General features: G+C 41.7%; 1 protein-coding gene and 2 non-coding genes across 3 annotated transcripts; 2 read left to right on the top strand and 1 right to left on the bottom strand.

Annotated features, from left to right (window-relative positions):
* The first annotated feature begins 27,992 nt into the window (after nucleotides 1-27,992).
* On the top strand, nucleotides 27,993-28,099 carry LOC148791080 (small nucleolar RNA R71). The gene has a single exon (XR_016078054.1). It is a non-coding gene; the product is annotated as a small nucleolar RNA R71 (small nucleolar RNA).
* Nucleotides 28,100-57,293: 29,194 nt separating this feature from the next.
* On the bottom strand, nucleotides 57,294-57,365 carry TRNAP-CGG (transfer RNA proline (anticodon CGG)). Its single transcript has one exon. It is a non-coding gene; the product is annotated as a tRNA-Pro (tRNA).
* A 77-nt stretch (nucleotides 57,366-57,442) lies between these two features.
* LOC104602022 (uncharacterized) lies at nucleotides 57,443-68,124 on the top strand. The gene is made up of 3 exons (XM_010265562.3): nucleotides 57,443-58,004; nucleotides 67,408-67,620; nucleotides 67,738-68,124. Exons 1-3 carry the CDS (start codon nucleotides 57,474-57,476, stop codon nucleotides 67,795-67,797), a joined length of 804 nt encoding a protein of 267 aa, XP_010263864.1. The 5' UTR covers nucleotides 57,443-57,473; the 3' UTR covers nucleotides 67,798-68,124.
* The last annotated feature ends 2,491 nt before the right edge of the window (nucleotides 68,125-70,615 follow it).

Raw genomic sequence — 70,615 nt, 5'->3', positions numbered from 1 at the left:
AGCATGAGCATCACTGGAGTGAGTGTTGGTTTGGAGGGCCATGGCATGGATGGTAGAGTTCACCTGCCAACAAAAGACTAAGGTCAGAAAAGAGAAAAGGAGAGAAAGGAAAGCGAAGGAAGAGAAAGGCCACTTACCACCGTGTAGTGGGCGGAGGCTAGCTTGGTGAGCTGCTTGGGGTCCATCCCTCCCCAGCTAGCGACCTCCTCGTTGGAGACCACCCTTCGGCTCCTTCGTGAAGCCATGGTGAAGTCAATGACACTCTCCCAGTTCCTAGTAGGGAACCGCGGGAAAGTGAGAGGGTGGGATGGCCCAGACAGAGGGAATTGCCCTTGCGCCGGGAGCTCGCCTCTTCCAGGCCACTTTCCGTGGCCGCTCCCTCAAATGGGACCGGTGGAACCTCAGGCGGTGGGGAAGCGAAGGTCGGATCAGCAGCCTTGAACTCAACACTCCCAAAAGTGGAAGCTCGGTCAGGACATGACCTCTTCGCCTTGCGCTTATGGTTGCTGGATAGAAGGTGGCGTGCGTTTACACCAGACATGATGGCTGCCAAAAATCACAAGGTATTAGTCCAGTAAAAAAAAATTCACAAGGCACTATGCAACCTAAAAAGCAACCTACCCGGGCTCAGGCCGGCTTGCGCGAGCTTGTCCTCGACCAAGTAGTCCAACCAATGGAAGCCAACCATTGCCCAGGATTGTGGCATTTCTCAAACTTTGGGGTCCAAGTCAACCCCCGATTCCTGGATGGCGGCCCTCCAGTGAGTTGGGAAGGGCCACCCTTTGGGGCTGTGAACTACAAAATAGTGCCGCTTCCAGGCCGGTATCCTATTCAACAGCTCATATAAGAGCTTGAAGCCGCGGTGGGGAGAAAAATAGTAGGAATGCCTTTCTGGAGGTGCTCTGGGAGAAGCATTCTTAATGCAAAGAATGGTGGAGAGGAGGTCAAGGTTAAGGGAAAGACAATACTTATTAAATAAAGAGATAGTCCCAACTACATTTCGGATGGAGTTGGGGTGAAGTTGGTCAACAGTAACGTTGAAGTTATTCAAAACCTCCACTATCAGAGGATGCAAGGGAAGACGGAGGCCAGCGATGAGCTGCTCTTGGAAGATTACTATCTTTTTAGGACTGTTCTCCCAGGGATAGTTACAAGAAGGGAGACTATAGACAAGGTCTCTGGGGAGGTTAAATTGGAGAACCAAGGTCCTAAGTCTCTCCATCGACATGGAGGAAGGACCAAACCTATCTGGATCCTTGCCCCGAGAGGTAGAAGCAGTGTCGCCAGAAGCCTCCCGACCTTCCAGAGCCTGCCCCCCAAGCTCCCCCTGAGCTCGAGGGGCCGTCATCTTGGTCATCATCCCGGGGATTGACGTGGTACGGATACCCAGACATACTAACAAAATGATAAGACTCACCAGGGAAGAGATGAACCGAAAAGACGGTGTGAATAGAAGAAGAGCTCGGGCAGCTAGATGAAGACGTGACCTCAGAATCCAAAAGCAAGGCAAGTTAGCGTAAAAGAAATGAGGCCTGGGGCCCTCCTATTTATTGCCACTGTGCCCTCAAATCGGCGGCTCAGATTAAGACGGACTTGACGGTTTACAATCAAGCTGATCGCACGTCTTCTAGAACCAAAACGTGACTGGCTACACGTCTCCCATGATTAAGGTAATGATGGTTGATGATGCGCGATCTAGTCAAGTCCTAGTTGCCGGTTATCTCGCCTCCGACAGAGCTGAAGTTGCCTGAAACAAGGAAGGAACTGGAGACTTCCGGGGAGGAACCCAGATGGAACACTCTAAAGCTCAAGTTAGTGCTTTTGAGAAGGCAAGAGGAAACAATGGATTCTAAGACTAGAAAGCACAAAATATCACATACCTTCTTCCCTATGAGATGGGGGCCTTTATAGTCACCTTGTATACTTACTCCCAAACCCCTGTCAGTTCGGGTTGGCCTCAGTACCGCGCCGGTTGACGATGTACCCTAGGAACTTACCCGAGGTGACACCGAAGACACACTTGTTTGGGTTTAGTTTTATGCTAAATTGATGCAGAATTTGAAAGACGGAATGCAAGTCTTGTATTAATTCATGCGAAAACTGTCTTGACGACCATGTCGTCTACATAACATTCTATCTTCGTGCCAATTAAGGGATGAAACAGCTTATTCACGAGCCTTTGGAAGGTCGCCCCAGCATTTTTTAGTCCGAAGGGCATAACCTTGTAGTAGTACAAGCCGAACTCGACTATGAAGGTGGTTTTTTCCTCATCAGACGGGTCCATGCTGATTTGGTTGTAGCCCGAGTAGGCATCCAGGAAGCTTAACAACTCGTGTCCCGAGGTCACATCAACTAGGCGGTCGATCCTAGGGAGGGGGAAGCAATATTTCGGGCAAGCTCGGTTCAAGTCGGTGTAGTCGATGCACATGCGCCACTTGCCGTTTGCATTTTTTACCAAAACTGGGTTGGCTACCCCGCTTGGGTAATGAACTTCCCTTATGAAGTCTGCTGCGAGGAGCTTCTCGACCTCCTCATCGACCGCCCTCCAGCGTTCTGGGGCTAAGTTGCGTTTCTTTTGTCTGATGCGTCTGACTACAGGGTTAGCATTGAGCTTGTGAGTTATGAGCATAGGGTCTATGTCGGGCATTTCTGCCTCGGACCAAGCGAAAACATCTAAGTTACTGAGTAAGAAGCGTACCAATTCAGATCGTAGGGGTTCTTCAAGGGATGCTCCGACCTGAAGTAATCTGGCAGGGTCCTCTGCCGAGACAGATATGGGAACAATTTCCTCTGTTGGTGCAACTCGCTCCTCGTTCTGTTCCGTAGGTCGCTCCAGTTCGAGGTCGCTAGTTACTTTGGCCTTTCCCTTGAGGGCGGCAACGTAGCACTTGCGGGACTCGAGCTGGTTGCCCCGCACTACCTCGAGGCCGAAGTCCGTTGGGAACTTCATGGCCAAATAGTAAGTGAACACCACTGCTTTTAAAGCGTGGGTGATCGGCCGACCTACTTTGGCATTGTAAGGGGAGGGGGTCGTGACCACCAAGAAATCGGGACTGAGTCTTACCGTGCTAGGCCACGTGCCAACTTCCACAGGTACTGTGACCTTTCCCAGGGGTCTGACCTCTTGTCCGCTGAAGCCAACCAGTAGGGTGTTCGCGGGCTTCAAGTCACTCTCTCAGAACTAGAGCTTGTCGAAGGCCGCTTTAAAGAGGATGTCTGCCGAACTGCCGGAGTCAATGAGTACCCGCCAGACTTCGAAGTTGTTGATCTTCATCTTAAGGACAAGTGCGTCGTCGTGGGAGTAGTGGACCCCGTGCGCATCATCTTCGGTGAAGAATATGGGGTCTTCTGTCCTAGTCCGCTTTGGGGGATTTCGTTCTTCTCTGGCGGCCTCCCGGGTTGATGCCCGAGCTGTTGCCGAGGTGCATCCTGCTACGATTGATCCTCCAACGATCACGTGGATTGTTCCCCGAACTGGTCTTTCCTCTGGGGGCTACTTTTGTGGTTCGGCTGGTCGGCTGCTGGACTCGAGAGCATCTCTGTTGTGCTCTCCCTGCCGACCTGTCTTATTACTATTATTATTATTATTATGCTCTACAAAATTTCGTAGGTACCCACGGCGGATAAGCTCCTCTATCTCATCACGGAGATTATTACAATGCTCGGTGCTATGACCGTGGTCCCTATGGAAGCTACAGTACAAGTTTTTATTCCTCTCATTCGGGTTTCCCTTCAGACGAGGTGGCCACTTCACATATGGGGCGTCTTTGATCGTCATTAAGATCTCCGCCCGCTTCGCGTTTAAGGGCGTGTAGTCCGCCCGACCTGCTAAGGGAGCGCAGAATGGCTGGCTTGGCTTTGGCCCTCAAGCTGGGTCCTTCTTTCTCCTGTCATCTGAGTTGGAGGGCTTGCCTTCCCTCTTCCTCTTTTCGATCCCGCCTTTAGTCCTTTGGTTGATCTCCTCCTCTGTTCTTATGAATTTGTCCGCGAGCTTGAGGAACTCGGCTACGGTCGCAGGCTGGTTGACTACCATGTGCCACCTGAACTCGTTGTGTGTCATGCCCCTCTTGGCTGCCGTGAACTGTATCGCGGGATCTAGGCACGGTATCTGCAAGCATGCATCATTGAACCGCTTGATATAGCCCCGGATGGACTCTCCTTCCTTCTGGACTATTCCGTAAAGGCTCTCCTCAGTGCGGGGGCACCGTTTGCTGGTAACAAAGTGTACGGTGAAGACCTGCACGAACTGGGTCCAGCTTCTTATCGACCCGGGGGCTAGGTTCCTATACCAGGTGTGGGCTACTCCCCTGAAGGTTGTAGTGAACGCCACACAATACAAGACTCGTTGGCCCTTGCCAGGTGCATTTGGGACTGGAAAGCATCGACATGGTCATTGGGGTCAAAAGACCCCTCATACTTGTCTAGAGGAGGAAGTTTGAAATCCTTGGGCATGGGGACTACGAGGAGTTCTGATGACAGGGGGGAAGGGACTGAAAGAATAGGAGAAACTTTTACCTCGTCCGAGCTTGCTTCTTCTTTACCTCGGAGCTTGGGCAGGATGCGGGTGGTAGTTCGACGACTTCGCCGGCGTCTTCACTACTGCTTAGAGGGCCTGGTGTTGGCGCTACTTGCCTCGGTGTTACCGAGGTTGATCGGCACGGACTGCTGGTAGTCCGCTTCCAGGATGCCGAACTGGTTCTCTGTGAGCGGGAGCTCGAACTTAGAGTGTCGAATTGCTGACTTGACTGGCAAGGAGGTTACCGATCCTTCGGTGAGCTGTGAGGCGGGGGTAATTAGTCTTTCCCTCCTGCCCGGGGATGAGGCATGGATCTTGGAGGGGTCCTGGAGTTGGGAGGCTCCTCCTCGGTGAGGGCGCCCGCCTTGAGGAGAGGGCTTGGCCTGCTTCGGAGCAGGGTGTCGAGGTGGGAGTTGTGGTTGGTTCAGAGGCAGTTGGGGGAACTGCTGTTGATAGTGATACTGAGAAATGTGGTGCAGTACTTGCTGCTGATGGAGCTGATGTTGCTGGAACTGCTGCATTTGGGTTTGCATCGCCCGCATGCACTGCATCAAGTCATCAAACTGGTTTTGGCTAGTCGCTAGAGGGACAGCAACTGGTTCGGCAAAGGTTGCCTCGACAGGGAGGGGAAGGGGAACGTTCATAGGTGCCACCATGCTTGGTGCGTTGAGGCTAGGGATTCCGTCCATTGATAGGGGAACGGTGAACTGTCCTATGCACACAGTGGCGGGCTGGAGGTGTTCCCCTACAGCACTCAAGTCGGCGTTGTGCCTACTGCTGCCGGGAGAAGCCATGGAAGCTATGGTTTCTTTGAAAGAGAGAGAGAGAGTTAAAGGTTGGGGGAGGCTTTTTGAAAGAGCTGAAGTTGCCTGAAACAAGGAAGGAATTGGAGACTTCCGGGGAGGAACCCGGATGGAACACTCCGAAGTTCAAGTTAGTGCTCTTGAGAAGGCAAGAGGAAACAATGGATTCCAAGACTAGAAAGCACAAAATATCACATACCTTCTTCCCTATGAGATGGGGGCCTTTATAGTCACCTTGTATACTTACTCCCGAACCCCTGTCAGTTCGGGTATCATTACCTCTGCCAGATCGGGTCACTTCCTCTGACAGATCGGGGGTCATTTCGGGTGTCATAACCTCCACTGCCAGTTGCCAATTGCCAGTTCGGGTGTCATAACCCCCACTGTTCCTTGTCAGGGCCATCCCTGCCACGTCTGAGATGGCGGTGGCAGGTGGCTGTTGGGGGACGGCTGTCATGTGTTGGACCCCTAATCAGTCAGGTGCGCCGCCTCCGCGTATGGACTTCCTGGGCGTCAGGTACAGTTCAATCAGGCGGCTTGGAGCCGAAGTGGTGTGCGAGGTGAAGTCTTGAGCTCGGATAGAAGTGTGGCTCGAACTGCCTCTAGGTGGGCAGTTCGGGTCTTTGCCTTTTGTGCTTTTTGTAAGGCTCAGGACCTCGAAGGGAGAGCTCGGGTTCCTCCTTGGGGAGCTCGGGCATCTTCAACTCGGAGCTCGGGTTGTAGGTTCCCCCTTTGTGGGAGCTCGGGACTTCTTTTCTCAGAGCTCAGGTTGTGGGCCCGCTGTCGTGTCAAGCTGGCATTTTTGCCAGGTCACTCTCGGTTGCTTCCACATGTCGTATGGCCAAGGGGTCGGGTCAAATCTTCCTCCATCAACGGCTACACGACTTCCAAAGTTAAGAGCCGCTTCGACACTTTTTTTGGCATTCAAAGAGTCCAGAAACCCCTGACTTTCGCGCGCACATTTAATGCGAGTAGTCAATCAAGTTTGAACTTTGGGTCAAATCCACCCATCATACTTCATGAACTCCTCACGCTAAGGTAGCACCTTTAGCCCGAGGAGTGGGGGGCAATTGATGGAGGGTGATTTGACCCGACTCCTTGAGACGGTGACACCTGGACATGACTCAACACAAGTAATAGCTCAGCACAACGGCCTGACTGCGACTAAGTAACAAGCCCACAGGACAGCTCGCTATGTTACTGCTCGCCACAGGATGAGCTCACTATAGCGCGAGCTCGAGGACCCCCGAAGTATTAAAAGGGAATACCCCAAGATAGAGGTCCAGTGGCGGTTTCGCTGGATTTGACAAGAACGCTCATATTTAAGAGCCCCATGGTCGAAGGGGAAAAGGTATCTTGAACATATCTTCACTTTATCTCGAGCTAATCTCGAACATTCAGTGATCCAGCACGACCTACACTCTTAGCCTATCTAAGAAGAACCGGTAGGAAGAACCGGATTGCGCCACATCAATAGGGAAAGAAGAAACGGTAGGAAGAACCAGGGCCTATCTAATGCGATGGTCAACAGTAGAGGGCATGAATGTGGGCAAGGGGATACGTTGTTGAAGTTGCATCAGTGGTAACGTCGGAGGAAATAGGGGATGGCGAAAAGAGAAAGAAAGAAAGAGAGGAAATTGATATGAAAAAGGAGAGAGTGAGAGGAGGGAGATCTGTAGCTGTTGCTTTGCTTCTATTTAATCTCACTATCGAGAAGAAGAAGAAGAAGAAGAAGAAGAAGAAGAAGAAGAAGAAGAAGAGGAGTTTGTTTTTCACTAGAATAACATTGTCAAATGTCCATTGCCCTACACATCACTGATGATCTGATCTGGCTAGGGTTTAGATGAGTGGGGGGAAGGGAATTTTCGTTCATTTGAATATGGATTTCTTATTTTTTTGTCTTTTAGTGCTTGGTCCAACCAATGAAATGGCTGTTAACAGAGTATAACTCCATTATTTCCCGTTAACTTGCCTGATAAGCCATTATTGGTGACGTGCTGAATTCGTATTGGTGGATTAATGCTTCCTGTGAACTCAAGAAATTCTATTTGGACATTTTAATGATGGGTTGAGGGGCTTTGCCTAAAAAATAGCCTGCAAATTTTGCTATATATGGACCAAATAAGGTACTGGGATGACTTGGCCTGCAATACAAGGTTTTTGTAACCGACCCGAAGAACGAACCGGTGAGGGGTTTGGTTCTCGGGTCCAATGGTCTGACCATTTGAACCGAAAGATTGGCCTATTCTGACAAAAAAATAAAAAAGGTCAAAACTGTTGAATGGTTCAAATGCTTGGGTCAGTGGTTTGCTGACCAAATCAATGTTTTTTGCAAATATCCGGTTTTGGGGAAAAAGGGAATCGGTCACCTGATTGGTTTTCGGTTTTGAGGAAAAATGGAACCAGTCACCTAACCGATTCCCAGTTTTTCCGGTCCGACTTTCTAGTATGGTCTGGTTTTGAAAACCATGCCGCAACATGTGGGTTTAGTTCAATTATCCAAGTAGGCGAAGGAATTAAGGGTTTGTTTGCTTTGTAGTTGGAATCAAAATCAAATCCCTTTTTATTGAACTAGAATGATCTATTTCCCTAGTTTGTTTGGTTGAATCAAAATTGGAATTGGAATAAGATAAAATGGGATTTCATTGTTTCATTCCCAAGGGAGGAGACTCTCAACTAGGAGAATGCCATTCTAGCAAGATTCTATCTAACCAAACAGTTGGAATTGAAAATGAGTTATTTTGATTTTGATTTCAGACTCCTATTCCCGTGAATCACATGAGTTATTTTGTGCTAAGAACAGTTGGCCCCTTGGCAATTTTTTCAGAATTAAAGGGATTGAGATCACTATCTATTGCATTTAAGAAATTATCTATCTTTATTTTGAAACCATTTTAAAATTAAACTAGTTCGGTTGAAATACGATCAAGATTTTGTCGCCATATTATATATATTACAGCTAGGGGTGGATTCGAGCCGAGCCGAGCCGAATAGTATGAGGCACAAGTTCGGCTCGCCAAGGTAGTACAAGGCTCAAACTTGAGCTCGGTTCGAACTAGAACCTTGAGCTCAAGCTCGGCTGGAGCTAGAACCTTGAGCTCGAGCTCCACTCGAATCAAAAGCTCATAAGTTCGAGCTCGATTTGAGAAAAAAATGTTTTATAAAAATAAAAAATTATATATAAAAAATATTTTTTACTTGATGTTTAAAAATTTAGAATTATGATATTTTTATTTTATATATATATATATATATATATTCGAGCTCGCTCTCACGAACCGAGCTCTATTAGGCTCGAGCTCGGCTCGTTTATTAATCAAGCCTATAAATTGGGTTCAAGCTCGGCTCAGCTCGATTTCAACTAAGTATCGAGCCAAGCTCGAGTAGTTCATAAAGAGCTCGGCTCGTGGCCACCTCTAATTATATCCAAATTCTAAGGGCTCTGAAAGTTAATAATGCAAGAAGAGAAGAGGTGAAAATCACATTATCACATTGATATTGATGTAATTATGACTTTCTTAGGTGGTGTCGGACTGTGACACTCCAAGGTGAAAATCAATTTCAAATTTAGAAAACCTTTAGGCTTTGCTTGGTTTAAAGAAAAAGTAGGGAAAAGAAGAGAAAGGTAGGGAAACCTTTACAAACCTTGTATGGATTTCCCAACCTTTCCTTTCATTTCCCTACTTTTTCCTTCAAATCAAACATGGCCTTAAGGTTGCTTTTGAATTATATAGATTAAATATTCATATTGAAACTCAAATTCATATCAATTGATATATATATATATATATATGTGTGTGTGTGTGTGTGTGTATGTATAAAAACTCCTATTAAAAGCTTGTTATTTGGGTGGCATTTATCTACTTTTTAATTGTTATTTATTTGTTAAGTCATACTACAAGCAAAATCATTGTAGTTTAAACATATCTCATTTTTTTGGTAAAAATGTAATTTGAGTTACTTTGATTTATTTTCTTTTTAATATATTGTATTTTTATTTTAATTGCTATTACATATCATTATTATTACAAGCCTTGTTAGATTGGTCTTTTACCCAATTCATATGCATAAAACACACAAAGATGGAAATTTGAGATGCCACAAAAATACAAGAATTGGAATCCATATATGGATATCATGATGTGGTTCATATAAATTGGATACACCCAAAAGTGTAAAATTAGAATTCCAATGTAAACTTGATAGCTATAAAAATATAACCCTAGCAAGTGCACTATTTATCAAGTAGTATAAAAATATCGTTCCCACAGGGATTTAACAAAATAAGTATTAGAACCATCGTCTTCCCTAATTATCTGGACAATCGAATTTCAGATTTGAGCAAGATCTACTGAAAATAAAAATTAGAGAAATAAAAGCAAAGGTGATCACTAATCGAATTTGCAATGGATGGAATCGCTAGGGCTTTTGGTCCACCTAATCAATGCAATGAATATTGATGGGTTCGACTAACCAAGATTATTTGTCATTCTCATAAGCTGAGGTCTTTCCAATTTTTATTTAATATTCTCTCTTGAGATATCCTAAACCTACACCCATCAGGTAGCCCTTCGACCTCTCGAGTAGAACTCTCAAGATGGGAATGGATTAAGTCCAAGAAGACCATGAAATTCAGATGAATCATGTATATATATCTCTATATACCATTCAATTCACACTATGAATTATTCAGTTGATTATGTGAATTCCTCTCTCGATTCATTCACATAACTCAAATCAATCAAGAGGTGGCCAAGCTCTTGAATGCATTAAGCACAATAATTCATAGACTATATGAAAATCACAATCTTGGATAAATCATAAAGATAAAAATATATTCATTGACATGGTTAGGCTTTCCATAGCCCTAGCAAGAAAATACATTAGTTCAGGATGGAAGAATTAAAGCAAACAAAGGGAAAGAAAGAACTCTTGGATTCGCCCATGATGCTGAGATCTCCTCCTCTTGCCGCCACCTTCTTCTTGAATTCTTGCTCCTTTCTTGACTGATTGCTCATTTCTTCTTGATTCAATCCCCAAGATTGAGTGATTGTGTGATGCCTAAAGCTGGTCGGCCCCCTCCTTTATATAGCTTAAAGGGGAGGGGGTGGTCTCCTACTTCCTCTTGAAGTTGATCTTTACAAGAATAGAAAGTCCTATCCTAATTCTAATCTTATCTTTTTATCTAAAGAACTCAATCCTCTTATCTCTTTAAGATTATATCAAGAATTTAGATCTGGAAGGACTCTTCTCAGTTTCTTGTTCTTGGATTCGTATTAGACCTCCTCTGCAAATTGGGCTTCAGCCAGGCTTTTCTGCAAGTTGGGCTTCAACTGCGGATTGGGCCTTCCTATGAATTCGCCACGACTTTGGGACCAGATTTGACTTCGATGCAGGCCAAATCTACAAAAGCCCAAAATATGAAAGTTGTGACTTTTTCTCGTATCTTTCCAGTGGATCTTGAATCAGCTCATTCGGAGTTCGGATACGTGAGTTAGGCCCAAATTACTGAACGATGTCGAAATTGTGAAAAATCATCCGATTTGTCTTTATTTGCTCCTGCTGCCTTCTTTCATGCCCTGAATAGAAATATGAGTCCAATTAGATGCTAATTTGGTATAAAAGACATAATAATTGGGGATAAAAATATGATAAATTCTAATCTCATCAGATATCATGATGTGGTTCATATAAATTGGATACACCCAAAAGTGTAAAATTAGAATTCCAACGTAAAGTTTCAATTCCTAGGGGCTATGGTCCTAATTTCCTCGAACCAATGACAAACAAAAATTTTTAAAACCGGACCTGATGAGATGGTCGAACTAGGTGAATGGTTCTGTTTTACCTCAGAATTATTATTTCCCTAAAAACCGTTGATTTGGTCAGCATACCGTTGATCCAGGCATTTGAACCGTTCAACGGTTTGGCCTTTTTTATTTTTTTAGTTTTTTTTGTCAGAACGGGCCGTCCATTCAGTTCTAATAGACAGATTGTTTGACCCAGGAACCAGACCTCTAACCGGTTCGTTGTCCTGTTCAGTTTTAAATGTTAGACAGTGTATGCCCTTAGCTCCAATCAGATTGATGTATAGATACATTTATTGTAAACGAATAAACGTACATTATTGTTTTATGTTAACATTGGTATGTTTCTATGAATTTACCCCTTAAGCAGGACACTTATGAGACTTGTGTTAGTTTAGATTGTTCTCAGCCATTGGATAGACTTGGGGATTTTATCCTACCAAGGCTAACACTGATATGTTGCCAAAGAAGTTGGGGTAGCTTGTCTCAGTTGATAGGGTTAGACCCGGAGCACATGTAATGTGCGTTTGATTGAAACATTGAACCCGGACCATTTTCTAGTAATGCCCTAGACCTTGGAGACAGATGGGCAGAACTGGAAAGTTACACATAACCCCTAGACTTGATTATGGTACTACATTTAGTGTCGAATTGGGTTGTCTTTGATATGCCAATCAGTGAGATCTTTTGTGGGTCAAAACTTGGGTATGTTGGGGCAAACTGAGAATTCACTTGAGTACGTGATCATAGTGATAGGATTGGCCCCTTTGTTGGACAAAGTTAATCATCGGGACTACACTCTCTCTGATGGAAACTTAAACTACCAATAGTGGATTTCAACCGTGTTTGAGATTTGGTTTTGGAAAATATATTTATATGATATACATATATATATATATATACATATATATATATATATATGTGTGTGTGTGTGTGTGTGTGTGTGTATATATATATAATGTTTGAAGAAAAATGTTTGCAAAATGTTCTAATTCTCGGGATCTATCTGAGTAGTGAATGTAACATTGCACCTTGCAATTAGGGGTGGCCACGAGTCGAGCTTCTCACGAGCTATTCGAACTTGGCTCGTGGCTTGACTCAGTTTAAACCGTGCTTCGGGCCGAACTCAAGCCTAATATATAGGCTCGTTTGCTAATTGAGTTGAGCTCAAGCCCAGTGAAGCTCGGCTCGTGAGTCTCGCGAGCCTATTATAAAAAATGAATATCTTTTATTATATACATATATATATATACATACATACATACATATACATTTAAATATATAATAAATCATTATTATTTTATATAATTATTTTTTTTATGTATAATAGTAAAAAACTTTTAAATTCTTATTTTTTGTATGTAAAATAAAAATTATTTATATGTATATTTTTTATTTTTTATGTATAATAATTCTTAACTTTTGTATGTAAAATAAAAAATATTTTTATATGTATATTTCTTATTTTTTAAAATAAAATTGGCTTGTAGTCGAGAGCCAATTTTTCTAGCTCGAATTAAGATCAAGACTAGTACATTTTTAGCGAACCGAGCTCGAATAGCCAAGTATTTGAATTGGTTCGACTCGAATCCACCCCTACTTGCAATTATGGGAAAGGTCATTCCCTGTCGGCTAGTGTTTGATCATTATGGCCAGAAATGTTAAGTGTAAGAGACCATTAAGGGCTGATTACATGGTGGGCTATATCTTACTTAAGTCCATTATCCTTGGGTCTTCATAGGATGGCTGGATTCAATGATCATTTAACTATAGATGTGGGGCCCATTTGAGCCCATATTGATGAGCTTAGGGGTTCATTACTTTTGGCAGTGAATTCAGCCAAGCCTTTTCACTGAGGTTGGGCCAAACCTATGTGGGCTTATGTGAGGTCATTGTGGGGTCCCATGCCATACCAACAAACCTAAATTAGCCAAGCAACATCCTTGGGTCGTGACCCATATAGCTAATGGGCCTAAAGCCCATAATTAATATGATTAATTAAGATGTCACATGACTACATAAATTGTCATGTGACATGGGCGAATCTGGATTTGGATATGGGTATGGAACACCCATTCTCTTAAGAGGATAAGACCTATCTCTTGATAGAGTCCAAATCCAAATAAAGATTTGGATAAAAACTCCTAATTCAGTTTTTGAGATTGATCTTGATTAGTTCTTTTTGTAATTTTTAAAAGAAAAATTTAGAGAAAATTCGTGCTTACCTCCCCAATTTGATCCTAGTTGTTGGATTGCACTTTTACTGAAAATTGCGTTGTTGAACTGACTTCAACTTCAAGCTGCGCCTTCTTCAATGGAAGCTGGTTTTAGGATTTGATTTGTGCGTGAAATACCACCTTGGGAAATACATTAGTGGAATCCATATTAGGTATATATCTCCCTCTTATTTGGTTACAAATCTGATCCAGTTTCAATGTAAGATCGATCATAGAAAAATGCAAATTTTCAAAAATCATGAAATTTGAAACCTAGAAAGTTAAGAAATATTTTTTTTTTGAAAATTCACTAGCCATCTTACATGGTTCAGCCATCCATATGATGGATCCTTGTTAGACAGTTTTGTATGCCCTTATCTTCAATCAGAATGATGTACTTTATGAGTTTATTGTAAATGAATAAAAGTGCCTATTTGATTCATGTTCCCTTGGTATGTTTCTGTGTAATACCCTTAAACTGGACACTTAATGAGACTCGTGTTAGTTTAGAATGTTCACCGCCAGTGGGTCGGTCTGGGGAGACCTATCCTGATAAGGCTGACACTGTGGTGCCACCAAGTCGGTTGGGGTGGCCTGTCTCAGCTGCCAAGGTGAGACCCTAGGCACACATAGTGTAGGATAAATTGAATCTTTGAACTGGACCAGATTTCCAGTATTGCCCTGGACCTTGGAGATTAATGGTCAAAACTGGAATGTTACACCCGACCCCTAGACTCGATTTTGATATTGCACTGGGTGTCGGATTGGGCTATCATTGATGTACCAATCAGTGAGATCCTTAGCGGGGGTCAAAACCTGGGTATGTTGAGACAGTCTGAGAATTCATCTGAGTGGGTGATCATAGTGACAGGATCAACCCCTTTGTCGGACAAAGGTAATAATCGGGGATGCACTCTTACTGATGGAAACCAAGACTGCCGGCAGCCGATTTCAATCGTTGTGATTTGTTTTGCAAAGTATATTTTATATAAGATATAAATGTATATATATTATGGTTTCTAAAAGGTTTGCAAAAAGGTTTTAATTCCCGGGATCCATATAAGTAGAGAGTGCAACACTGTTCCTTGCAGCCGAGGGAGAGGTCTTCTCTTGTCGGGCAGTGTATGATCATTATGGGCTGAGAGGTTAAGTGTAAGACCATTGAGGGCAATACCTGATGGGCTAATCTTGCATCTGCCCATAGTCCCTGGGTGTTACAAGGTGGCTTGGCCCAGGGACCACTTAGGGTAAGTGTTGGGCCCATAGAGCCCATTTGATGGGTTTCAGGGGGTGCACTGTCCATAACAGTGTATTCGGCCAGGCGTTGTAACAAAGGCTGGGCCGAACCCATGTGGCTGATGTGTAGATCAATGCTTGGGTCCCACGCCATACAAGGAAGCCCAACTGGGCAGCAGTTAGGAAGGTTAAGTGAGCACATAAGCTTAATGGGCTTGAAGCCCATTTCGAACTAGGCTATTTAATTTATTAATTATGGGGCGAAATCTGAGATGGATTAGCAGATAGGATAGGGTCTTGACCCTATCCACTCAGAGAGTTCTGATCTGAATGTGATTCAGATCTAGAAACCTCATAATGAGATTAGGAGAAAGCTAATCTAATCTGCAGATAAGATAAGGGTTTATCCTTATCACCTAAAGAGAGGGTTGATCCAAATATGATTAGGATAATCAACTCCTAATTGGATTAGGAGCTGATTTTTTAGGTTAACAAAAGAAGAAGGGGGCGGAAGCCTTTAGAAGACACATAATCAGATCCTCTTCAGAGCTGAAATCTCAAGAAGAAAGAGTTTTGCAATCCCTGCAATGATCTTTCTTGCCGCCACCTTCCTGCAGCCACCCTGTTTGCCAGTTCGATCTTCAGTTGTGGGAGAAGTCAAGATTCGATTTTGACATCAGTTCTTTGAGAAAGAATTGATAGGAAGCTGTGCTCACGTGCCATCTTGCTGATTCTTGCGAAGGATAGAGTTCTTAGAGAAGAACACTGCTGATTCTGCTCCATCCTGCATTGCGCCATATTTAGTGGGAGCAGTCTTTGGATCCTTCCTTGGGCGTGAACACCTCCATTGGGAGATATTACTTCTCTATATCAGGCATAACCCTGTCCTACTCCTTTTGGTTCAGATCTGGTTCAGTTCATGGTTCAAGATTGATCCTTGAAAATATGATTTTCTAAATAGGGAATACGATTCCCAATTGAAGGGAGAGAAAAATTTTTGAATTTCGCCCCCTTATTCCGCAAGATATGGGTGTCCATACGATGGATCTCTCATCCCTTCAGTGGTATCAGAGCCATGGTTCAAATCTTGAACCAATTGTTTCAGATGTGAACCTGCGCAAATGGGCAGAAGGCATTCTACCCGATTTGCGTAGATATGGGTTTTGGGAAATTTGTTCCCAAAATTAATGGGCGAATAATCTGAAATTAATTTTATATAAATCTGATTATTATTTAGAACTGTTCTTTATGATTTTCTTGATTTATGGGCTGTTTGTACAAGTGGAGATCGAAATCTTGATTTGCAAAGGGAACTTGCGATTTTGCAGTTTTTGAATGATTTTATTACATTTGGTCTGTAAAATAATTTTTTTTTTATTTTTAGACTGAATGCATAGGTATTCGATCTGATGTAATAATTAATAGAAATTAGGATTTCTATTTATTTTATTTTGGATCGAAGATGGTAGCGCAGATAAGGAGATTTCGCAGAGAAGGAGATTTCGTAGATGGGAGAATCGCTATCTGCGATTTGCAATTTATGAAACTGCAAACTATGATCTAACCTCTGTTTTGTAGGATGGATTGTGCGAACAGCCCTATTTGACTGATTCTTGATTTTCTTTTATGAGTATTTAATTTCAGATTATTTTCTTGAATTAAAATTTTAATTAAAGATCAAACCCCAGACCCATTCGAACCAAGATTGGTTCAAATTGTTTGGACCGAATCTAGGGCTGAACCATTCGGCCCATAAAGCTATATGGGCTGAACCATTCGGCCCATATACCTAGATAATATTAATGGTTAATATTATGGATTTAAAATGGGCTTCAAATGGGCCTTACAAATGATTAATTGATTGGATCAATTTATCCCTGCATAAGATGTATGGATGTTTGATGTGCTACATACATGGGCCATAAGTGCTTGGCCCATGCTCAATCGACAGTGGCTCTTGCGCACACCATGGCTGAATGCACATCATTGCCATGGTGTCCCTTTTGGTCATTGGACCTCTCTCAGTGGTGGGCCCCACACCACATCAAGAAGTCATGTGCGGAACCCTAGCCGATTTAGACCCATCGAAATCTGGCTTTATGAAAGTTAGTGGGAGCCACTTTGGTTTGACCTAAAATTAGAACTAGGGCGTAATTATTTGTTCCCTTCAGCTAATATAAGTGCATGTGATAGGGTGATTCATATGATGAACTCTCTAAATGCCTTCCATCATTAGCATGAGGATGGGTCATTCAGTAATGTGGAAACGCACCAGGAAATGGGCAATCCATTTGCTGTTGGGCTTGTCTAGTGTTTCATAAGATGATAGGGGCGTCATAGACCGATGTGGGAGGGGCTTCACCAGAAAATGGGAACTCTCTCACGGTACCTTGGCGTTCACGAATATGATGGGTAAGCACTCACTGGACAGAAAGGTTTACCTAAAAACGGCTCTGAACCTTGTCTGATAGAGGCCAAAGGGAAAACTCATGTGATGAGTGGATATGATCATTCACAAAAAGGTGGTGGGGTTATGCAGTTGAAATAGTTGGCTCCATGCATCCTATGTGATTTCCCACATTTCCAGAGACAACTCGTAGTCTCCGTCACTGAGAAAGGAGGGAAATCTCAGAGATGAATAAATGGAAATGGAATGTAGATTAAAATCCATATCTATGTAATGATCATGAATCAAATTAGGTTGTGGACTGATGTTTGCTCTTTTATCAGAAAATGGCAAACAGATCATTTGGAAAATTGCTTGATGACAACAAGTTGAAGGGCCCAAACTATGCCGACTGGTACAGGAACCTTATGCTGGTCCTAGCTTCTAAAAAGCTAGAGAAAGTGGCAAAGAATCCTGCCCCAGAGCGTCCGAGTGATAGGGCTTCTGAGGCCCGAAGGAGAGACTATCAGGAATGGGTGGAGAAAAACTCCCTTGCCCAGTGTTACATCCTTGCCTCCTTGGACAACCCAATATAGAGGCAGTTCGATCAGATCGAACTTGCCAAGGACATATTGGACAGTCTCAGGACGATGTATGAAGAGTAGAATCGTTCTACTCGACAAAAGGTCTTGAAACAGTTCATGACCACACAAATGTCTAAGGGCTAAAAAGTTCACGACCATTGTCTTCGGATGATGGGATCTATCAACGAACTGGAGGCTCTTGAATCCGAGCTGAACCTTGTGACCCAAATAGATGCTATCCTTAATTCTTTGCCTCCTTCCTTTAATCCGTTCATCATGAACTATAACATGAACAAGCTGAATGTCAGCTTGCAAGAGCTTAGCAATATGTTGCAAAGAGCTGAAGAACTGATTAGAAAGGATGAGCCTGTAGCTATGCTTGTTGAAGCTAGCAAGACAGGCAAGAGACAGAGGAAGGCAAAGAAGCCTCAGAAGAAAGCCTCTAAGGGCAAGAAGCAGAAGAAAGACAAAGTATCGGATGCCTGTCACTTCTGCAAGAAGACCGGCCACTGGAAAAGGAATTGTCCTGCCTACCTGGAATCCAAGAAAGGTAATTTCAAAACTTGTGTTATAGAAACCAATTTATTGGTAGTTTCTGCGTCCTGGTGTATTGACTCTAGGGCTTCAACTCATGCATGTAACTCACTGCAGGGGTTCAAGGTAAGCAGAAGGCTGAGTGAAGGAGAAGTCACACTCTACTTGGGGACTACTGCAACTATTGCAGCCGCGGCCATAGGAACCGTGGAGTTACTTTTTAGAGATGGAACTATTGTACTGAGAGATTGTCTTTATGTGCAAAATTTAAGGAGAAATTTGATTTCTGTCTCAAAATTGTGTGCAGATGGTTATTCTGTCTTCTTTAGTAATACGATTAGTATTAAAAGAAATAATAGATTCATTGCATACGGGGAACTGGAGAGCGGTCTCTATGTTCTACATCATTCTCTAGAAACTAACATAACCGAAACTACATCGGCTGAAATCCCCAAGAAGAGAGCTCGTGATATAGTTAATCCCACGTGTCTGTGGCATTGCCGACTTATCCACATCGGTGTGAAGAACCAGGAATAACCAAAACCTGGTCACCTACGAGCAGTTTCAGGCTATCCTTGATCGTTTGGACCGCCTCATTCAACGCATGGAAGAAGTCTTCCCCCGAGTAGGAGGTCCTTCTCGAGACGACCACCCCACTGGGGTGTCAAAGGACCAAAACTGATGCGAGCACATCGAGCCCCCAGCCCTCGGCCAGGGCGACTATCAGTTGACCGAGCAATCGGAGTCGGGCAATAACTGACCCCCCAATTCACCTCGAAGGAATACCCCACCTCCTAGCCGAAGGGAAGAAGTGCTCACTTGATTCGAAGACTATCACCAGCCTTCGGAACAGCATCTCCACTGTCGAAGGGAGGTTCCTAGGGATGATGGCGGAAACCTCGACTGCCCCGAAGTTCGCTCCTGGGGTGAGAGCCAACGTTGCACCACTCCACCTCCAGTCTTAGATCGTCGGGATGTTCTGAATGATCGTTGTGCCCATAGGGGAGTACACGACCCAGCCTCAGAGTACTCAAGAATCCGAGTTGATACCCACCGAGTCTGCGAAAATAGAAGCGGGTTCCACGCCCCTGCTGATCCGGGTCTAGCCGAATTGTGCGCCAAGCTCGGGGCCGTTAGAGACAAGCTCCGCCAAGTCAAGGGGAGCCGAGTTGACACCTCCGCTAGTCATGGCAATTCTGTCGGTCGCATGAACGCGTTCACCCCTGAAATCATTTCGGAGCCCCTCCCCCCACACTTCGTGGCTCCTACTTTGGAGAAGTGCGATGGCTCCTCGGACCCTGACAACCACCTGGAAAGTTTCAGAAACGCTCATGATACTCTACAGGTATTCTAACGCCTTGACGCGCCAAACTTTCCTAGCCACCTTCAAGGGGGCAGCACGCCGCTAGTTCTCCAGCCTCCCCCTAAAGTCAATCAGTTAGTGGGAGCAATTCGCCAACATGTTCCTTGCCCGCTTCATCAACAACTGATGGTGCCAGAAGAGTGTCGTCTCACTCATGTCCGTCAAGCAGAAACCGGGCGAAAGCTTGCGGTCCTATATCGACCGCTTTAGAAAAGAAGAGCTTGAGGTCAAGGACCTCGACCCCATGGTCTTGATGCACGCCGCCATCAATGGACTCTGAGCTAGCTCCACCATCAAGTGCTCAGTCGCCAAGACCCTGCCGAAGACGAAGCTAGAATTCCTCAAAAAGGCTCAAAAGTACATTGCAGCCGAAGAGGATTTGGCTGGGGACCACTAGGAGAAGGAGACTGAATGCAACAACGGGCCCTCAGGAAAGAAAAGAAAGAATGAAGACCATCATGGTGATAGCGGCAAAGATAACAGGAAGCAGTCGGCCCCGACCATGGTTTACAACCAATATACGCCACTCAACTCCTCCTAGACCCAAATCCTAATGCAAATAGATGAGGAGAAGTTCATGAAGTGGCCTGAAAAGATGAAGAGGAACCCCAGGAGGGGGAACCCCAAAAGGTACTACAAGTTTCACCACAGCATCGGCCACGACACTGAGGAATGCTATGAGTTGAAGAATGAAATAGAGTCCCTCTTCCATCGTGGGCATTTAAAGTGGTTCGTCGGGGGCGAAGCTGGCACTTCGTCCTCCCAGCAGTAGCAGGTCGCCGGAGTCATCGACGTCATCGTCAGGGGCTCAGCCTCGGCCCGCAAGGCCTATGCCAGGTAGTTGAATGTCCGAGGGCCATCCCCCAAGAGGCCAAAGAAGCACGAGGACCTTTCCTTTACGGACAAGGACCTTGATGGGATTACAGTATACCATGATGACGCGCTAGTGATTTCGGTCGTAGTAGCTAACATCCTAGTCAAGAGGATTCTTGTCGATAGTGGCTCCTCGGCAGACGTCCTCTTCTCTGAAGCCTTTGAAAAGATGAGGATAGCACCAGAGTGTCTTCAGCCCGCCAACGTCCCACTGGTCGGATTTTCCATCAATGTCGGTAGGCCAGAAGGAAAGATCACCCTGCCAATCACAGTATGAACCGAGCCTCGGATGGTGACAAGGATGACGGAGTTCCTTGTCGTGATGATCGGCTCTTCCTACAATGCAATATTGGGGAGACCAACCCTTCACGTGCTGTGAGCCGCCATGTCCTCCTACCACCTCGCCCTCAATTTCCCAACTAAGCATGGTGTCAAAGTTGTTCGGGGGGATCAGCATATCGCCCGTCTGTGCTATGTAAAGGCGTTGAAGGGCAAGAACAAAGAAGCATTGCCACTTGAGGGCCTTGACCTCAGGGAGGAGCCAGCGAGCCGAGGCCAACCGGCCAAGGACCTCATCTCGACTTCCCTAGACGAAGATGAGCCCGAGAAGACAGTTTGTGTTGGGTCCATCCTTCCTCAGAGAGCCTATCCGAACTGGTAAGTTTCCTTAAAACTAATGCTGTTGTCTTCGCTTGGCCCATCACTGAGATGCCCGGAATTGACCCTTCGGTCAGTACTCACATGCTGAGCGTGGACCCGAGCTCTAGGACGGTTCAGCAGAAGAAAAGGAAATTTGCGTCGGAGCGATGGAAGGCCATAGGAGAGGAGGTTGAGAAGCTATTCGATGCCGAATTCATCCAAGAGGTATGCTATCCTAATTGGCTGTTGAATGTGGTTTTGGTTAAGAAAGTTAATGGGAAACGACGAATCTATTTTGACTTTATAGACCTTAACCGGGCCTGCCCCTAGGACAGTTTTCCTTTGCCAAGAACAGACCACCTTATCGATGCCACTATAGGATATTAATTGCTTAGCTTCATGGATGCCTTCTACAGATACAATTAGATAAAGATGCACCCTGAAGACGAAGATAAGACCTCATTCATCACCGAACATGGTACATACTGCTACAAGGTGATGCCCTTCGGGCTTAAAAACACAGGAGCTACCTACCACTGTCTTGTTAATAAAGTGTTCAAGGATCAGATGGGGAGGAATGTTGAAGCCTATGTAGTTGATATGGTGGTGAAGAGCCTAAAAGCTGAAGCACACACCTTGGACCTGGCTGAGACCTTTGACATTGCAGAAGTTTAAAATGAAGTTAAATCCCAACAAGTGTGCCTTCGGCATCACCTCGGGCATGGCACTTCCTCAGTTGGTGAAGGAAACCCAGAAGCTCACTGATCGTGTGGCGGCACTCAAGCGCTTCATGTCAAAGCCCGCTAACCAATGTCTTCCCTTCTTCTGAGCCATCAAGAAACTGAAAAACTTCCAGTGGATGGAGGAATATCAGCGAGCTTTCAACAAACTCAAGGAGTACCTTGCCTCACCTTCCCTCCTAGCCCCGCCCGGTCCTGGGAGAGACTTTATACCTGTACCTGTCAACCGGGAATGAAGCAGTTAGCTCAGTCTTGATCAAAGAAGATGGTGCACAAAAACCGATATACTGCATTAGTAAGGTACTGTGCGACGCCAAAACTAGATACCCTGAGGTGTAAAAACTAGCCTTCGCTCTCATGGTTTCAGCTAGATAGCTTAGGCCACACTTCCAAGCTCACGCCATCACGGTGTTGACAAATCAGACCCTCAGAGCTATCCTCGCCAAGACCAAGACCTCAGGGCGTTTGATCAAATGGGCATTGAGCTTTTTGAATTCGACATACGGTACCAATCGAGGCCTGCCATCAAAGCACATGCCCTTGCAGATTTTGTGATGGAGAGCACCTTGAATCGAGCTCTCCCTCGGGCCCTAGAAGATGAACCGAGAGAAGGGTGCCCAACTGGAGATGTTCCCCTTGCTTGGAAGAATTTTGTGGATGGGTCGTCCAGTGCCAAAGGAAGCGGCGTTGGCCTTATCCTTCTCACCCCGAATAACTCATCCATCAAATACGTGTTGAGGTTCGACTTTCCAGCATCCAAAAACGAGGCCTAGTATGAGGTCCTCCTCGCCGGACTGCAATTGGCAAAGGACCTCGGCTCTTCACATGTCGAAGCCTTTAGTGACTCTCAGTTGGTGGTCAACCAGGTGAACGGCGAGTATGAAGCCAGAGAGCAAAGCATGTCCAAGTATCTCGCCAAAGTCCAAGAGCTAGCCCGCCATTTCCAACACTTTACCCTGCAGCAATTCCCGCGAGATGACAACGCGAGGGCCGATGCCCTATCCAAGCTGGCAAGCACCTCGGGCACAGTCCTCGGCCACACCGTTCGCATGGAGAAGCTACCTTGGCCGTCAATTGAAGAAGCTCAAGTACTACCAATAGAGAAAGAGTCATCATGGATGGACCCCACCATCAATTTCCTCTTGACGATAGGAACGAGTTTAGATGACTCTGATGTCAAGTAGCCCACTATACCTTGCTTGAAGGAAAATTATATTGAAGATCCTTCACCCCGAGGAGGGGGAGTTCGTGCTTAGAAAAATTCACGAAGGCATCTGTAGAAACCACCTTGGTGGTAGGGCCCTCACCTAGAAGACGTTGAGACAGGGATATTTCTGGCCAACACTTCACAAAGATGCAGTCGAACTTATGCAAAGATATGATCAATGCCAGAAGCACGCCAACATATGCCATCAACCTGCGATAATCCTCTCAGCCCTTAGCAGCCCCTAGCCCTTTGCTAAATGGGGAATGGACCTCCTTAGCCCTTTTCCACAAGCAACAGGGGTCAGGAAGTACCTCGTCGTCGCTGGACTACTTCACAAAGTGGGTCGAGGCCGAGCTATTAGCCACTATAACAACTCAGGCATTCTAGAGCTTCTAGAAAAACATCATTTGTCGCTTCAACCTCCCTCACATTCTAGTCACAGACAACGGGAAGCAGTTTGATGATGCCAAATTTCGGGAGTGGTGTGCCTCCCCCACATTTTGTAGAACTATTCAAGGTAATCCACTACCTCTTAACAATTTGAAGAATTTTTTGTCTAATTTCTCAATGTTGCTCTTCTTATTTTTACAGGGGCAAACTTGGGAGTATTTTTCAATTTCTAAACGGTTTCGACAATATTCAAATAGGACCCATTTTGACTCCCATCACTTGCCACCAATTTCTACAGAATTTAATATTCTTTTATTAGTTTTCTTAACTTTTTTTGTTTGGGAATCTCTTTTAATGGAAAATTTTAAAAATTTCAATGAAATTTTAATTCTACATACTTAAAGGCTTAGCTTCACAATTTTTTTTTCAATTTTTCTCTCTTTCCTCACCCCCAACTTAAATGCCATTGTCCCTAATGACATGAATAGAATGATGCAAAGAAGATTTGAGCCAAAGGGAACACCAAGTAGGGTTTTCCTGAGGTGTTCAAGGTATGCCACCTAGTCTTGAATCAAGAAAAGAAACAACAATTCTAACAAAAAAAAATCAACTAAAAACTACGTTGGGTTGCCTCCCAACCAGCGCTAAGTTTAACATCTTCAGCCAGACACATTTACGCACTGTACACATCTATACTCTCTGACTCACTTTCATTTTCCAACAAACAGGGCTCAGATTGGGCTAGCGACGGGGTAGGCAGGGCATCTAAAAGATCATCCACTATATCCACCTTGCACTCATTTTCCCCTAGGTTTGGATACTTAGAGGCACTAAAAATGTTTAACCGAACTTTCTGCTCCCCTAATGAAATGTCCATTTCTCCTGATTTACAGTTGAGATTTGTATCAGTCGTTGCAAGAAACATACATCTTAAGATTATCGGGATGTGGTTCAGTTCCTCTGTTAGGGTCATGTCTAGGATAAAATCCAATGGGAAGTGACAACCCTTTACCCTTACCATGACATCATTAATGACACTTCAAGGAGTGTTGATTGGCCAATCAGCGAGTTGTAGAATTATTGGGGTTGATTTTAACTTGCCAATCCTGAACCTATCATAAATGGATGGAAGCAAATTTATAGTAGCCCTAAGATCCACTAGTGCCCAATCAAAGGTGATTCCAGTGATGACACAACTTATGAGAAGAGTACTAAGGTCTTTCATGTTCCGAGGGAGTTGATTTAGGAGAGCTACACTAACCTTTGTTGAGAGCATCATTTTTTGTGGGGCCGATTGTGTTTCTATCATTTGATTACACTAACCTTAATATGGACTTCTCGGCTCTCCTTGTTGTAACTTTCTTTGTTCTTTAGCACCGGCCCGACTTGAGCGCAGTTGGAAAGGGAACTACGGGTTGGTTTACTATAGGCTCTTCTTCTAAAGTTTCATTTCCTTCTTCTTCTCCCCCCAACTTAGGGTCTTCCTGCTCCTTTTCTTCTTTAATTTTCTTTTTCTCACACAGGTCCTCTAAAATCTTCTCACCCCTTAAGGTTGTAATAGCCTTGGTATTTTCAAGCTGAGGGTCCTTAGGAGGTGGTTGAATTTGTTGTGGAGGAAAACCTGGTGGCTGATTTCTAGGACTCACAACCGGTTGACTTGGTAATTGCCCTACTCCTCTCCTCTTCTTGGCTTTGGCTAGCTGTCCTATTTGGCTTTCTAATCTATCGATGGATTGCTACTAATTTAGGATCAGCTGCTGAAGCTTCATCACACAGTATTTCGAAGGGTAGTTCCCATTCAGGAGCTGATACAGTCGGAGCTTGAACCAATTTCTCTTTAAGAATGTTGAATGCATGCAAACAATCATCATTGAAATCAAAAGGTACATCCTTAACTAGCAGATTTGTTAGGGGCTTGGCGATTTTTGAGAAATCTTTGATGAACCACCTATAAAAACCGGCATGCCTGAGGAAGCCCCTAACATCTTTTATTGATTGTGGTGGAGGTAATTTTTCAATTAGTTCTATTTTAGCTTTATCAACCTCGATGCCCCGGGAGGACACTTTATGCCCTAGAACGATTCCTTCTCTAACCATGAAATGACATTTTTCCCAATTTAAAACAAGGTTAGATTCCTCACACCTTTGGAGTACCTTTTCCAAATTAATCAAGCATTCATCGAATGATGATCCAAAAATAGAGAAATCGTCCATGAAGACTTCCATGAAGTCATCGATGAAGTCACCAAATAATGACATCATACACCGTTGGAAAGTGGCAGGGGCATTGCATAGTCCAAAAGGCATTCTCCTAAAGGCAAAGGTCCTATAAGGGCAAGTAAAAGTGGTTTTTTCCTGATCTACCAATGCAATGGGTACTTGAAGGTAACCGGAGTAGCCGTCCAGGAAGCAATAATATTCTTGCCCTGCAAGTCTCTCTATCATCTGATCAATAAATGGCAGTGGAAAGTGATCTTTCCTGGTGGCCTCATTTAATTTTCGATAGGCTATGCACACCCTCCAACTAGTTACTGTTCTTGTGGGAGTTGATTCATTATTTTCATTTATGATTTACAATCATCCCACCTTTCTTTGGAACGACTTGAACGGGACTTACCCATGATGAATCTGAAATTGGATAAATAATACCTGCTTCGAGCCATTTCAGAATTTTTGCCTTTACCACCTGTTGCATTTTTGGATTCAGCCTCCTTTATGGTTGTGCCTTGGGACTGCAGCCTTCCTCCATCAGAATTTTGTGTGTGCATACCAACGGGCTGATTCCTTTTATGTCTGCAATGCTTCATCCTATGGCCGATATGTGTTGCTTGAGTACCCTCACAAGCTTTTTCCTCTTGGAGACTTGTCAAATCAGAAGAGATGATTACAGGTAAGGTGGAACTGTCTCCCAAAAACATATATTTTAAATGAAAAGGTAAGGGTTTGAGTTTCAAAGCTGGAGGTGCTTTGATGGAGGGTAATAGTTGTTTAGAGGAGATCGGCCCATCTAATGATAGAAACTTCCCTTTTCTTGGCTTGCATTCTTCTTGGCCAGCCTATAAATAGTTTATTACCTCCTCTACTTCGTCCACCACTACTTGCATGTTATTACTAGAATTAATGAGATAGTTTGCAAAGGGGTCATCTATCTTTGATTTATTAATTTCTGCTGCCACCACATCAATGGAGTCGATTACATAAATTTCATGTTCTTTAGTATTAGGATACTTCAGGATTTGAAAAACATTAAATACCATTTCTTCTCCATTAATCCTAAGAGTAAGTTGACCCTTTTGTACATCAATTAAAGCATTACCGGTTGCAAGAAAGGGTCTCCCTAGAATTAATGGCATCGATCTATCCTCCTCCATATTCAACACAATGAAATCAGTAGGGATGATGAAATTCCCTACTTTAACTAGAACATCTTCCACTATTCCCCTAGGGTATTTGATGCTTCGATCAGCCAGTTGTAGGGTAATGGTGGTAGGTGTTAGTTCATGTAATCCAAGTCTCTTAAAAATAGAGTAAGGCATTAAATTTATACTAGCACCAAGATCACACAAGGCTTTATCGAATTCAGCATTTCCTATGGTGCAGGGTATAGAGAAACTCCCTGGATCCTTAAGTTTTGGTAGTAGCTTATTTTGAAGAATGGCTGAACATTCTTCGTTTAATTTTACCATCTCGCAATCCTCCCATTTTCTTTTGTTGGACATCACCTCCTTCAGGAATTTTGCATACTTGGGCATCTGCAATAACACATTAAGAAGAGGAAGGTTAATGTGAATCTTTTTAAATGCTTCCAAAAATTTTTCAAATTGTTTATCTAATTTGGCCTTCAAAATTCTTCTTGGGTAGGGAGTAGGGAGTTGGATTTCATGTAAATTTAGTTTAGGGGTACTTCCCTCATTCTCCTTTTGCAGATTGGCCGATTCAGCTTCCTTGTCGTCTTCTTGGATTTCACCGATTGTCTTCCCGCTTCTTAAGGCTATGGCATTCACATGTTCTCTGGGATTTTTTTCTGTGTTGCTCGGCAGCCTTCCTTCTTTCCTCTTTGATAACATGCTCACAACCTACCCCATTTGAGATTCTAAGTTCTTAATTGTTGTTTCATGGCTTTGGAATTTTGCTTCAGCAGTGTTGATGAACTTAGAAATCATCTCTTCCAGATTGCTCTTTTTCTTTTTTGGGGGCGGTTGTGGTTGGAATCCCGTGGGTGCCTTTTGATGATTGTTGCTCGAAGAGAAGTTGGGATGACTCCTCCACCCTGGGTTGTATGTATTTGAATATGGGTTGTAATTTGTCCTGCCAGCATGAGAGATAAAATTAGCATTCTCATGGGAAATAAAAGGACTATTTAATTGACAATCAGAATTGGCATGCCCTATTTGTCCACATAAATCACATGAGATGGTAGATGTTGTATTAATGGCTGCAATACTAAATTTATCCAATCTTTTATTTAAATTGGCTATTTGTGCAGATAGGGATGCAAAGGAATCAACGTGGTGTACTCCCCTCTGATTGGTTCGATCGTTGCTGCACTGGTAGTTGTTTGATGCCATCTCCTCCACTAAGTCATATGCTTCCTCTGGAGTTTTCCTCCTGATTGTACCACCTGCGGCTGCATCAATAATGGATCGATTAGAGGGGGTAATACCATTATAAAATGTTTGTATTTTTCGCCAAATTGGTATCCCATGGTGAGGACACTTCCTAAGCATCTCCTTGAATCTTTCCCATGCTTCATACAGGGACTCCCTCTCAAATTGAGCAAAAGTGGTAATATCATTAATTAATTTTGCTATTTTGGAGGGTGGGAAATATTTAGCCAAAAATTTCTGTGTTAAATCATTCCAAGTGGTGATGCTTCCTGCAGGGAGTGAGTTGAGCCAATCTTTAGCTCTATCACGCAATGAAAAAGGAAATAATCTTAACCTAATTGCATCATCACTAACTCCACTGTGTTTAAATGTATCACATATTTCAAGAAAGTTAACGATGTGTGCATTGGGGTCATCACTTGGTAACCCACTAAACTGAATACTAGTTTGGATCATTTGAATTATTGCAGGTTTTATTTCAAAATTATTGGCATGGATGGTAGGCTTGCAAATGCTGGATGTCGCCCCATCAATGTTTGGACAAGCATAATCCAAGAGGGTGCGATTTCCTTCTACCATCTCTCCTATCTCTATGGCTGGTTCGCAACTAACAACCTCTTCTCTTGCTTTTGCTTTGTTGGCCCTTTGCAACAAGCGAAGGGTCCTTTCAATCTCAAGATCGAATTCTGCTAAACCTTCCTGTCTAGTGCGTGTCATGCACTAGTAAATCTGAACCAACAGAATTCGAACAAATAAAAAGAAAATAATAACAGAAGTAAAAGGTCCAAATTAATCAAAGTTAACAAATTCTAATATTATTTTAAGATTAAATCCCCGGCAGCGGCACCAAAAACTTGATAGCTATAAATATATAACTCTAGCAAGTGCATTAGTTATCAAGTAATATAATAATATCGTTCCCACGGGGATTTAACAAAATAAGTATTAGAATCACAGTCTTCCCTAATTATTTGGACAGTCGAAATTTAGATTTAAAGAAACAAGAACTACTGAAAATAAAAACTGGAACAAAGAAAATAAAAACAAGGGTGATCACTAATCAAATATGCAAATGATGGAATCGCTAGGACTTTTGGTCCACCTAACCTATGCAATGAATATTGATGGGTCCAATTATCCAAGACTAATTGTTATTCCCATAAGCTGAGATTTTCACAAATTTATTTAATATTCTCTCTCAAGATATACTAAACCTACGCCCATCAGGTAACCCTTCGATCTCTCGAGTAGAGCTCTCAAGATGGAAGTGCATTAAGTCCAAGAAAACCATTAAATTCAGATGGATCATGTATATATATCTCTATATACCATTCAATTCACACTATGAATTATTCTGCCAATTATGTGAATTCCTCTCTTAATTCATTCACATAACCCAAATCAATTAAGAGGTGGCCAAGCTCTTAATTGCAATAAGCACAATAATTCATAGACTGTATGGAAATCACAATGTTGGATAAATCAAGAAGATAAAAATATATTCATTAACATGGTTAGGCTTTCCATAGCCCTAGCAAGAAAATAAATCAGTTCATGATGGAAGAATTAAAGCAAACAAAGGGGAAGAAAGAACTCTTGAATTCGCCCGTGGTGCTGAGATCTCCTCTTCTTGCCGCCACCTTCTTCTTGAAGTTTCTTGAATTCTTGAACCCTTCTTGAACCCTTCTTGACTGATTGCTCATTCTTTCTTGATTCAAATCAGAAATTGAGTGATTCAGTGATCAAGTGATACCTCAAGCTGGTCCGCCCCCTCATTCTTATAGATTAAAGGGGAGAGGGTGGTCTCCAACTTTCTCTTGAAGTTGATCTTTACAAGAAATAGAAAGTCCTATCCTAATTCTAATCCTATCTCTTTATCTCTTGAACTCAATCCCTTTTTCACTTTAAGATTACATCAAGAATTTAGATCTAGAAGGATTCTTCTTAGTTTCTTGTTCTTGGATTCGTAATAGACCTCCTCCGCGAATTGGGCTTCAGCCAGGCTTTTCTGCGAGTTGGGCTTCAGCTGCGGATTGGGCCTTCCTACGAAATTGTCCCAACTTTGGGCCTAGATTTGACTTCGATGCAAGCCGAATCTGTGAAAGTCCAAAACATGAAAGTTGTGGCTTTTTCTCTTATCTTTCCAGTAGATCTTGAATCAGCCCACTCGGAGTTCGGAAACGCGAGTTAGGCCCAGATCACTGAACGATGTCAAAACTATGAAAAATCATCTGATTTGTCTTTCTTTGCTCTTGATGCCTTCTTTCATACCCTGGACCAAAATACAAGAGATATGAGTCCAATTAGATGCTAATTTAGTATAAAAAACAGAATAATTGGGGATAAAAATATGATAAATTCTACTCTCATCACTGACTGATAGTGATACCGTACCACTCTAGTAACTCAGAAACTAAGGAAGGGAGGGGGAACCTAAGGCCAGATTCTAAAAAATGTTGGTACATGCAAATTTCCCCCTCGTATGGGGTCCACGGCCAATCACCTACATCGAGAACCCTAAGATCATTGGATTGGGGTATGCGTAATCTCCTCACCAAGGATTTGACCTAACCCACATCCAAGGAGTTTCCAAACTCCGAGTGTGGAACACCAGCGTCAGCCACCCTTTGGGCAGCACTCCCTTCCACCGGTCCAATAGCGATCTCTACAACATCTTCCTCCTCAGCCAGAGGAGGCCCTTCGGGCTCCCTTGGTGACGCCGACACGACACTTTCATGGGGAGAGTTATTACCTCGGCGGCTGCCCTCGGTGCCCCCTGAGGCTACCCTTTCTCTCGGTACAGCTACCACCCGCCGAAGAGGGGCTATGGCCAAAGAACCTAAGGAGGAGAGAGGGGAAGGGGTTTGAGGAGAGCTCCCTCCCGAGGTGTTTGGGAGTTCATGGCATTCAGGGCCAGAGTCTGAGAAAGACATAGTGAATTACCTAGACGGTGAAGAAGGTGAAGACGGGGTGTCCTGAAGGATTGAGAACCTAGGAATGTCCTGAAGGATTGAGAGCTTGGGAGCTGAGTTCACTCGACAACAAGGGCGCCTAAGTTCAAATGACGGGGAAATTCACCACTAGGACCCCTATTTAAAGGGAAAGGGATGGCCCAGACTTATTGGATCCAACGGCTGAGGCGCCTCCGCTTCTACCGTCCAACTGTAATGCGCCACCCGACACTCGTCCTCGGAAGATGAAACAACGCCCAAGCAATGGCTCAGATCAATACAAATACGACAGTCACAGGGACCCCCTGCTTCTGCGAACTAGCTATATCGCACCTCTCAGCATGTGCCATTGGAAGACGAAAGAATGCTGGGTGAACTGCGAGACTCACCCGTCGCAACATGCAGGGTGAACCGCAGGGCTTTCCAATCACGACCCACCGGGTGAACCGCTCAGCTCGGCAAATGCGTGCCTATTTAGATGACCGTCCTCCTCACGGTGGACCCCTGCTGCAACCTGACCGTACGTGATACGGACCATCCCCACTAACCCAAGGCATCCACACCGCACACATCTCCGAACCGATGAGGAGGGAAGACGCATACGAACTGAAAATGATACCACTATAGAATACCCCTTGGTTGACGAGCTACTCCCGACGAACGAAGTTGAGGCCTTACCCCAACTATCATCTCCATTACTAGCCAAAGTCAAGACCTCGCCTCGGCCTTGGGAGTGTAGGGCAAGTGATGTGGGCTAGCTTGGCCCAGCCCACTAATGCCTGATAGAACCATTCACGTCGGGGGGGAAGCCCTGCTGCCTTCGTATGGAACCAACCGCAGAGCAGTTAGGCATACTCGCAAGGACCTGTCGCCTGACTTCGTATGACCCTCATCTGGTGCATTTGTCTCCACCTGCCTCCAGTTCGCTCAAGTATAAATATGAGGTAACTCCTCCTTGACAGGGGATCCAGATCCTAGAATTCTGATATAGCTCTCTCATTTACTTCCAGCACCTTGAGTTACATCACTGCACCTACCTCACTTCATTAGCATTTACTCCTGGGGACCCAATGCATCCGAGGACTACCATCGAGACCTTGTCTGCACCTCCCCCCACCTTACACCTCGTACTAACTTGAGCATCGAAGCTTCCGCCTCGGGTCTCCACCCGAGGCCTCTGACATCTCTTGTTTTGTAGTACCTTGAATCTCCAAGAACCTCGTCACCGAGCCGACGACCCACAGTCCTTGGCTTCTACTGTATTAAGAAGGGAGCACCTCACCTCGGCCTACAGTCCTCAGCCTTGGCTTACCCTCTTCAGAGTCCTCAAAACCTTCAGCCTACTTTCGGAACTTGGGAGTGAATTTACCCCGTTGCCCTCGACTAATCCAAGCACCAACAGGAATCATTAGGAGCATTAAAATCGAGATGCTTTCTTTTCCTTTTGAAGTAGAAAACAGAGATGCTTTTTAACATTTTTCTCTCTAATCTTAACTTCTGCATTCATAAATTTCACCATTCAGAAATAAGAACTAATCTTAACTTCTGCATTCATATATCAAACATGATATATAGACCGGATTCCTTGATCATTGGTGTGTCTTCTTGGTTATATTTTGAGAAATTTGGGTTCAAATCCTGAAACGAGACAAGAGAAAGGAGCTCATATTTTCTGATACAAGGGCCTAACTCAACTCAAGGTGTGTTTAAGTCATTTATTTTGATAAATGCTTAGTTGAAGGCTGTGGGGTGCTCTGTTTTACCCTTAATCTGAAACTTATAGCTTCCTCGTATTCCATTCCTTTTTGTTTATATTGGTTGGTTCATTAATTCTCAATGGAAAAAAACGTACCATTCTATGTTGTGTGTGTGTGGTGGGGAGAGGGGGTGGGGAGGCAATGGTCTTAGGTGGGAATAAAAACAAGAGGGGTTATACAAGACGGGTAGCGCGTCCCCGAAAACCACTAGCACAAATAAAAGCGAATGACCAAGGTAAATCCTGAATGCTGAGATTGTAAAAGCCTGTCCGACTCGAAAGAGCTTCATAGGCTAACGATCAGCAGCTTGATTGGCCTCTCAGTACACATGATGATATGTAACGCCCTTCTCGAAATGGTTCTTCAAATCTCAGCAGTATATTGTTTAAGTCTCCATGGGTGTCCAATGCTTTCTACAAACAAGAGATGAAAAAGCTATGAATCGCCTTCAATGATGATGGAGCGGTCTCTTAAATTTAAGGCCAGTTTATGGGCTTCCCTCACATCCCAAGATTTCTTGAGTGCCCTAGAAAGAAAGCTTTAACATCGATAACTTTTCCAAGGTGGTCCTTGGCAATACTACCACTGAGCAATTCCCATTATTAATACAATAAGCATTAAAATTTATTTTGATGGTATCACTTTTAGGGCTTTTCCAGCCAATAGGTCTCTATGACTCTGTCTTTTCAGTTATAGAGTCATCTATCCAAATTTTAAAATTTTCCCAATAAGCATTCTCAGCTTGCTCAAGGCTTAAGGGGGAGGGATGTTAATATCCTAAAAAACTTTTTGATTTATGCTTTTCCACAGGAACCACAAAATATAAGAGGTCTTCTTCATTCTATTCTCACTCCCCGACCCATTAATTGTGGAAATTCTTTCCCACCAATCCATTAACGATTGATCCTACTCATCAAGGTCCTCAATATAGGCTTAACAATCATCCAAATTTGTTTTCCATAGATGCAATACTTGAAAATATGGATTGGATCCTCTTTCTTACCACAACGATTGCAAGTTCCATCAATATTTGCACCTCTAGTTCTTAGAAACATGTTTGATGGAAGCCTAAAGATAAATACTTTAATCTTTTGTGGACACTCAAGATTCCAAACTTTGGAATTCCACTTTAAATTTCCCATGGGTCTTTGTATCAAGTTTACCTTAGCAAGATACAACAATTTTGTAGTGAATTTCCCATTTGCATTAAGTGTCCAAATCAATTTATCTTTTTATTTTTTCTTTTTGTGTGTGTCAAAGGGAATGGAGATTGCCTTCATCTTATGCCACACATAACTTGGAACAGCTCAGATTTCCTACTAACTAATATCTACTCTCCTCTCTATTAAGCTGATGAAAACATGCCACCTTTCCCCACTCCCATGTGACAAGTGTTCTAACTTTTGTAACTAATAAGTAGGCGTTAGTTCTTAGTTATACTATTTAAAAATAACACATTTTTTTTATAAAGTTTTATCTTTGAAAAATAAACCACTGTTTCTTGGTTGTTGACAAAAGCCATTTCTTCTCCTTTATCTCCTCTTTGTGGTTCAAACCAATTCACCAATTGTTAGCCATTGTATCTCTTGAGCAGAAACGCTATACAACGGCACAAGCTTGAACAAATCTAACGACGCAGGCCTGAATGACAAATCAAACTAGTAACACTAATGGCTTCAATCCTATCAAATACCATTAGTGATTTAAAGGTTATCTACTATATATAAGTGTAGATGCAATGTGAAACTTTTTTGGACTAAAATGCAATGTCTATTAAAATGCCCTTATGTATTTAGTCCATCAGAAATTGTAAGAGTTGAAAATATAATTTCAATTATTACTTTCCACCTCATTTAATCCTCTCTCATTAAGCCTTATACTTAAGTTAATAAATCATATATTTAAGTTTTTTTTTCACTAATAAATGCTACTAACTAAATCTATGCCAATATTTTTAACAATATAAATCCATATATTTTAAAATTGACTCAAAAACAAAACCTTCTTTATCTAAGTGGTGGCTAATAGCAATTTAACCATCTGAATCAAATTGGTCAACCTATGAAGTCATAGTTTGATAATAAACTTTTTCAAATAGAAATAAATGTAGAAAATTAGAGAAATGTGGAAAAAACTAGATACATTTATGATATTTTTATTAATCAAATTAAAAAATAATTGTAATAAACAATAATTACTTTCATTGAAAATGAAAATAAAATATATAATTTAGAAATAGGCAAAATTGAAATATAAAAATTAATAATAGATATATAGTTCAACTTCTGGGTTAAATGTGTTAACCTTTAATATCATAAATAAATAATAAAAATTAATAAAATATAAAAATAAAAAATACATAAGTTTTTGAAAAAAAGCATTGAAGCACATGTATAATATCATATATTTATCATATTAAACAAAAAATAAGTGTGACATATTAGAATTATTTTTACATACAAAAATAGAAAAATCTGAATACATCTAAAATTTTATATTTACACTACTATTAAAATATGAATAAGATTGTGGAATACTCTTTTGACTAAATACTCATTTTTGAATTTAGTCATTATTTAATTGTAAGGTTGAAATTGTAAATTGAACTACTACTTTTCACCTCCTTCAATTCCCTCTATTTAAATCTTATATTTTTTGATAAATGAACAGAAAAAAAAAAAGATAAACCAAAAGGATGAAACATTACAATGAAGAACTATCAATGACACTTACATTTTTTGAAAAAGATACACCAAAAGGATGAAACATTTAAATCTTACATTTTTTGAAATTGTAAAATGAAGAACTATCAATGATACTTGAAAGTTCACAATTCGATCTAATTATCACATATTTGGATGAAGTGTTTTTATAATCAGATTTGGATTTTGCAATCTACATCCGATTAATAATAAAAATAAATAATATATATATATATATAATTTATATAAAATTTTGGATATATTATTACTATCCTGTAGACATGTGATTTTTAAGCCAAATAAATGGGCTTAATTTACATGTCAGCCTCTCAAGTTAATATGGGCCTCCATGGGCCCAAGGCCCAAGTCTACATAAATATGACTTTGTGGCCTAAGGATCCAAGTGTATTAAGTCCAATATTGTCCATCTCCTTTGTAATAGGGTGGTCCTAGTGGCAAGACTACTAACTCCTATATAATGGCGCATGCATAGGAGTTAATGCTAACCCAACACCCTACTCACATGGCATTGGTTAGCTAAGTGGGCTAAGGTGGCAGCCTTAACCCTTGGCTATAAATAGCCTTGCCTAGGAAGAAAGGGGTTTTTCTTTTCCTTTTTGAGAGAATCACACTACAAGAAGCTCTCAGATGTCAACACTGAAGATTGCAAGCAACCACAAGCTCCTACAAACTCCAGCAACTGCAAGATCAAGAGAGAAGAAAAAAGGGAAAAGCTTATTCCTTCTCTACAACAGTTGGATTCAAGCTCTCCAAAGAATACCAAGCCACCACAAAAGAGCCCTTCTTAGAGAAGCATCATTCACAGCCGATCAAGCACAAAGCCTGGAGTGAAGAAATCTACATCAAATCTCCTAAAGCATCAAAATCAAGGAAATCTACATCAACACTTCAAGAGGTACGACAAACATGCCAACGGCCCTTGTCTTCATTAAATTCGACCGTTAATCATAGGTTGCTCACATCATTGAGCAGAAATAGAAAAGAGTCCATTCCCTTGTTTGTTTTCTTTATTACAAAAATTTATTTTTTATAATTTGTCTCCATATTTTGTGCTAATTGAAATACACGAAATTTGTGTCGAAAAATTTCTGGCATGTCCGGTGGAACGCTCTCTTCCTCTTATCTTTTGAGTCAACAACTGCAACAGTCATCCAATGGCTACCAAGATGGATGTAACTCCCTTCCACAACTCTTCTGGCACTTTCAGTTCTTCTTACAACTGTCCTATCACACGTGCCATGGCGAAATCCAACAAACGCAGCTATAGTCTTCAGTGGAGCTTCCTACACAGAAATCACCAAGGCGACTACTCTACAAAAAGAAAGCCTCTTCAGCTCTCCACACATTGATGTGAAGGGAAAAAAACACTTTCTCCCAGATGACCAATCCAGCACTGCGTCAAGGACAGAATCTTACTCCTCTCAATTGCATAACTCATACTCTGCTTCTAGTGGTGCCATACCAGTGATGATGATAGAAGTCGCGATGATGGAAGAGTGGCTCCAGAAGATGGCTGAAGCCATTGACAACCTCAAGAGCTCCAACGCTAAGAAGGATCTCCGGATTGCCTTCCTGATGAACAAACTAGAGATACAAAACCGCCAAGAAGAACCTAGTCAAGGACCTTCTAACCCTCCAGGATTCACTCCTCCAATGATTCCCAACCTCAAAGAGCAACTACAGTAGCAAAAAGAGGAGCATGATCGTGTCACAGTGCAGAACATGATGTAAGACACCACCCAAGTCTCTGTCGCTTTTTTGACGGTGCAACAACTCCAGTACATGATCGCTAATACCATAAGGGCTCAATATGGAGGAGTTCCACAGACCTCTTTAGTGTATGCCAAACCATATATCCGCCGCATTGATGAGATGCGCTTGCTAGTCGGCTTCCAACCTCCTAAGTTCCAGCAGTTTCACGGAACGGGCAATCCAGAGCAGCACATAGCCCACTTCATCAAGACTTGCAACAATGTGGGAACCTACGGTGGTCAAATGGTGAAGTAGTTTGTTCGCTCCCTCAAGTCTACAACGTTTGATTGGTACACCGACACCCAGATTGGCTCCATTGATCATTAGGACTAGCTTGAGAGAGAATGCCTCACTTGCTTCTACTGTACACGTTGAACTGTTGGACTTCCAGAACTCTCCACTACAAGGCAAAGAAAGGATGAATCCGTCCTTGACTACATTGAGCGATGGAGAAACCTCGCCCTTCAGTGCAAGGAACAAATCATTCAATCCTTTGCCATAGACACGTGCGTCCAGGGGATGCATTGGTGACTACTCTACAGCCTCAAAGGAAACATGCCTACCACCTTCGAAGAGTTAGCTACTTGAGTTCATGACTTGGAGATCTAGATAGCCAAGCATGGGAAACCCCAACTAAGCGATCCTTGTGAAAAGAATGATGGTAAGAAGGAAGTCAAGAAGGACCTTAAGACCTCCTCCTCCAAAGGAAAGGAAGTCATGAACACTACCACTGCACCAGTTAAGATCTCCAGCAAGAAGAAGAAGACGGAGATCAAAGTGAAATCTTCTGCAAATCAAGGCCAAGAGAAGTCTAGGCCTACTTTAAAGGAACTAGAAGAGGAGTATCCATTCCTTGACTCCAACATTCCAGAAATGCTTAACTAGCTACTCCAATCAAAGTTGATTGAGCTTCCATCACCCAAGCGACCTGAAGAGCAAGGACATGTGATGGACCATAAGTATTGCCAGTACCATCGGATGATAAGTCATCCAACTGAAAAGTGTTTTGTCCTAAAGGACAAAATACTCCATCTTGCAGAACAAGGAAAGATCGAGTTAGATCTTGGTGACAACTTTGCTGCTACTAATGTCTCCATGGTGACTTTTGGGTCTTTTGACCCAGTACTACTACAACCCTCTATAGGTCCTTCTTCCTCTGCTCAAGCTACAATGGACATCCATACCTCAAGGAACTCTACACCCACAAAAGGGAAGTCAACACCACAACATAGCTTAGTGGATTGTCCTCAAATTATGGAGACTGGGGGCAAGGTAGCAAGACCCCCAACAATGTCTTTTCCTACTGTATCCCTCCCACAGGGGGCAGTTCTTGTCCAATTTATTATTGATCAAGAGGTGACCACTGTCTATGCCTATCCTGACATGCCAAGGTTCGGGAATCCCGACATCCCAACTCTCTATGAACTGATGACTGGTGACTTGGATTACTAGGAAGAGTTGTCTATTTCAGAAGATGAGATAGAAGATGGGTGGTCCACCTTCACTAGCAAGAAACCCAAGGAGAAGGTATGCCACTAGCCTGAAGGAATCATTTCGAATGGAGGAAAGACTATCTCCATCTACTCTAGTAACTCAAAAACATCTCCTCAAGACGAGATCGGATGGTGTCCTATCTCGGCATAAGAACAAGGCTCCTCATCCCGTCGTCCCTATGTCAACTAGACCAAAGCGGACTAGAAGATGGCGAGTACACAATGCCTCCAAGAAGAAGAAAGTGCCAAAGAAAGCACCTCAGGTACCCCCAGCTAGTGAGGAGGAAGTGCTTTAACAGCCTCATCCAACTCTAGTAACCCTTTGGGAATTCATGCCTAGAGAACTTTTCTTAGAGGTGTGTGTAGCAGCGTACATGGTGACAATTGACCTAGAGGAAACATCACCATCAGTAGAAGAAGCTTCGTTCGACGAGGACGAAGACATGACAAGGCTTCTTCAAGAACACCCCATGTGTGATAAAGAAGTAAGAAAGAAAATGAAGGAATTTCCATCCCACTTGAGCCTTACCCAAGCACTACGACTAACGTAGAAGGTTCGCTTTGTAATGGCGAAGACCCTGATTCTCCCCAACAAGTACCAAAGCATAGTACCAAAAGGGAACGATTGCGTGGATTGCATGACAACAATTACCTTCACAGATGAGGATTTACAACTCGGGTCACATCCACACAATAGACCCTTGTATGTTGCTGGATATGTTCATGAACAGAAGATGTCCCGCATTCTCATTGATTGTGGATCTGTTGTCAACATCAGGCCAGTCTCCACTATGAAACAACTTAAGATTGACAAGCATGAATTGCTAAAGAGCAAGTTGACAATCCAAGGCTTCAATCAAAATGGACAACGTGTTGTGGGCATGGTGCGTCTCGAGATAGAAATAGGGGACTTGACATCTTCCGCCCTTCTACATGTCATCAATGCCAAGACATCCTACCAACTACTTTTGGGATGTCTTTGGTTGCATGATATAGGGGTGGTTCCTTCAACATGGCACCAATGCTTCAAATACTACCATATTGGAACACAGAGGAAAGTAGTCGTTGAGCTAGAGCCTTTCAATAAAGTTGAAGCACATTTTGTTGATGCAAAGTTCTATGCTGACAAGGTCATCTCAGAAGATCTTCCGGTCTCTGTGCCAAAACCTTCAACAATAAAGGTCTGAAAGGAAAAGGAGGACCCAATGCATGAAGAAGAAAATGCATATTCAAGTAGTGACAAGAAGCCTCTGCAAAATCATCATGTGTTTGCTACTTTGCCAATAACTCCACCATTGACTTCCTCTTCTTGTAACCAATAAGCCCCTGTGCTTCGTTACACCTTGTAGTCGTTGAGAAGGGAAGGGCAACTCTCTTTTGAGGTTATGGCAGCATGACACACTACACTGATTTCAAGGAGTGAAATTGAAGTTCTTGAGAAGGATCTTATGCTTCCAATCTCCATAGCATCGAAGTCAGTGATTTTTGAACCTTCGTTAAAGGGATTTGTTAGAGCTTCATCAACCCGTAAGGTAAGGCAACATCAAGAAGGGTGGTTTGACCCCAATGCTAAGAAGCTCCTCAAGAAGGTAGGTTACAAAGAAGGTGAAAATCGTCAGTCAGGGAACCATGAGTCAGTCCTTACAAGTGGACAAGCCTATGGCCTAATAAAGACGCAAGGAGCTTTACAAAGTGGAGGCTCCCACATCCCTCAGCAAAATGTTGTCTTAGGATACCATCAAAATCCACCAACTTAAATTTCACGAAGGAAGGCATCATCCAACCACATCATTGTAGAAGTGGTGGACAAGAAGGAAAAGAAGTATACACAACGGAGTTCAGTCTTCGACCGACTAGGAGAATCGAGAGAAAGACAATCAGTTTTCCAAAGGCTCTAAGGACAAGATGTTGCTCCAACGTCATTTGCTTTACCACAAAGGACTTCGGTACTCTCCCGCATAGGGCCCAAAGGTTCCAATATGAAGAAAAATGGTCAACGACAAAGTCAAATCCTACAATGCGCCATTTATTCAAAGGAGAAGTCAAAGTCACAAAGTGTTGTTCCTTCTCGTATGAAGAGGGTGGCGAACTTGGAAGTTTCCTCTAATGAGATATTATCAGTTAGACAATAGACTATTGTCATCACATTTCCATCATCTTCTCAATCGAAGTTCAACCTTCAACTAGGACAAGACATGGAAGAACAAAGTGAAGGGCTAACTGGGGATGAAGACATTGTCTCGGTTAATCACATCACCATTGAGGAGGAGGATGAAGATTTGTCAAACACTTCCTCAAATGAAGAACTTGAGCCTGCTCCACCTACCTTTGAAAAAGGAGGCTAAGAAATAGTGGATGACTTGAAGGAGTTGAACCTTGGCACTGATGAGGAACCTAGACCTATCTACATTAGTGCACTCCTTAGCCCTGAAGAAGAAGCCAAATACTTCAAACTACTTCAGTAGCACAATGATGTCTTTGCCTGGACATACAAGGAAATGCCCGGGTTAGACCCAAAGATTGCTATCCCCCACCTCTCTATTAGGCACGGGGTATGACCAATCAAGCAAGCACAACATCGATTCCCGCCCGAGTTGATTTCACAAATTGAAACAAGAATCAACAGGCTCATTAAAGTTGGTTTCATTCGAGAGGTGAAGTATCCAACTTGGATTGCAAACATTGTCCCTGTGAGGAAGAAGAATGGTCAAATTTGGATTTGTGTTGCCTTCTAATACTTAAATCAAGCTTACCCAATAGACGATTTTCTTTTGCTTATCATTGAACTCATGGTAGATGCAACTACAGGCCATGAGGCATTGTCCTTCATGGATGGTTCATCTAGATACAATCAAATTCACATGGCGCCTAAGGATGAAGAACTATAATGGCTTTCTGAACACCAATGGGGATCTATTATTACAAAGTGATGCTTTTTGGGCTTAAGAATGTCGGTGCTATGTACCAGTGCGTGATGCAGCTGATCTTCGATGACATTCTTCACAAGAAGATCGAGTGCTACGGCGATGACTTGCTTGTCAAGTTTAAGAAGAGAGAAGACCATCTCAATGATTTGCATAGCATCTTCAATAGGCTAAGGAGATACCAACTAAAGATGAACCCTCTCAAGTGTGCATTTGGAGTCACCTTTGGAAAGTTCCTCAGGTTCATTGTTCGCCATCGAGAGATTGAAATTGATCAGTCAAAGATTGACGCCATCCAAAACATGCCAAAATCGTGGAACCTACAAGAGTTGAAGAGTCTCTAAGGATGGCTGGCTTACATTCAACGGTTCATCTCCAACTTGGCAGGACGTTGTCAACCATTCAACAAGATAATGAAAAAGGATGTCCCATTGGAGTGGGATGAGGCCTGCAAAAATGCCTTAGAGAGCATAAAGCAATACCTTCTCAAACCCCCAGTACTTGTCGCACCAATTCCTGAGAAGCGCTTATCCTATACATCGTTGCATAAGAGCAGTCATTGGGAGCCTTGTTGGCACAAGTCAATGAGAAAGGAAAAGAGAATGCACTCTACTACCTTAATCGGACACTAATAGGATCCGAGTTGAACTACTCACCCATAGAGAAGACTTGTCATGCTCTCATCTTTGCCATGAAGAAGTTATGGCATTACATGTTGGCACATATTGTCCACATCATCTCAAGGGCAGACCCCCTCAAGTACATCATAACACGACCTCACCCATAGAGAAGACTTATCTTGCTCTCATCTTTGCCACGAAGAAGTTACGGCATTACATGTTGGCACATATTGTCCACCTCATCTCAAGGGCAGATCCCCTCAAGTACATCATGACACGACCTGTACTTTCAGAGAGATAGGTTAAATGGGCTCTCTTTTTGTTTGAATTTGACTTCACCTATGTCTCAAAGAAGGCTGTGAAAGGGCAGGCACTAGCAGACTTCCCTTGTAGATCACCCTATTCCAGAAAGTTAGGAACTCTTTGAAGACCTTCCTAATGAAGAAGTGTTCTACATAGACATCTTACCAGCATGGATGATGTTGTAAACATGTGAATTTTTTTAAGCCAAACAAATGGGCTTAATTTACATGATAGCCTTTAAATAATATGGGCCTCCATGGGCCCAAGGCCCAAGTCTACATAAATATGTCTTGGTGGCCTAAGGATCCAAGTGTATTAAGTCTAATCTAGCCTATCTCCTATTGTAATAGGGTGGTCCCATTGGCAATACCACTAGCTCCTACATAATGGTGCATGTATAGGAGTTGATGCTAACCCAACACTCCAATCACATGGGATTGGTTAGCTAAGTGGGCTGAGGTGGTAGCCTTAACCCTTGGCTATAAATAGCCTTGCCTAGGAAGAAAGAGGGTCATTTTCTTCATTTTGGAGAATTACATTGCAAGAAGCTCTCACACACCAACACTTGAGGACTGCAAGCAACTACAAGCTCCTACAAATTTCAATAACTTCAAGATCAAAAGAGAAGAAATAAGGGAAAAGCTTCTTAGTTCTCTACAACACTTGGATTCAAACTCTCCAAAGAAGATCAAACCACCACAAAAAGGCCCTTCTTAGAGAAGCATCCTTCACAGTCGATCAAGCGCAAAGCCCAGAGTGAAGGAATCTACATTAAATCTCCCAAAGCATCAAAATCAAGGAAATCTACATCAATACTTCAAGAAGTACGAGAAATACACCAACGACCATTGTCTTCACCAAATTCGACCATTAATCAGAGGTTGCTCACGTCATCAAGCAGAAATCAAAGAGAGTTCATTCCCTTGTTTATTTTTATTTATTATAAATGTATTTTTGTAATTTGTCTCCATATTTTGTGCTAATTGAAATACATGAAATTTGTGTCGACAGATGTCTTTCAATGGAGCATTATGCAAAGATGGGACGGGTGCCGGTGTTGTATTTGTCTCGCCACAAAGAGAAATCCTCACATACTCATTTGTCTTAATTGAGCTTTACTCTAACTCTAACAACATGGTGGAATACCAAGCTTTAATCATTGGCTTAGAAATGGCTCTTGACTTGGAAATTCACTACCTCACAGTCTATGGGAATTCGAAATTGATAATCAACCAATTAAAGACAGAGTATGAGTATGAGGTGTGCAAGGACGACCTATTTCCCTATCACCATTATGCGATCCAATTACTGAAGGAGGTCGAGAGTGCTACCATTGAACATGTACCCAGAAGCGAAAACAAGCAAGTAGATGCCATTGCCAATCTAGCAGCAGTCTTAGTGCTCATAGGTGATGAAGCAACAAAAATACCCGTTTGTGCAAAATGGGTTCTCCTCCCTAAGTCACCTCAAGAAGAGATAGAGTAAGAGAGCAATGCGACTTCTATATTCACTATAGATGTTGAGGACTAGAGACATCCCTTCATCGACTACTTGCAGCATGGAAAGTTGCCCAAAGATCCCAAGTGTAGAGCTGAGTTACGGCGTTGAGCACCTCATTTCCTATACTACAATGACAACCTCTACAAATGCTCCTTCAGTGATGTCTACATGAGGTGTATCCACAGAGACGAAGTCCAAAGTGCACTTGACCAAGCACACTTGGTGCTCATCAATCAGGACCTAAGCTCCATGATCGCCTTAAGCGAATGGGCTTCTATTGGCCAACAATGGTACATGACTCAATTGAATATGCCAAAAGATGTCAGGCATGCCAAATTCATGGGGATTTTATTCGCCAACCACCAGAACCTCTACATCCGACAGTTGCATCATGGCCATTTGATGCATGGGGACTTGATGTGGTTGGTCCCTTGCTCAAGTCTTCTTGCCAGCACCTCTTCATCCTAGCAGCAATGGATACTTTTTCCAAATGGGCTGAAGTGATTCCTCTTCGAGAAGTAAAGAAAGAAGATGTTGTCAACTTTCTCTAGACTCACATTGTCTATCGCTACGGTGTTCCACGTTGCATAATCATAGATAATAGGAAGCCATTCTCAGCAGCATTGGTGACATAGTTTTGTGACAAGTTTGGCATTAAGCAGAGGTTTTCAACCATGTACAATGCTGCGGCCAATGGACTTGCAGAGAGGCCTTTAACAAAGCTCTATATAAATTACTTGAGAAGATTGTGTCCAAGTCCAAGAGAGATTGGAATGAACGCTTGGATGAGGCCTTATGGGCATATCGAACATCTTACCGCACCGCTACAAATGCAACTCCTTTTACCTTAGTATATGGTGTAGAGGTTGTACTTCCCCTAGAGAGATAGATGAACTCCCTAAGGATGGCTATCCAGGAAGGAATTACAGAAGATGAGATTGCAAAGCTACGACTAGCTGAGCTCGAAGCGCTAGATGAGAAGAGATTAGAATCTCAACAAAGAATAAAGTGCTACCAAGCTCGTTTGGCTCGTTCGTTCACCAGGAAAAAAGTCTTTGCATTGTAGCACTCCTGGCCTGCATGAGCCTAAACTATGAATGGCAAAAAAAAAAAAAAAGTCTTTTGCATTGTAACACTCCTGGCCCACATGAGCCTAAACTATGAATAGTAAAAAAAGAAAAAAACAAGTCTTTTTCATTATAATGCTCCTGGCCTGCATGAACCTAAACTATGAACGACTTAAAATAAATGTCAAACATAAAGGTTTCTTCTTTCTTTTTAAAGATAGAAAAAGGGAACTTTAACTTTATCGCTCAAATACGTCATTTACAATGCAAAAACAAAAAAAAGGAAAGAAAGGGGAAAATTGTCTCTCCAAAACATTCTATTGCTTGGGACCTTGGTGAATCCAATCGGCTTCTGAGAGAGCCCCGAATGCCTCTAGAAGTTTAGCCCTCATTTTGTCTATGCCCTGCACTTCTTTGTTTGCAACCTTCACTTGCTTTAGCTCATCATATCAAGCCTTTGTAGCTACAAGTGCCACCTCAACCTCTCGTTGGTCTTGGGCAAGAACACTATCTCAGGTTAATAAGGAAGAATGTTTCTCCTCTAGTTTTTGTCTCTCATTGTCAAGTGCTTGAAACTTTGCCTCGATTTGACATCGCACATCTTCGACAATGGCAAGATCTGCTTTATTTTGATTCCTTTGACTACTGATAAAAGATGTGTTCTTTGCATGTGCAACTATTTTCATGGATAAATTTGATAATTCCTTCTCCTTTTGCTTTTCGATTGGAGAATTCTTAATGATATCTCTTTGAGCAAGGTAATCCTCTATGCGTGATAACAATGAATCAACTTTTTGAATCAAGAGAGAAGTATCAAGGTGGAAAAAGTCCTCAAGGGCCTCTACAATAGAAGGAAACTTGGTTGTCTGCCAACCCTTCATGTAATTGAAACCTTTTTTTGCTTACAAGCTCCAACTCATCCTTGAGGAAGCTTTTTATTCCTTCCATGTTAAGGAAGCATGCATGTATCGCATAATCTCCAATAGGACTAGTAGACCTCTTGAATAACTTGAAAACTCTGGCACTGCTTGATCTGTGAAAGGACCTCTTGAACTAGGAGAGGAAGAATTATGAGAATTGGAGGATATGACACTATGAGAATGGTGGGATGGAAGGGATTGTGCTTCTTCGATGTGTTCTCTGCTTTGCATATTAGAAGATGCATGCCCAAATGCTTCATCGCCAAGAAGAGAAAAGTCGTTGGTGCTATCTCCCAGTACATCCACTATAATCTTTATGACATCTATGCCAATAGTGTCGTTATGAGGTATCTCTGGGAATGACTCCAAGTGATGATCCTCTGGCATAGGCGGGAAGGTTGCAATATAGAGAGGCTACATTAGTGAAAAAAACTAAGGAAATGGAATCAAGTTTAAAATATAAAGTATAAATCTTACCACTAGCAATGGTACGAGGCAACAGATCTAAGGGAGGAGCTGAAATTAAAGAAGGCGGACTAATCACTGATGATTGGTTAGTTATTGCATCAATAACTACTTCAATCTCCTTGTCACAGGTCACTGGTGGAGGAAGATCTTCTCTGCTTCCTAGATTCTAAGAAGCATCAACATTTGTGACTATATGTTGTTGGGATGTTCTTGAAGTTGGTACTTCTTTGAGATTGCCATCCAACTGAACTACATTTTGGGACTATGAGAACGGTGCCTTAGGTACATGTATCTTTACTAACTTCCAACAAAGATGCTCACTGTTGGAAAGAGAAGTGGCAATAGGATCATCATGACCTCTCTTTAAAGGAGGACCTGCAGGTTGTTTGCTTGAATTCACTACCTTTCATTTCCCTGGGATTTCTTTAGGAACCTGTACAACTTTACTTTGATCTATTATCCCACTTAATTCACTCAAATATAAGGTCCTTACAATGATTTCTTCTAACACTTTTCCTGCACATTGCATCCACAAACTCAAATAACTGGGGTCACACTGGCGATCAATATGTCCAACAAGCCCTGGAATATAAAATGTAGCACCGGTATTCACTTGAGTAAGGGATAACCACAAGCTATAGAGTTGGTGATGACCAGCCTTATAAAATAAGTGCTTCGGAGACCCTGGAAGTCTTTGATGGAAACCTTACTGACAAGCAAACCTATGTGGATTATACATTTCCAAGCAACATTGAGACCCTTGACGCATTAGGGCGAATGCTGAACATAAATTCCCTAGACGCTGTGGAGCGAGAATCATCATCTAAATGATCTCTAGGATTTTGAACATTATACTGCAATTTTTTATGTCTCCAACTAAAGTCGTCATTTGACATGGCTCCACGAAGGAGGTCTCAAGCTGACTTGGCCTCTGCCTCATAGAAGAAGTAGGCATTCAAGAGCCCTTGGAACATTTCAATGAGAGGTCGTCCATAAGACGACAAAACATTAGTAAATACACCTCTAACAAAGTATAGTCCAACCCAAGCATACAAGTAATGTCCAGGAAATGTGAACGTCGATGCCCCAAGGAAGTTAGATGATCCCTTTACTTATGCATGTGTTGGAAAGACCCTGATAAATGCTTGTTAGCACAGGAGGAACCAAGCTATATGTAATGCCATGAGCCATTTGTGATGCTGCTTTGAATGTTCTAGGACGAAGAACGTTAAGGTCATTTGAGAGCAAGACAAAGCGATACAACCACAAAGATAAGTAGGTTGCTATCCAGCCTTTATTCTCAACTACTTGATCCCTAAGAAATCCTAACCTAACACATGGATTTTCTTTGCACTTCTTAGAGCTGACCTGCTTTCTTCTCATTTGCAAAGGCCTATTGATTTTTCTGATTGCATAATATTCCTTAGTCTTCTTGTTGAAATCATATCCAAACATGACGTCTTTGTAATCCTAGAGAAAGCGATGATTCAAAATCCTTTCAATTATTGTATACTAGAACTTGAGCCAATCTGCATGAGTAACTCGATCGGATCCTTTTTCGAAGGCAAGTTGAGCATAGGCTTTGAACAATTATTGGCATGAACGAGGCAAACCATCTGAACTAGAAGACATTAGCTCCTCTAAGCTGGTAATCACTTCCTCATAATATTCTCCACTAACGGAAAGGCCTGAGATCTGTTGGATGTCCCAAAGAGATATTCCGATTTCACCTCGACCGGTCACAAAAGTGTTCGTGTTAGGGCACCAAACCTCACATAGGGCTCTATAAATGCTATTAGGTCGACTATACACACGAGTAGTTGCATGGACTGCTCAACTCAATTCTTTCATGTTCCCTGTGTCTTGAAGACCGTTGAATACTTTACGACCCCAATCCCAAAATCCGCTAAGATACTGAATTTCCCCTCTTGAACTCATATTAAAACCCTAATTCGTGGACCCTTGTTGTATCTTCTCTACAACATAGGGAAATGGACGATTATTTGTAGTGGTATGGTGGAAGGGATGTTTTAATCATGGCTGCCTAGACGTAGTAATATGATCCCCTTGGTGCATTTCATGGCTCCCGGGGTAACAACTAATCTATGTCATCCTCGAAAGCGGTCCTGGTTCAACTCCACTTCGACCATAAGGACATAAGTTTTTATTAATACACTAGGAAAGCGAAGGAATTATCCCTTCAATGCAGGATCTACATGCTCCATCATCCACCCTTCTTGAGGCAAACTCCTTGGTAGAGAGAGTGTAGGAGAAGATGAAGAGACATCATGTCAAGGTGAGCCAGAGGAAGCCATTACCTGCATAAGAAAAATAAGAGTGTCAGTACCATATGAAATATTTACCCTAAACTGAAGAAACAAGATATTTGTGGCACTCTCCGGTGAAGAAGCTCTATGCAAGCTAATCCCTAAATCCAAGAGACCTCAGACTCAAAAGCTTAAAAAGCTCTGGACCTAGGGACCCTGTGAAAGAATGGTAGGATCCATCTAATGGACGCCATAAAGGTTGCAGAATGGGTGGGCGAATTTCAAAAATTTTCCTACCTTCTCCCAACTGGGAATCATATTCCCTAAATTTAGAATGCAGTATTCAAGGATCCTACTTGAACCATAATCAAACCAAATCTGTACCAAAAGATAAATGGGAGGAATATACCTGATCCGGAGAAGCAGTATCTCCCAAAGTTGGTGTTCACGCCCAAAGAATGCACCAAGATCCGTTCCTGCTAAAGATGACACAGCTGTGGATGGAACAGAACCAGCAGGGTGCGTCCTACACACTGGATCCTTCGCAAGAACCCTCTGGAAGCACTAAACACTGAGTCTTTTTCAGTCTTTCTTGCAAGACTGATGTCAAGAATAGATTTCTTGACTTCCTATTTCTGCAAAGATCGAATCTTGCAAAGGTAGATGGCGGCGGCAGGAGGAGAACTCCAAGGGCGAAAAAGGTTGAACTGCTTTTTCTCTCTCTGGAGTATGAATGAGATCAAATCTCTCAATTCGCAGGAGGTATACCTTGTCTTTCAAAGGTGGTTTGAAATCTGATGCTTCTCTCTTTTTTGGGTTTCTCCTCCTTTCTTCTTGATTAAGAAACCTCCTAATTAGGAGTTATCCCAATCCAAATCAATATTTGGATAGAGGATTATCTTAATCCTGTCTGCAGATAAAGTTAGCTTAATCCTGATCTTATCAGGAGGTTACCAGATTCAAATCTAATTTGAATTTGGTCTCCCAGAGTGGATAAGGTTAAAAGCCAAATCCTTTTCACTAACATTAATCTCAGATTCGCCCCATATTTGGGTGATCATATCAGCCCAGTTCGAAATGGGCTTTTGGCCCATTAAGTGTACAATGTTTAACTAGTTTCCAATCTGCTGCCCAGTTGGGCTTCTTTGTATGGCGTGGGACCCAAGCATTGATCTACACACCAGCCACATGGGTTCGGCCCAGCCTTTAATATAAGGCCCAGCCGAATTCACTGAAAAACTCAATAAACTCCTGAGCCCATCATATGGACCCTATGGGCCCAACACTTACATTAAGTGGTCCCTGGGCCAAGCCATCTTATAAAAACCCAGGGACTGTGAGCAGGTGCAAGATTAGCCCATCAGGTATTATCCTCGATGGTCTTACACTTAACCTCTCAGCCCTTAATGATCAAGCACTGCCCGATAAGAGAGGACCTCTCCCTCGGTTGCAAGGAACAGTGCCGCACTCTCTACTCACATGGATCCCGGGAATTAAAACCATTTGCAAACATTTTGAAACCGTATATATATATATATATATATATATATATATATATCTTAATTTTGCAAAACAAAATTCCAACGATTGAAATCAACTGCCGGCAGTTTGGCTTCCATCAGAGAGAGTACATTCCCGATCATTACCCTCTGTCCGACAAAAGTGGTTGATTCTATCACTATGATCACCCACTCAGATGAATTCTCAAACTGCCCCAACATGCCCAGGTTTTTATCCCCGCTAAGGATCTCACTGATTGGCATATCAAAAACATGCCTGATCCGACACCTAGTGAAGTGTCATAATCGAGTCTAGGGGTTAGGTGTAACTTTCCAGTTTTGCCCATCTGTCTCCAAGGTCCAAGGCAATACTGGAAATCTGGTCCGGTTCAAGGATTCAAGTAATCCCATACTGCATGTGCCTCGGGTCTTACCCTGGTGGCCGAGACAGGCCATCCCAACACTTGGTGGCACACCAGTATCAGCCTTGGCAGGATAAATCTCCCCAGACTTATCCAATGGCTGTGAACATTTAAAATTAACACGAGTCTCTATAAGTGTCCAATTTTAGGGTCTTACACAGAATTATACCAAACAACATGAATTAAACATGCACTTGATTTATTTCCATTAAATAACAAAAGTACATCAAAACGGATTGAAGCTAAGGGCATACAAAACTGTCCAACACCCTGGACCATTGAAGGTCTGCGAGGGCCTTCCGTTGATGAAGCTTGGCATGTTGTGACTCTCTAGTGAAGAAGCTCTATGCAAGATAATCCCTAAATCCAAAAGATTTCGAACCTGAAAGCCTACGAAGCTCTGCAAGGGCTCGCTGTTGATGAAGTCAAATCGACTTGCCAATTGGTGAAGTTCTAACCCGTCAAGTCTCATAGAAATGATATGCAATTCATGATACCTTGACAAAAGATGGTGCACAATTGGTGTACCAAATCTGTAGTCCTACGTGAACAAAATTATAACCATGAGATTTTGTATCGTCTAGAAATAGACAAATTGACATATTGAGCTTATAACAGAATGATCTATTCAATTCCAAAGTTGTTGAACATATATGTGCACGAAATGCAGTTATAAGGCTTGACAGGTTTGCCGTATAAGCTTAAAAGATTGAAGCAAGGGAGTACATTCCTACAAACACACCAAGTGTAGCTAGGCAGTCCAGTCAATGCATTAAGAAAAAAAGAGGAAGAAAGAGAAAAGCAATCGCAAAAGGAAGTGTTCATGTAAATTTGTGGAAATGAAGGCAGCCTTCACGTACAATGAGGAAGCCCAACCTCATGACCCAGAATTCAACCCAATGTATTGCGATTATATCAACAAATAATAAATGTTTGTTATAATCGACCAGAATGGTTAAGCGTTGCCAATGCAAATACGAGTTTGTAACTATGATGGTTAGGGGGTTTCTAAGCCATGAGCATAGTTTATTAACGATGATTGGCAAGATGACAAAAGAAATCATTTCGTTGATATGGGACATTGTTAGTGATAGATTGTTCACATAGTGGAATTCAGAGAACAATTGTGACCATAGAAAAGAAAGAGTGATGGAAATCAATTAATCACTAACCTGAAGTGGTAAACTACAGCCCTTGTCCTCTTGCAGAAGAATGACAAATCCACTTCAATCTCTACAACACTGTCAAAATGGCAAGCGGCGGTAAAAAGAGGAAGAATCTGCTACTTATGCGCAATACCGATGATGATGTAAGATCTCTTCACAAGTGAAAAAGCTTTGGATTGTAATTCAGTTTCGTGAAGGGGAAAACAAGCTTTAGCTATACTTGGATTTGGGTGATGGACTCAATCGATCCAAAGAGCCTATTGTAAATCGAAATGGGTCGATGGAACCATTAAGAAAGCAATGATCCGGTTGACCAAGAATTGATCCAACTCTAGTCAAACCAGTCCAGATGGTCTTATTGGTTTTCGTATGGATTTAATGCAATATCTCTTTGTTGGAACAGCCATATTTTGTCCCAGCAACATTGAATCGCTACAAGAAGAGGTTGTTCAATGAACAAGAGCGATGCAATTTGTCTCATATTAATAGAGGATGTCCATGTTATACTAGGAAGTCTTAATCTAATTGGACACCCACTAAAAGAGCAACACCTCATGAAGAACAAGAAGACTCCCACTTGAAGAACAACACCTTGTGATCTCATTAACAAAGGAAGTTGCTCTCGGCGTTATTCTAGATGTCCTAATCCGAGAAGACTCCCACTTGGAGAACAACACCTCGCCAATCTTGTTGATAGATGCAATTTTACGCTTGATTGAGCCCAAGTCAGTATGTCATGCAAGCCAAGACATCTCCTCAAGGGCAAGAGGTTGTACTAGATCTCCAAAAAAAAAAAAAAAAGTTCAAGCCAAGTTACCATCCAACATCATCGAGGACATCGGCGCTGCACCGGACTTCATCATCTCGTCCTCGAGGGGGCATTTGTAGACATATGAATTTTAAGCCAAATAAATGGGTTTAATTTACATGACAGACTTTCAAGTTAATATGGGTCTCCATGGGCCCAAGGCCCAAGTTTACATAAATATGACTTGGTGGCCCAAGGATCCAAGTGTATTAAGTCTAATTTAGCCCATCTCCTATTGTAATAGGGTGGTCCTATTGGCAAGACCACTAGCTCCTACATAATGGTGCATGCATAGGAGTTAATGCCAATCCAACACCCCACTCACATGGGATTAGTTAGCTAAGTGGACTGAGGTGGTAGCCTTAACCCTTGGCTATAAATAGCCTTGCCTATGAAGAAATGGGGTCTTTTTTCTTCCTTTCGAAGAATCACATTGCAAAAATCTCTCAGACACCAACACTGAAGATTGCAAGCAACTACAAGCTCCTGCAACCTCCAACAACTACAAAATCCATAAAAAATAAAGAAGGGAAAAGCTTTTGCGTTCTCTACAACACACTTGGATTCAAGCTCTCCAAAGAATATCAAGCCACCACAAAAAGACCCTTCTTAGAGAAGCATCATTCACAGCCGATCAAGCGCAAAGCCCGGAGTGAAGAAATCTACACCAAACCTCCCAAAGCACCAAAATCAAGGAAATCTACAAAACACTTCAAGAAGTACGAAAAACACGCCGACGGCCCTCGTTTTCACCAAATTCGACTGTTAATCAGAAGGTGCTCATGTTATCGAGCAGAAATCAAGGAAAGTTCATTCCCTTGTTCGTTTTCTTTATTACAAATTTATTTTTGTAATTTATCTCCTTGTCCTAATCAAATACCCGGAATTTGTATTTACATATCCAAAAGAGCCTATATCAAGGAAAGATATTGATGGATATGACAACACAATATATGACTATTCAAATATGGGTAGCATATTCAAATATGGGTAGCATATTAGATCAAGATTGTTCTCCTTTCTCGTTCTAAGATTGACAAGAAGTACAGATTCTAAGGAAAATCTATGATATTGGAAAGACATGGTACTAAAAGAACTCTAACCAATCAAAGCACCCTGTGATTTTTCATAAATACCAATTGATTGGCAACCTCTTTTAATGACATAGGTTGATTGGCTATAAATATTTTTGGTATCATAGTGAAACCTCTAGATTTTATTTTATTTAATAAGGTGCCTTTATTCTTTAACATAATGTACGATGTAAAAGTTAGATGTGGAAGATGTTATGGAATCAAGGTATGAGTAAGTAGACCTATCTATGGGTTGGGCTTGGGTTTGGCTTTTGTTAAAATTCTAATGGGCCCGACCTGAAGTCAGAGCCTGAGACAGTGTAAAGTTGGGTCCGAAGCCCAACACATGAGCAGGTCTATGAACAAGTTACCCCTAACAATCGGAGAGGAGAGAAAGGGGGAAAACTAGTCTTTTGTGATGTTTTTAACTCGTTGTTGACCTAGATGGTCAAATTGTTCGAACCATCACCCGATTGACTTTCTGGGTTCAGTTCTTATAAAACCCAACGTTGCCCCAAAAATTATTGGAAACTTAAAAGTCAACAAAACCATTACCCAAATGGTTGAACCATCAAACTGGTGACCCGATCATTGGGTAGCGAATTGTATACTGTGTATGCAAACTTTGAGAGGCCATAATTTTGCACTCTGATGTCTGATTAAGGTGATTTTTTTTTTATTTTAGGTAACTTTTTGAGATTTGTGTCCCAAGGCACCTTGCCCTGCTATTTTCACGAAAAAAAAAACCTTCTTTTTTGGTCTCAAATTATAATTTTTAATATTTTATATATAAAAAATTAAAAACTGAATTAAAAAACATAAATTAAATTAAATACAAAATGATACTATATATTACATACGTGGATGGTCGAACCAATGACCCATGACGCAAAGGCAAAAACTTTTCAGCCTCTGGATCGGTTTTTAAAACACTCGTCTTTCGTGTTTTTTAAAAAAAGCTTATGTATAAAAATTGGTATTTTCTTTAAAAAAAACATGTAATGGTGGATAATGATCCGCTAGTTGAAAAAGATAGGTGGCATGGTTTCATTGGGTTAGTAGTTGGTAGAAAATCTATATTACAAATTTTATTCTCTTTCCATATTTTTCTTTTTTATAAATAACAATAAAATTATGAGGGGTGTTGCAAGAATCGAACTCGCAACTTCTCGCATCCGAAGCGAGAATCATACTACTAGACCAATGTAGTGTGGGAAACCCCTCCTCAGTCAGACACTTAGCAACTCACATATCTGAATTTCGGGAATGCAAAACCCCTCACGTAGTTAGTTAGTAGGCCACTAAATGAAAATGTAGGAAGCAGAGACGTTATTGGGTTAGTAGGAAGAGGAGACGTAAGGAATGCAAAACCCCATTTGGACTGCATCCATCCACCGCCCACTGTTTTCAAACGCCAGCAAAAGAAAAGTTTCAGCACGGACTGCATCTACCGCCCACTGTTTTCAAACTTTGCACCTCTGTTTTCAAACACCAGTAAAAGAAAAGTTTCAACAAAACGGGAGAAGAGATTGATTGTGTAGATCTAAAACGGAGAAGAGTTCAATACAGGAGCTGCTTCAAATTGGATTTCACAGAAACTTCGAATTCAATCCAGTTAGTGTTCTAAATCTGATTTACAGAAACCTCAATTTCTGTATTTTTTAGATGTTTGTTTGTGTTCATTCTCTGTTTAGAAGTATTTTTTTAGATGTTTGTGTTCATTCTCTGTTTAGTACAAATGAAAGTGGTTGCAGATACAAGTTTAACTTTAGTGCTCATTCTCTGTTTAGTTTCCGGTTAGATGTTTGCTTGTGTTTCAAATAGATCACCGACCACAGGCGATCATTTTTCCCAGCCCACCGGTATCCGTAGGTTCAGATCATTCTAGCCGCGTATTGCTGCTCAAGAGCATTCACAGGCGACTGTTATCACCATGCAGGTAAAGACGGTGATGGAATCTGGATCGGGTCGGTCGGGTACAACCGGATTAAATTGGTGTATATTGCTCCAGTTTTTTGTTTGGTTTATATTGCTTTTGGTTCAGTTTATATTATTTTTGGTTTGGCTTAAATTGATTCAAATTCCCAAGACACCCAAAAATATTAATTTTTTGTTGAGCGAACTGAGTAACAATATGAACTAACAATAATTACTTATCATTAATTAAAGCGATAATTAATGTTTGCTGACCCATATATTATTAAAAACAATTGTAAATACCAAAATATTAATGTTTTCACCAACATTATTTAACAGCGATAATTAATTACTGATAATAATGATACTTATTAATTCAGACTAATAATTACTAACGATTTTAGTAATGATAATTATTAATTCGGATAAAATCAATTAATATTTACATTAATTCATAAATATATAAGTAATGTTAATTATTCATATTATTATTATCAATGATAATAATGAATAATAGTATTATGATCCATTAATTTATTATTTAGAGAAAGTTAAATTAAAAAAAAATCAATTATTCAACATCGTTAACTAAATTAATTATAAAAGCAATTATTATTTCATTAATTAACTAAAAAAATTAATTATAACAAATTTATTACTTAATATGCACAAATTAAGTACCTACATAATAAGAATATATTATTACTTAATAATAATATAATACTGATTATTATCAGTAATTATAATTAATAATATTATTATCTCTCATTAATTATTTGAATGAGTGAAAGTTAATTTAATAAACTTTTAATTATTCAACATTGTTAACTTAATTAATTACAAAAGCAATTATTATTTCATTATTTAACAAAAAATAATTATAATAAATTTATTATTTAATAATTATTACTTCATTAATTAAATAAATATTTAATTACTTAATAATAATAATAATACAATTATTATTATTACTATTACTATTATGATTGTAATCTTATAATTATTTCTGACTTTATAATTAGTACAATATTAATATTATTTTAATATTACTGATTATTATTAAAAATTTGTAAGTAGCAAAGTTTAGTTACTTAAAGTCTATTAAATCAAATAATTACTTGCTGAAATTTATTGAATTAAGTAAATAATAATAACAATTAGTTATTTATAGAAATAATTAATAATAATAACAATTATCAAGTACTTAATTAAGTAAATAATAAAAAATGAAATAACAATCATCGGTTATCATTAATGTTTGTTCAAAGTGGGCCCCATAATAATTACTGAATACAGAAATTAAACCTTAAATAAGAATCAATATTTATTAACAGAAATTAAAATTGTTAAGCCAAATCATTAATGTTTATTTGTAAATGCAAAATATGAATTAACAAATCTATTATATAATAATTATACTCGGTTGGAAAAGATATTTTAAGTAAATATTTAAATAATTACAAATTTAATTAATAATATTACTATATAACAAAAAATTTAAATTAAATACTAAAATAAATTAATAATAAGAAGAAGAAGAATGATTAAATTAAGTTAATAAACGATTTAAGTAGTACTTAATACGGGGTCATTCACTAGTTTTCTTAAAAAAAGAAAAACATGTACGGGAAGATAATGACTCGTTAGTTGAAAAAGATAGGTGGCATGGTTTTCATTGGGTTAGTAGTTAGTAGAAAATCTATATTACAAATTTTATTCTCTTTCCATATTTTCTTTTTATTCATAACAATAAAAAGTATGAGGGGCGTTGCGAGAATCGAACTCGCGACCTCTCGCACCCGAAGCGAGAATCATACCACTAGACCAAACGCCCACTTCGGTTGTTATCTTTGTAGGACATATTTGAATAATATTAATGACATTATCTTCCCGATAATCCACAAAAAGCGTAGATAGATCGGAGAGGAGTTGATTTTGAGTAATGGCGACGTGTATAGGAGCCCATCAGCTGCAGCACCTCCTCCGACCTCCATCCTCTTCTTTACACTTCATCTTTAAACCCCTTTGCAACATTGCAACTGCTTCTTCTACTGCTCCTCCCCGTCTACGAAAACCACCTCTTCACACCCAAATCTTATTATTCCGTCCTCACTCATCGCTTCTTAACTCTCGTCTTTTCTGCAACACCTCCTCCACCTCTTCTTGTTTCGTCTCTCTTCAGACTAGACCTCACGAGGATGAATTCGCTCCAGACAACTCTGAAGACGATCAACCACCACTGCAGCAAGAACCCGTTGAGCTGGAGACTGTTGTCGACAACGGAGAACTCCAACCCATTATTAAATCTTCGGCCGAGTTGCCAAAACTGACTGTTAAAGAAAAAAAGGAGCTAGCTTCTTATGCTCACAGCCTCGGCAAGAAACTCAAATGCCAGCAAGTCGGCAAGTCCGGCGTTACTTCTTCAGTCGCTGCTTCATTCGTCGAAACCCTTGAAGCCAACGAACTCCTCAAGGTATAATTGCTCCTTATTATTCTTTTGTATACACCAGATCCGGTTTTTGTTTCCCTACATTAATTATTCCAGTGGATCCCATTTTACTTATCATTACTCTCTAAGTGAGGGTTCTTCTTTCTTTTGTTTTTTTGAACTTTTATAACGCGTCTCTGTTGGTCTTCTCTTATCCGTCTTCTTAAGTAGAGAGAATTTTGCTTGCTAGTAATCATTTTATGGGATTGTGGAGCAAAGGATGGAGTTTTGATTTGATGTTGCGTCTCTGAATTATGTTGAACTGATATGAGCATTACCTTAGTTGAAGGTTATGGGGTCCTCTGTTATACCCTCCCAAATTTGAAACTTACAGCTTCCTCTGTATTCCATTCCTCATTCCTCTTTGTTGATGTGCTTATTGGTTAGTTCATTAATTCTCAAAGGAAAGAGTACATTTTTTTTTTTATGTGTGTGTGTGTGTGTGTGTGGTCGTGGTGGTGGTGGTGGGGGTCAGTGGTCTTAGGTGGGAATGAAAACAGAGGGAGTAGATAGAAAATATATGGGATTTTGTTTCCTAAAGACCTCATCCTCTTAGAAATTGGGATTGTAGACAGCCAAAAATTCTGATACTGGTATTAAGACGCATTGTCCAACCTTATGGTTTAATGCATGTTCGACTGTCTAATTCTGCTCACAATTTGGATGTAGATATAAAGAGTTTTGGATACAAGAAAGTCATTAAGCTGAAACCATGTGTCTTGCCATTCCAAACCTTTCATAGACTGGACGCAAGAATGTCAAGAGGTTTAATGACTGGTTGACAGCTCATTTTTTCTTGTTCTTCTTTTCTGAAGTCAAACCTTTCATAGATGCACTCCTTTTAGGGCTCATATGTGTCTTGCAATGCCCGACCTGCAATTCCAGTCAAATGTGACATCATGGCTGTTAGTAAAATCTGTTGTCCAGTACCCATAAAAAAAAATCTGTTGTCCAGTAGGATATTGCCATTTAATTTGCATAAATCAACGTGTAGTTGATGTACGATCAAGAGCAATGAAGAATCCAGGAGCATAGTAAAAGCATGACCCATATAAACCTTCCACCAGTTTAGCAAAGCTGTTAGGGACTGCCTAACTCAGGGACTCTTTCGAGGGAGCCTGCCTCCTGAATGAGAGAGAGAAAGATAGATAGATAGAGAGAGAGAGAGAAAGAAAGATTGTATTCCCAAATCATAATCCCCTCCTAACTTCCTTTCCTTATTTATATACTGCTGTTACAATTCTGTTATACCAGCCTCTCCACTTGTCCAGTCCACTTGTCTAGTTTGTTATTTAGTTTGTTCTAGTGGTTGGCTGTTAGTTACATTCTTTAAAGGCTGGCGTGACCTTTACTTGTACACTTGTATCCCCTTTGTTTGTGTCTCAACAGTCCCTCTTCCCTTGAAAGCGACCTTGCCCTCAAGGTTAAGATGCGGGAATCTATTCTGTAACTCCAAGTAAGGTTCCCAAGTTGCATCCTCAACTGGGAGACCTGACCATACCACCAATGCCTCTGGTTCGATGTGATTCCCTTTTGCGTATCCACCTGAAATCTGTTATCTGAGTGGGCTCAGTTTGAACTTGGCCATCTTCCGAAAATGATGGGAGGGTGGTTGTTGTTATTGCCCCTGTTTTTGGCCATTTCTTCAATAGGGATACATGGAATACAGGGTGTAATTTTGATGTTGCTGGGAGGTCAAGCCTGTATGCCACCGACCCAATGCGTTCCACAATCCGAAATGGGCCGAAGTACCTAGGGCTCAGCTTGTTCCACCGGTGGCCTGCTACTGAAACTTGCTTGTATGGTTGTAATTTAAGGAAGACTTTTTCCCCAATCTGGTGTTGGACAGGCCTATGCCTTCTGTTGTAGGAGTCTGCCATCCATTGTTGGGCTCGATGGAGGTGGGATTTGAGATCTTGTAACACCCTATCTCGCTGGAGGAGTTGGTCTTCTACTGCTGCTACTACTGTAGACCCTTTCTTATATGGGAGTAGGGGAGGTGGGTCCCGTCCATATAGAGCCCAGAAGGGAGTTATTCCTGCTGCACTACGGTATGTGGTATTGTACCACCATTCTGCCCAATGAAGCCACTTGAGCCACTGACGTGGTCTATCCCCTGCATAACACCTTAGATAGGTTTCCAAACTCTAGTTGACCACCTCAGTCTGCCCATTTGTTTGAGGGTGGTAGCTGGTGGATTTGAAGAGTTTCACTCCCTGTAGTAAAAAAAGTTATGCCCAAAAACGACTCATAAAAATAGGGTCGCGGTCTGAGACAATAGGGTTAGGGGTACCATGCAATCGTGCCACCTCCTTAGTAAAAATCTCAACCACCATGGAGGCTGTAAAGGGGTGGGACAGAGGGAGAAATGGCAGTATTTGGTGAATCTATCAACCACTATGAGAATGACGGACTTGCCATAGGAAAGGGGAAGCCCCGTTATGAAGTCCATGGATATATCTGCCCACACTTGTGTAGGAATTCGGAGTGGTTGTAGCAGCCCTGCTGGAGACTAGGTATCCGCCTTATTTTTCTGGTAAATGACGCATTCGGCTATGAACTTTTGGACCAAATTTCGCATGCCTTTCCAGTGGAATTAGGTGGCTAGTCTCTTGTAAGTGCGCAGGATCCCTGAGTGTCCTCCTGCTAGGGATGAGTGGAACACTTCCAAAAGCTGTTGAATATGGGCTGAATCCTGTGGTATCACCATTCGGCGTTTATACAGCAACAAGTTATTCTCCACTGTGTACCCTGGGTGGCTAGTAGGGTCCTCTTGGACCTGTGAACGCAACTTGCTCAGTTGTGGGTGCCTTTCAGCTTCTTCCCTTAGCTGACCCATGAAGGAACATGTTGGGCCAGTGAGAAGTAATGGAAGTTGTTGTGGCTGGCGTGACAGTGCATCCGCCACCTTGTTAGTGTGCCCTGCCTTGTATTTAATGACATAATCGTAGCCAAGTAATTTTGCTATCCATCGTTGTTGTTCCGGGGATAATACGGACTGCTCCAACAGAAATTTCAGGCTCTAGTGGTCAGTTCGTATGATGAACCTCCTTCCTAGAAGGTAGGGCCGCCACTTCTGAACTGCGAGAACAATTGCTATCAGTTCACGTTCGTATATTGATTTGGCCCATTTCTGTGCTGTCATTGCTTTGCTGAAAAACGCTAGTGGCCTTTCTTCTTGCATGAGGACTGCACCAACTCCTTGGCTTGACGCATCGCATTCAATGATGAAGTCCTTTGAGAAGTTTGGAAGTGCGAGCGGCGGTGGGGATGAGACAGTTGTTTTGAGTGTCTCGAAGGCCTATTGGGCCTCCCTAGTCATTGCTTTGCTGAAAAACGCTAGTGGCCTTTCTTCTTGCATGAGGACTGCACCAACTCCTTGGCTTGACGCATCGCATTCAATGATGAAGTCCTTTGAGAAGTTTGGAAGTGCGAGCGGCGGTGGGGATGAGACAGTTGTTTTGAGTGTCTCGAAGGCCTATTGGGCCTCCCTAGTCCAGCAGAACCCATTCTTCTTAAGTAGACTTGTCAAGGGGGCAGCAATCAGTCCATACCCTCTAATGAATCACCGGTAGTACCCTGTTAAATCCAAGAAGCCTCATAACTCCTTAACATTTTGAGGTCGGGGCCAATTTATCATGCTTAAGATCTTTTCCGGGTCTGCTGCACAATGCCGTTTTCGACCACGTGCCCTAAATAGTGTACTTGTGTCTGTCCAAATGCGCATTTTGACTCCTTTGCAAGGAGTTTATGAGTCCTTAGCAATTCCAAGGTGATTTGTAGATGTACTAGGTGTTCGTCCCATGTAGCGCTATATACAAGTATATCATCAAAAGAAACGAGTATAAATTTGCGCAAATGGGGTCGAAATATGTCATTCATAAGGGCTTGGAACGTAGCTGGCACATTGGTCAACCCAAACGGCATAACCAAAAATTCATAATGCCCTTCGTGTGTACGAAAGGCAGTCTTGTGGAGGTCTCCCTCATGGACCCGAATTTGATGATATCCCGATCTCAGGTCTAGTTTAGAGAATATGGTGGCCCTACCGAGTTCATCTAGTAGTTCATCGATTACCGGTATGGGAAATCGATCCTTCACAGTAATGTTGTTCAGAGCTCTATAGTCTATACAAAACCGCCATGTCCCATCCTTCTTTTTCACAAGTAATATTGGCGAGGAGAATGGGCTTTGTCTCGGTTGTATAAATTTTTTTGTCAAGCATATCTTGCACTTGCCTCTCAATCTCTAGTTTCTGAAAATAGGGGTAATGATAGGGCCTTACATTTGTGGGTGCAGTTCCGGGCAGCAATGGAATGCAATGATCATTGGCACGTTTCGATGGTAGTTCCTTAGGTTCTTGGAAGATCACTGAGAACTTCTGAAGTAGTTGCTATAGTTGTGTGCGGCCTTCTTCGGATCTGCTTCCTTGGGCTAGAATGGGGCCGTTCCCGTGGGAGTCTATCTACATTAAAACGATGTGGGCTGGGTCTGCTGCCTGTTCCCTTAGGGACGCAAGACTAATAGGTCCTGGACCCTTGGACAGCTGCCCTTGAATATGCACCTGTGAGCTGCCCACTTGAAAATCCATGGTGAGACGGGCCCAATCACGTATCACCAGCCCTAGTTGCCTTAACCATTGGACTTCGAGAACTACATCTGCTCCACTGATTTCCAGGGGGTGCAGATCTACCTCGAACTCATGTCCTTGTATCTTCATCTTTAATTCTGTGCACGTACTGTTGCACACCAGGTTGCTCCCATTAGCTACGTGCACCTGAAAGGCTGTACATGGTTGGACCGGAATCCCTAGTTGTCTGACCAATGTTTTGGTAATGAAATTGAGGGTGTTGCCACTGTTTATTAGAACCGACACACGGCGCCCTTGTACCAGTCCGGTTACTCTCATAGTTTGAGAAGAAGCAAGACCGGTCAAGGCTTGCAGGGATATTTCTGGGTATTCCTTTGTCCATTGCCCCCATTCTTGGTTGTCCATTGGCTCTTCCATGTTTGTTGATTGCTCGACATATTCGGTTTCAAGTTGAAGGAAGAAAACTTGAGGATCTTGCAGCGATGGCCTGGCCCGAATTTGTCTCCACATGCATAACAAAGGCCCTTTTCTCGTCGGGTTTGCATCTCAACCCAGGTTAACCTCTTGGCTGAGCCGGGGCCTGAACCAAAGTTGGCGTCCTTGCTTGTGATTCCTACTCTTGATCTGGGCTCCGGTTTACCCAAGATACCTGGTTCTGGGTTTGGTATACCTGGTCTGATCGCAGCTCCCAGAGGTCGATTAATCCTTCTTGCCCGGTTCAGTTTGTCTTCATGTAGTCGAGCTAATGCTGCTGCTTCAAGAACGGTGGTGGGCTACATGGCTTTTATCTCTAGCCGGAATTCTTCTCTGAGTCCACCAACAAAACTACCGACAAGCGCACTTTCTGGCCAGCCTTGCACACGCACAGCTAATTTTTCGAACGCCATCTGATAATCTTGGACGGAGCCAGTCTATCGTAGCTTAGCGAGGCTTTCATCATAGTTCTCAAAAGCCGAAACTCCAAATCGCATGGTTAAGGCGTCGGTGAAGTCTGCCCATGTGGCTCTTGGGTGTCGTCGCCAGTACCACTGGTACTAGACGATCACCTCTCCTTCCAAGTGTGCAGAAGCTAATGGGACACGATCAGGTCCCTGTGTGTCGTGGTAATCGAAGTACCTTTCTGTTCGCAGAATTCAGGATGTGGGATCTCCCCCTGCGAAAATGGGAAACTCGATTCTTGCTGTTCTTGATAAGCTTCGATGGCTGGTGTCACTGCGCTCTTCCTGAATTGGCGCAGGTGGTGCTTGTGCCAGTCGTTCAAGCAAGGATGCAAAGCTTTCTTTGATTTCTTTGACGTTAGCCAATATTCTTTCCATTTCTCCTTCCATGTTGTTGACTCTGTTCTCCATTGCGGATGACCTTGTGCTTGGCATCTTGGCTCTGATACCAACTTGTTAGGGACTGCCTAACTCAGGGACTCTTTCGAGGGAGCCTGCCACCTGAATGAGAGAGAGAAAGATAGAGAGAGAGAGAGAGAAAGAAAGATTGTATTCCCAAATCATAATCCCCTCCTAACTTCCTTTCCTTATTTATATACTGCTGTTACAATTCTGTTATACCAGCCTCTCCACTTGTCTAGTTTGTTCTAGTGGTTGGCTGTTAGTTACATTCTTTAAAGGCTGGCATGGCCTTTTCTTGTACACTTGTATCCCCTTTATTTGTGTCTCAACAAAAGCCAATGGTACAGATCTGGCCATTGGAGGACCAACTACACCAAGAGAAGACCTATGTTGGCTTTGTCATAGAAAACCAAGTGGTTAAATTCTTTATTTGTCCTTTTATAAAATATATTGTATTTTCTTCTCTTGTTCATTTTAGGCATTTCAATAGGTGTGATTCTGTTAATCATCATTGTTCAACTTGAGGTTTGCTTTTATGTTCCTTATGGTCATCCTTGCTCTTAAACAAAGAGAACTTTGCCTTCACAAATTGAGATAAGTTGGATTCTCTTTCGTGATTATGGATCAAAGGATGATTTTTTATTTGATGTTGCATATCTGATTTGTCATAAGTTGATATTAATGCCGTTTACAATTTTCCTCTATATCCCTCTTCTGCTTTCCCCTTGATATGCAACAATTTCATTATTAATAAAACAAGGTTGCTGATGGTCAATTTGAAAAATTTGGGAGATTTGTACATTCCTTAAACACGTCCGCATGTATTATGTGCAAAGGATCAAGGATGAAACGACATATCAATCTTTGCATGAATTTTAAATTAACACATTTTCCAGTGACTCTTTATCTAAGAATAGTGTGCAAAATGGGAATGGAAAGAATAGAACAAAAAAGTATTTATTATTTATCAGAAAACAAGAAAGTATTTATTAGAAACTAAGTCAAGGATATATGGGTAAGTGGAAGACAGTTTACTATTTTGCCTTGAGAGCTTGGTCATGTCAAGGATTTAAGTGAGAGTGTGAGACATTGAGATCTTTTTAGCATAGTTTTAATAGATCAGCAGTGTCAATGATTCTGTTATGCTGCTCATATCATATGAGTTTAGGCTGATCAAGACCTAAAACATTGAATGCCCTTCCCTCACAAATGTTGCATTTTATGCATTAACTTGGAGATCGAAATCCATGTACACGTTTGGAGATCAGCATCCCTGCCCTGCAACCGTAATTGGTTAGGAATGGCTTTTATTATGAATGTCATACCTTGTTTATTATAAGCTTCATATAGTATGTTAGTAACTTAAACTATCACAACCTGTTGTAGTTCTTAGTATTTTGATCAAGGGTCCCTTGCATGAAGGGGCACTTATTTGACAAACAGATTGGTATCCACCTTAAGATTCCATCCCATGATTCCCACCCTCTAGTGGCTTCAAGTCCTATTTGACAAAGATCCACCAGTTAAATGTCCCCCTTCATGTGAGGATCCCTTGTTGAGATGTGACCCTTATTTTAATGTGTTCAAAGTTTCAGATACCATGTTGTCCCTATACAATGCTAAATGTTACTTGGACTTTTGGGCTATTTGCACTCTGTCGAACATTTCACATGTGAGAGCTGGAAGAAAGTTGTTTATTTTCTTAAGGCTTTTGAGCTTTGACATTCTGCCTCCATCTTCTTTTGAGTAGAATGGCAAAACAATATCTTATTATATTTCTCAGGAGCTTTACAGTCTAAAGATACAAGGATCTGTCCCTGAGAAATTTATGATGTTCTACCAAGTTTGCTTACATCCATTCAGCATGGTTGTTTGCTCAATGTCAATTAAAAAATATTGTTTAGAAAATCAGACCGGACTGGCCTGTTGAACTGTGACCAGTGCTCTTGGATGGTTCGGTCATACTCTAAAAACCAAAATTCATAGAAAACTGGCTGACCAGCTAATTTAACTGGTGTGTCGGTCCTGGTTTCATAAAACTGCTTAGGTCACTAAATGAATGGAAATTTTAAAATGCTAATGGCAAGAGTTGAACCCATGACCTCTTATTTATGTGCATTGTCTTGTTATCATTAATCCATTTTTTATTTGTTCCTCCCTAAAGTATATATTGCTTTTTATTTGAAAGGTAAAATGAAAATTTTTATTAAAAATAAAAAGAACAGGCTAATTACAAGCAGATCCAGGTTTTAAGATAACACCTGCCCAACAATCAGCAAAAACAAAATCAATAGAACAAAACAAGAGGGAACAAAAGAAAGCCCCTGAACACAGTATCTTTAATATCTTCTTCAAGCATTTTATCTTGTTGCTTTTTTCAACAATGATCTTCCTCAAGCTCTTTTCCCTCTTGCTTTTTTCAAATGCTTCAAAAGCCCTTCTGGCAAACTCCTCTCTGCCCAATAAAAGCCAACCTAAGTTCTTGCCTACATTAGCATCCCTATCAACCAAACATTCAACCTCCACTCCCCCTCTTCTGAGTCTTGACCTTTGGCTCCTTGGAACTCTCAGCATTCATCATCTTTGAACTTTTATCCTTTGAACCTCTTTTATTATAGGCTTTCTTATATTTGTTAGTAGAACCAACACCAACCAATCCATCTTTCAAACATGAGAAAACTTTTGACACATGTACAAGATGGAACTTGCTTTATTCTTTTACTTTCTTCAATGTCTCTGGAGCAACATCATCCCTTTCCTTGATCTCAGAAATCCTTCTTCAGCTTAAATAAACTCCAAGCCTTCAAACTAGGACTTCAATCTTAAACACTCTTCTTGAACTTCTGGTCCACCGTTCTCTTCTTTTGTACCTGCTTCCTCTAAATAACTGCTTGCATGTACTTCCTTCAAACATGTACCTCCTTCGAGATCCCTCCCCTCTCCTCCCCTTCTGAGTCCTTTCTTCTCCACTTGCTTTAATGCATGTACTTTAAAGAAAATGTGAGTTGAAGCTTGAACCTTGGTCATTTGCTTTAAAAATTAAGGAACTAGCCATTTATCCACCACATTCAAGTGTGTAATTGTCTGTAAAGTATATTAGATAATAGTAATTATGTAGTTATGTGACCTGCAGTATACGTAGCGTCATCGCGGTTTGACCTTGGTTGAACCTCTAACCTGTGAACCTCTCTCCCTTTTCCAGTTCTACGCTCCGTCTGGTTCTCTGAACATTGCTAAAAGGCTAACTCAACTGAAAAGTAATGTGCTTTTTGAACTGTGAGGACATTGCTCAGCCTCTTGCTTTCGGTTCTGCTAAATCTTCCTTTTCCCCTATTAATAGAATATTATTTCTTTTATTTGTGTCATTAATGCTTCTCACAGTTGTGTTGTTTTATTTATAAAAAGCACACCAATTTGTTTTGCTGAACTAAAATGAGTCTTTGAATCATACGAACAGCTTAAAGTACACAACAGCTGCCCAGGTGAGCTAGCTGATGTGGTGAAGCAGTTGGAGCAAGCAACTGGGTCAGTGGCAGTAGGTCAGATTGGTCGATCAGTGATTCTTTACAGGCCTAGCATCTCCAAATTGAAGTTAGAGGAGAAAAAGAAACAGAATGAAAGACAAAGAGCCTTTATAAGAAGAGGATCAACATTGAGACCTACAGAGCCTGTAAATGTTATTCCAAGTTCAAAAACTTGAAGTGTCTCATTAATTAAAAAAAAAAATCCAAGTTTTTCTTTGTTACAGAGAAATTTGTAACTGAACCTTTTTCTCATTTAATTGCAGAAGAAAGAACAAGTACAGAGATTATCTGGTCGTGGTCATCGTGGAAGTAGCCGGCATTGAATTCTTGATACTGTTTCTGTTGCATAATCTGTAGCTGATCGATGCTGCCAATATGGTAAAAAGAAGAAAGAAAAAAGAAAACATAATAGAATTGTAATATTATTCTTGGGTCTTCTAGAAACAAAAATCTATTTGTCAAGGGAACACATATTTGGTCAAGTGGGTCTTGGTTCATTGGTGGTGAATTCAGTTTAGAAGTTGGTAAGCAATGGGGATAGGTGCTAAGCATGATTCAATGATGTCTCGGTTATTTATTTATGACTTGGCTTGGGCTAGTGTTGCTTGTAATGTTTTATACAAAATGATGATATAGGACTGTTTCTGTCATTCTTCCTGCACCCTTTTTATTCTTTCTTTTTTGTTGCAATGTAAAAAAAAGTTCATAACAAGAGACACGAGAGATATAAGAAACACAACATATAAGAGACCCAAAGAACACCCTGCCCAAGTGCCCATTGTAGAATTGCTCCTTTCTGCCAAAATTGCTAACCATTTTGGTGGATAGCAATGTGGTTTGCAATTGCAGCATTTGAAGGGATGAGAGATCCATCGTATGAACGTCCAAAGATTACGGAATAAGGGGGCGAATTTCAAAAATTTTTCTCTCCCTTCAATTGGGAATCGCATTCCCTATTTTAGAAAATCATATTTTCAAGGATTATTCTTGAACCATAAACTGAACCAGATCTGAACCAAAAGGAGTAAGAGAGAATGTACCTGATACGGAGAAACAGTATCTCCCAATGGAGGTGTTCACACTCAAGGAAAGATCCAAAATCTGTTCCCACTAAAGATGGCGCAGTGCAGGATGGAGCAGAATCAGCAATGTTCTTCCAAAAGAATTTGACCCTTCGCAAGAATCAATCGGATGGCTTGTGAGTACAGTTCCAATAAATCTTTTCTCAAAAGATTGGTATCAAGATCAGATCTTGATTTCTTCCAAGAACTAGAGATCGAACTGAAGGTAATGGCGGCGACAATAAGGAGGCGGCAAGAGAGTATTCGCAGGGTGCAGAATTCTCTCTTCTTGTGATTTCAGCACTGAAGAAAATCTGATTGTCTTCTAAAGGCTGCCGCCCCCTTCTTTCTTTTGTTAACCTAAAAAGATCAGCTCCTAATCCAATTAGGAGTTGTTTATCCAAATCATATTTGGATCAGCCTTCTCTTTAGGTGATAAGGATAAATCCTTATCTTATCTGCAGATTAGATTAGCTTTTTCCTAAACTCATTAGGAGATTTCTAGATCTGAATCACATTCAGATTCAGATCTGGACTCTATGAGTGGATATGGTCATCCTATCTGCTAATCCATCTCAGAATTCGGCCCATAAATAACTAATTAAATAGTCCAATTCGAAATGGGCTTTAGGCCCATTAAGCTTATGTACTCACTTAACCTTCTTAACTGCTGCCCAGTTGTGCTTCCTTATATGGCGTGGGACCCAAACATTGATCTACACATCAGCCACATGGGTTCAACCCAACCTTTGTTACAAGGCCTGGCCGAATACACTGTTATAGACAGTGCACCCCCTGAAACCCATCTTATGGGCTCTATGGGCCCAACACTTACCCTAAGTAGTCTCTGGGTCAAGCCACCTTGTAACACCCAGAGACTGTGGGCAGATGCAAGATTAGCCCATCAGGTATTGTCCTCAATGGTCTTACACTTAACCTCTCAGCCCATAATGATCATACACTACCCGACAAGAGAAGACATCTCCCTCAGCTACAAGGAACAGTGTTGCACTTTCTACTTATATGGATCCCAGAAATTAAAACCTTCTTGCAAACATTTTAGAAACCATAATATATATAATTTTATATCTCATATAAAATATACTTTGCAAAACAAATCTCAACGGTTGAAATTGGCTACCGGCAGTCTTGGTTTCCATCAGTAAGAGTGCATCCCCGATCATTATCTTTGTCCGACAAAGGGGCTGATCCTGTCACTATGGTCACCCACTCAGATGAATTCTCAGACTGTTCCAATATACCTAGGTTTTGACCCCCGCTAAGGATCTCACTGATTGGTACATCAAAGACAAACCAATCCAACACCTAGTGCAGTATCATAATCGAGTCTAGGGGTCGGGTGTAACTTTTCAGTTTTGCCCATCAATCTCCAAGGTCCAGGGCAATATTAGAAATCTGATCCAGTTCAAAGGTTCAATTAATCCTACAATGTATGTGCCTAGGGTCTCACCCTGGCAGCTGAGACAGGCCACCCCAATCGACTTGGTGGCACCATAGTGTCAACCTTGTCAGGATAGGTCTCCCCAGACCGACCCACTGGCTGTGAACATTCTAAACTAACACGAGTCTCATTAAGTGTCATGTTTAAGGGTATTATACAGAAACATACCAAGGGAACATGAATCAAATATGCACTTTTATTCATTTACAATAAATTCATAAAGTACATCATTCTGATTGAAGCTAAAGGCATACAAAACTGTCTAACAGCTCCCACTTGCACTTAGGTCTAATCAGGTACTAGCCGGAGTTCCATGCTTTCCACGTGTTTTTCAAACACTTTCTGTGACAGTAGCTTCGTCAATGGGTCTGCTACATTTTCCGTTGTCGCTACCTTCTGAATCAGAACGTCCCCTCTACCAACAATCTCCCGCAGTACGTGGTACTTCCTCTCGATGTGCTTCGACTTCGAGTGGGCTTGTGGCTCTTTAGCCTGAGCAATGGCTCCATTCTTGTCACACAACAATGGGATGGGTGATGTGCTGGACGGAACTACTCCCAACTCGTGAACGAACTTCTTCATCCACACGGCTTCTTTGGCAGCCTCACTTGCGGCAAT

This window comes from Nelumbo nucifera, chromosome 6 (genome assembly GCF_055504915.1).
Source record: "Nelumbo nucifera cultivar China Antique chromosome 6, China Antique-T2T, whole genome shotgun sequence".
NCBI classification, from domain to species: domain Eukaryota; kingdom Viridiplantae; phylum Streptophyta; class Magnoliopsida; order Proteales; family Nelumbonaceae; genus Nelumbo; species Nelumbo nucifera.
Note: the sequence above shows the minus strand (reverse complement) of the source record. Positions and strands in the feature narration are given on the sequence as shown.

What these genes read in the sequence shown, in the direction of transcription:
- LOC104602022 (XM_010265562.3), top strand. Translation starts at nt 57,474, where the DNA reads ATGGCGACGTGTATAGGAGCCCATCAGCTGCAGCACCTCCTCCGACCT. An exon ending in AAGCCAACGAACTCCTCAAG is followed by an intron (nt 58,005 to 67,407) that starts GTATAATTGCTC and finishes TCATACGAACAG; the next exon opens with CTTAAAGTACACAACAGCTG. An exon ending in CATTGAGACCTACAGAGCCT is followed by an intron (nt 67,621 to 67,737) that starts GTAAATGTTATT and finishes ATTTAATTGCAG; the next exon opens with AAGAAAGAACAAGTACAGAG.